The 59009-nt window shown below is 35.4% G+C and overlaps 5 protein-coding genes and 1 pseudogene across 9 annotated transcripts; 4 read left to right on the top strand and 2 right to left on the bottom strand.

Annotated features, from left to right (window-relative positions):
* The first annotated feature begins 17471 nt into the window (after positions 1-17471).
* Positions 17472-26352, top strand: LOC126670571 (DDB1- and CUL4-associated factor homolog 1). Its single transcript, XM_050364329.1, has 14 exons — positions 17472-17988; positions 18103-18184; positions 18294-18410; positions 18516-18670; positions 18784-19576; positions 19661-19758; positions 19839-20292; positions 20398-21000; positions 21087-21269; positions 21377-21919; positions 22226-22336; positions 23340-23458; positions 23562-25143; positions 25551-26352. The coding sequence occupies exons 1-14, from the start codon at positions 17765-17767 to the stop codon at positions 26262-26264; spliced, it is 5778 nt and encodes a 1925-aa protein (XP_050220286.1). The 5' UTR covers positions 17472-17764; the 3' UTR covers positions 26265-26352.
* A 1771-nt stretch (positions 26353-28123) lies between these two features.
* Positions 28124-28637, top strand: LOC126668661 (photosystem II CP47 reaction center protein-like; annotated as a pseudogene).
* A 5639-nt stretch (positions 28638-34276) lies between these two features.
* Positions 34277-39517, top strand: LOC126668980 (serine/threonine-protein kinase STY13). 2 transcript variants are annotated; one of them, XM_050362251.2, is made up of 3 exons: positions 34277-34416; positions 34998-36049; positions 36616-37918. In XM_050362251.2, the coding sequence occupies exons 2-3, from the start codon at positions 35121-35123 to the stop codon at positions 36701-36703; spliced, it is 1017 nt and encodes a 338-aa protein (XP_050218208.1). In that variant the 5' UTR covers positions 34277-34416; positions 34998-35120; the 3' UTR covers positions 36704-37918. The 2 variants fall into 2 exon arrangements, with proteins under 2 accessions (XP_050218208.1, XP_050218207.1); XM_050362250.2 differs by lacking the exon at positions 36616-37918 and adding an exon at positions 38899-39517 and having other exon boundaries at positions 34278-34416.
* Positions 39518-39576: 59 nt separating this feature from the next.
* On the bottom strand, positions 39577-41537 carry LOC126668978 (beta-amyrin 28-monooxygenase-like). Its single transcript, XM_050362249.2, has 3 exons — positions 40450-41537; positions 40136-40323; positions 39577-40059 (listed from the first exon to the last, which is right to left on the bottom strand). Exons 1-3 carry the CDS (start codon positions 41393-41395, stop codon positions 39757-39759), a joined length of 1437 nt encoding a protein of 478 aa, XP_050218206.1. The 5' UTR covers positions 41396-41537; the 3' UTR covers positions 39577-39756.
* Positions 41538-41635: 98 nt separating this feature from the next.
* LOC126668977 (uncharacterized) lies at positions 41636-45552 on the bottom strand. Of its 2 annotated transcripts, none has more exons than XM_050362248.2 (4): positions 45379-45552; positions 44306-45238; positions 42976-43256; positions 41636-42813 (listed from the first exon to the last, which is right to left on the bottom strand). In XM_050362248.2, exons 2-4 carry the CDS (start codon positions 45217-45219, stop codon positions 42056-42058), a joined length of 1953 nt encoding a protein of 650 aa, XP_050218205.1. In that variant the 5' UTR covers positions 45220-45238; positions 45379-45552; the 3' UTR covers positions 41636-42055. The 2 variants fall into 2 exon arrangements, with proteins under 2 accessions (XP_050218205.1, XP_050218204.1); XM_050362247.2 differs by having other exon boundaries at positions 44306-45223; positions 45379-45550.
* Positions 45553-45622: 70 nt separating this feature from the next.
* On the top strand, positions 45623-57099 carry LOC126668976 (uncharacterized). 3 transcript variants are annotated; one of them, XM_050362245.2, is made up of 22 exons: positions 45623-45823; positions 45854-45881; positions 46108-46994; positions 47270-47912; positions 48255-48341; positions 49283-49329; positions 49881-49990; positions 50112-50212; positions 51442-51534; positions 51681-51764; positions 51927-52010; positions 52149-52217; positions 53371-53430; positions 53564-53635; positions 53948-54055; positions 54159-54235; positions 54787-54870; positions 55551-55662; positions 55761-55850; positions 56188-56253; positions 56341-56436; positions 56740-57099. In XM_050362245.2, exons 1-22 carry the CDS (start codon positions 45732-45734, stop codon positions 56860-56862), a joined length of 3213 nt encoding a protein of 1070 aa, XP_050218202.1. In that variant the 5' UTR covers positions 45623-45731; the 3' UTR covers positions 56863-57099. The 3 variants fall into 3 exon arrangements, with proteins under 3 accessions (XP_050218202.1, XP_050218201.1, XP_050218203.1); XM_050362244.2 differs by having other exon boundaries at positions 45623-45881; XM_050362246.2 differs by lacking the exons at positions 45623-45823; positions 45854-45881 and having other exon boundaries at positions 46786-46994; positions 47275-47912; positions 56740-57098.
* The last annotated feature ends 1910 nt before the right edge of the window (positions 57100-59009 follow it).

Genomic DNA, 59009 nt, shown 5'->3' with positions numbered 1-59009 from the left:
AAAATCGGGAAGAACAAATAACCTTCAAATTACTCAAAAGTCTAACAGTTGCAGGATTTAAAAGCATATAACGTATGTTAGAATGGTGAAGATAGTTGCACATATTAAAATCAATAACGGTTGAAACATATGATATGTTTTTGAAAAATTATTGCACACAACCGTTGCGCCATGTCATTCGTGCAACAAACCAATTATGCGTTAGCCATGTGGAAAATTGAATGATAAAATTAATAAGTAATAATTAAAAGATTCTCTATCGCAAATGCTCATTGGCTTGATGTAAAAATGACGTGGCGCAACGGTTACATGGGATAAACACTCTATGTTTTTTTCTTTTAATACTTTTATTTAGTTTATAATTGTTTATTTTGATATTATATATAAAATTTAGAGCGCTGATGTGATTTTTAGTTGTTTTCTTAATATATGGCTTTTAGTTGTTTAACAATCTTGATATTAGCATATCAGATTTATATGATAGATGCTCTTAGTTCAATCATCAATATTTTTAGCTCAAGTAAGTCATATTATCCCATTTATCATGATAATAATTTTAATTTTACTCTTATAACCATAACAAATAAATAGAGTATTTGTATGCACGTATATGCAATTTAAACGTGGGCGTTACAACATACTTGTGTTTTAGCTAAGCTACTATAAATTTGTTCTTTCTTGTAACTCCTAAATTAAATTTAATAATTTATCGGTTAACCTAGATTAAGATTTTATTTCCACCAATTCATCCCTTTTGGTTGATCTTAGAATTTTAAACTTGTATTTTAGTAAAGAAAATAATTATTTTTTATTATTAAAGATATAATTCTATCGGAACAACAAAGTAATAAAATTAATTTAAGTAATTTATTGATTTAAAATTGAAATATTTTATTTGACCGTTAAAGATATAATTCTATTTAGTATAAATAACAATCAATTAACTTAATTGGAATAAAAAGTTAAGTATGATATAATAATTATTTAAAAGACAAATAATAATATTTATAAGGGTAATGTCATAAATATTCACCAACGTTATACGTTTTCTCAATTTAATCACGTTTTTAAAACTTTTCATAAAAATACACTAACTTTCATATTTTTCCTAAATTCATACATGGTTCTGATGTGACACTCATTCATGAGTGTAATTTACTGAGGTGTAAGTCATTTTTAACCAATGGATGAATAACACGTCAGCATCGTGTATGAATTTGAAAAAAAAATGAAAATTGGTGTATTTTTATAAAAAGTTTTAAAGAACGTGATTGAATTGAGAAAATAGTTAATTGTAAATGCATACACGAACTTTACCCTAATTTGTAATTACAACATAAACTTTGAAACTTGGCAATGTTAGTAATAGGGGTGTGCATAAATCGAATTAAACCAAAAATTAAATCGAATTAAACCGAAATTTTGATTTCAATTCGGTATTAAATGAAAAAACGGCACCGTTTGGTTTGATATGGGTTAAATTTTCGGTTTTTGATAATTGATTTGGTTTTGGGTAGAAGACAACCGATTTAACCGAAAAACCGATCCAGCAGAACGGCGTCGTTTTGAGAGTGGGAGCGCTGCACGTGGGAGAGCTGCCAGTACGTGTGAAGCTCTCTGATACCCTACATAATCCGCTGCGTTTTATGTAGGGTATTTATACGCGTGTTAAGAAAAAACCCTAAATCTAATTTCATTTCCTGACCGCCTCCCTTCTCTCTTCTTCTTCGAGACTCTTCTTTTCTCTCTGAAAATTCCAGACTCCATTCTCTTCTTCTCTTCGATTTTCATGACACGACCCTTTCAAATACACTTACTATGTGATCAACAATGGTTTTTCCTCTAAACTTCTATTAATCTATTGTTTCGGGGTTCTATTCAGAAAGATTCCACCATTTTTAGTTCTTGATTGATGTTAAAGTTCATATCCAGAAACCTTTGATCTCCCTTAAAGGAACATGCATCCATTTTTTATTAACACCCAGTTAATAAAAACTGAAGTTTATGTGTATAACATCATCGGTGAGTGTTTTACCATTTTTTCATTCCAGTTTCGGTTAAGTTCCTCCTTCTTACTGTTTTTTTTATTCTTCTTGACATATTTCGTGGTAATGGAACATGGATCTATCTTTTTACCGGCGATTCCTTTCTTTTATGAACATCAGACTAATCGGTGAGTGTTTTATTCTCTGGGTTGTAACTGTGATTGTTCATGTATTTAATGTGTGTGAAGACTTCTGGGTTGTCTTGTAACTAATTTATTCTTTCTGCTTCTTGTATGTTGGCCTGTTTGGTGTTTGATCTGTTTCTCATGGATCTAACATTGAGTAACGATTCATTTGACTTCAGATTATAAAAGGTAAGCGTTTGATTTTTTAAGTTTCAAATTTCTTTTCTGATTCACACTTCTCTATTTGATAGTTTCTGATTAAATTTTCTTTTCTGATTTTTTGAGAAAACAAGTGGTGGAAGCGTGTATCTGTTTCTTTCTGGAGGAATTGGAAATCCATTGTCTGATTGCATACTTTTTGGTGGAAGCAAAAATTGATCCCTTTTTTTCTGTTGGACCCAAAAGCTCTGTCTCTGTAATTTGTTCCATTTCTTGTTGATTTGCATCCTGTTAATGGCAACAGATTCAACGGTAAGCTTTAATTTGTTTTTTTTTTTAAGTTTCAAATGTTGTGTATAACTCTATCATTTTACACACTAACTGTGTTTTCTTGCTCTTTGCAGATGCCCACGGTTCTTGAAGTTGGGACTGAGAGCAATGTTGCTCCCAGTCCTGCTCTTGCTGGTGCAGCTGCGTCGTTGATGGTTGAGGACACAACTGTCCCTCAACCTGTGCCTGTTGCAAAGGGAATTCCCCAAACAAGAAAGAGGAGGCAAATGACAAGTAGGTCTCCTGTCTGGGATCATTTTGAAAGGGTCTGTGATGAAAATGGTAGAGTCCTAAATGCTAAATGTTTGTATTGTGCTAGAGTCTATAATTGTCACTCTAAACTGAATGGGACCTCTACTTTGAGAGCACATATGCTTGCCTGCCTTAAAAACCCACATAGTAAACAAACTAGGCAAACTTTGTTAACAATGATTCCTGTTTCTAGTCCTTTGAATGCTGTTAATGAAAATGTTATGGTGGGAGCCTGGAAATTTAATCAAGATGCTGTTAGGGATGCTTTATGTTACATGGTCATTGTTGATGAACTGCCATTTAGGTTTGTTGAGGGGATGGGGTTTAAAAGGTTAATGAACACTGCATGTCCAAGGTTTATCATACTGTCACGACCCAAATTATTGAGCCGAGACCGGCGCTAGGGAATGGGAGTGGTTGCTCCGAAACCCGTAGCAAGCCTAAAACCATTATAAATTTTTCGCGATTAAAACATATTACTATATATAATACATTTATTAAAACATCGTATTTCTTTTCTGAAAACATTCGCGAACAAATTCTTAGAAACCAGGGTCTTACCGAGCGATATCTCATATCCAGCACCGCCCTGTTTCTGATCACAAACATAACCAATTCCTCTTAAGGCAATTGGTACACAATTCAAACGGATAAAACGCCATCTTTATAAACAACTTATTTATAAAACTATATCAGAGTTTATTTTTCAAATACCGTTTGAAATTGAATCATACACCTTATACTGACACCTACTGACTACTGCAGCTCTATAAAAACCCGTACTTTGTGTAGGCCAAAAGGCTGCCGACACAAAGGAGATGGTCTGTCTGATCCGACTCCGATAACCTGAAAACAACAATGGTGAGGGGTCAGTATTTGGGAAAATACTGAGTGAGTTGACATTTACTAACAGTATTATAAAAATATAACATCGCATCTTAAGAAAATTATATTATAAAACATATAAACATGTATTTGATCCGTACGAAACTAATATCCTAGCATGCGACACATCTCTCGAATAATCATATATCATTCAACTCAATCGTAAATATCAATTGCGAGTCCAACTCGCTGGTGGCCCAGCCACTAGATACGGGGACTTCCAGGCTACACCGTAGCCGAGTTCACTCTGCGTATCGAAATCATAACCCAATCGTAAATATCATATTCATCAACAGCTCCCAGCTGTATCAAGTCATTTCTCAATGCAAACATACTAGACTGACTCGATACTGGTGATCACACAGCCTATTGACACCCAATAGGTAGCTAGTTTCTTCGGATCGCATACTAGTTCTCGTATATAGAAATTAAGAAAGCATATAACCTTTCAGTCATTTATATAACATGCGATGCGTATAAACAGTATATATATATCTATGCAAATAACTTTATATATATAATACACGAAAGTAAATTTGCCACTCACAGTGACCGCTATCCAAAACTGTATTATTATAATCCCGCAAGCGTAAGCTCCATGCGTTGTCCAATCACATATCTACTCCCGCTAACTGGCTTGATAGCTTGTCGGTACGTCAGTTACTTAATCGAGTTACCTATACGTTTAATTCATAAACGTTGATTTAGTATTCAAACTCCTAAGTTATAAACTTAGGTTAACACAATCGTATTTCAAATACGACTCTTAACTTTGATAATCTCTTAATCACACTTTTCTTTTAAACGTCCTAGTTTACGTTTTGATATTCAATCGAATCACGATTGATTACACGACTTGAAATTGTTTGAAATCGAGTTTCTGCGTCGCGTCAGGGCCCAGAAAGCCCAAATCAGGATTCCTCACTCGGCGAAGGGCTGCACGTTCGTGCAGCAGTGTACTGCACGTTCGTGAACGTGTGCTCCACGTTCGTGTAGTGTACTACACGAACGTGTGCTACACGTTCGTGCAGTCTGCTACACGAACGTGTACTGCACGTTCGTGCAGTATGCTACACAAACGTGTACTGCACGTTCGTGCAGCAAATGGCTGCCGATGTGCAGCCCCGGGGTTCATTCCCCGGGCCATTTCCGACGTGCTTAAACGTCCAAAGTCGATTCTAACATGATTCCCATTAATAACCACTTCAAATATCATCAAAAACGCCAATAGAAACGCGATTACGATTCGTTTAATTCGTTAAAACGAAATAACCCTTATTTATCAATTCTCATAATAAAAACGTCAAGCTTACCTTGATTTGAAGCTTAGCGATGATAGAGAATCGAATTCTGAACGAATCGATATAAAGAACTCGCGATTTGGACGAGAAACGGCGAAACGGCGGCGGACTGACGACGATCGTCAAATTCCCTTCGTCTGTTTCCATCACCTTCTGATCATTTCTTCTTTCCTTATTCTTAAGGAAAGTTACTTATATATCTTGGTTAACTGTCCATTTTGATCCTTCATTTCTTTAATTTAAACCATTTCTCTTTTAAACTTCAATAATTAACCAAATGGTTAAATTATTATTTTAACTCGATTGCTCACGTATTATTTATATTCATATAAATAATACTAACTCGATATTATTATTTTCCGTCAAAATCTTTTAATTACTATTCTCGAGACTTAATTGGCTAATTTACACTTTAGCCCTTAAACTTCTCAAAAGTGACAATTTAGCCCAAAACGCATCCGCGTCCAAATTTTAAAAGGTCTCCGATTGACCCGAAACTTTTACCATATATCTTGTAACACATTTCACGGACTTTGGCGAGATAATTTCCATATTTGTCTCAAAGTGGCTAAATTACCACTTTGGTCCCTATTCTTTATTTTGGGTCTTTCTTGACATTTTTCCTTACAATTCCAATTCTGACTTTAGAATTGAAATACCTTATTAAATTCTTCGCCATAATCTTTTGCAAAACCGACCTACTAACACTTATTATCTTAATTTCTCGGAAATCCTTCTGATATCGCTACTCCGGCGATGCAACACTGGACACGTGGTCCAATTAGATACTTAATTATTTTGGGGTATTACATTCTTCCCCCCTTATAAAAATTCGTCCTCGAATTTTCATACACTTTCTTAACTTATCTTAAACCTTTAACATCTTGAACTCTCTTCATAATAGGTATACTGTGTTCATTTCACAACGCTTATTAGTGCGTGGAATTATCATTCCAGCTATCTGCTTCTTGTACCGTAACGTCATTGACGATCTTCATGTTACTACCTTCTTTTATCGTGATGTCAGGTGTGTTTTGATGCCTCGTGATCCCTCATCTTTAATCTCTTCGCTTTGATCTTATATACATGACTCTTTCATCTGGTCTTTGTTTAACTTACAATATTATAGGCTCTTGTCCTTGTAATTGAACTTTCAGTTTATGACTGAAGTCCAATGATAGTTTGTCTTAATGATGTCTTTTCACTAAAGGTGATAATACTCGTCACTCAATTTCTTCATTCGTTATCGACTGATGCAGACAACCCATTCGCTCGCATTTCTTATTTGTCACTGACTGATGTAGACAACTCATTAATTTGCATTTACGACTCTTCGTTCTTAACTCCTTACATTTGTCCAATATATCTCATCCTATCATCGTTCCTTGTTGAGTGATGTAAACACTCAAATGACTTGTACTTCACCCTTACGTAGTCTCTTTCGCATTACTCTTACCATCATTTAATTGGGGTTGGGAACTTAATCTCATTATCCATCTTCCCCGTAGGTCTTATATGCTTACCTTATGCAATTTCATCCTTTGCTATCGTAGTTATCAATGGTTATCAATGAGATGTTTCTCACGATGCATCCTTATAATGTCTTTGCTTTCCCTGCAGGGACTTACTCGATCTTCTTCTTTATGTTTTTGTATCTTATGTACTGCTTCCTTTGTCATATCCTTGTTGACTTACTTCCTTGTCCCTAAATGAGATGCACTAAACGTTGAAATTTCTTATCTCTTCTTACTTTACATTAATATGTTTCATCTTTCACTCGTTACATTCTTGGATAACTTCTTTGTTATCCCGTCCTCTATTCTACGTTACGATCATTGCTAACATCTTTTAAAGATTGTTAGTCTTATATGATGTTTCTTTATACCACAGACACTTGCACATTACTGCTTAATATCCTATAAGAAAGAGATATTTAATCTCTTTGTGAACCTTCTTGGTTTAAGCATAGCTGTTATGCATATGATCTTCATACTAATGGAACAACAATTGTCACCGCGTTGGAGTTCTACTCCTGATTTGTTCAATGTACACTGTGTATTCATTTCCAACTTGTTAATTTCTACTTCTGTCCATATCGTAGGTATACTTCTTCGTTACTTTCTTTGACTTCTTGTCTTTAGTTAACCAATAGGATCAATAGTCTAAATGCTATGATCCTATGGTACTCTTATTGCGTTCCTAATTCACGTTCTTATCGTGTTTCTTAATCATCTTCTAGTGCAGTCTTTGCTTTCCTCCTCAGCGCATCTCGTACGTCAAGTACTACTTGCTTTTAATATCCACAACATCGATCATTAATTGAGAGTTGTGGCCTTCTTTATCTGAATTTTCCCGACGTAGTGCGTTCTTAATCGTATACGTATCGTCTTATCGTATTCGTACTGTCATCATGGCCGTCTGTAAGCCGATCATATGCTGATGTCATCTCTATCGCATTTCGTATTTCTGATATTTCTTGTTTCGGCATTCTGAACGTTGATTACCAATTAGTAATGGTCGCAGCTTCTTTTGCCTGCAATATCGACGTAGTACATTCTCGATTACTTATATATCGTCATACTGTACCCTTTACTGGCATCTTAACTGTCAGTGGATCCATTCATATGACTCTATCATCTTTATCCCTTTTTGTTTCTATGCGTTAACGACTACATAGAATTCAATTCATTTAATCTTCTCATTATCTTTTCACGTGACTTTCTCTTTTTCATTCCTCAATAACTCTTATCAAGTTTCCTTGCGATATACGCGGTTATCCATACTTTCCTTAACTCTGCTTACTTTAACTGATTTCTTATTATTCATAACCTTCTTTTGCGTCTTTATACTTTATCATGTACGTCATGTACCTTTGGTAATCCCTTGACAGTACGCCGGAAGTTAGTGGACCTACCGGTAGCATTCCTTGTGAGGAGGAGCGCATTTACCTCCTTACATGATTCAGAGCTATCTCTGCATCCTTCCTCAGATTGTGATATTTCCGTACACTGGATCAGAAATGTTCATTCCAGTACTCTTCAATATCAGATTCGTCTGATAATTCTTCCTCTCCGAAGTCCTTTTCCTGAGGATCCGCTTCTGGGAATGTATCAAACAAGTTTGATCTTGTCTGACACCCTTTTAATCCTTTACACTTTTACGCTTTACTAATTCATTTCATAATCGAATCTTTGAGGTGGAAGTTTCAACTCTTAATCCACCGATTGCAGTTTTTGTTATTTGGTCTTTCACCGCTCCAATTGCATGTCGGAACTAATTATAGGTTGAACCTTTCATCGACATCTTTATTGACATTACTGTTTGTCCGTCATCCGCTCGATGTATACAACATCTTACTTTACTTTTTCTAAAGGTTTTGGCATACCACTTGATCCGCTAAACTCCTTTAGCTTTAACTTATCCATACCATTATCAAACCTTTATAGGTGTCTCTTTCTTTACGTTGATACTATCTCTGTACTCATCATCCTTTTATTGACATATAGTTACTTATATCAGTTGCTTTTACAGCTAACTAATCCATAATAACGTCGGGTTATTACGTCATTTCCAATGCCTATATATTCTCACTTTACTTTACTAAGTTCTCGTTGACTTTTATTTCGTTCTTGGCCTCTACTAGCCAATTGGATTAGGGTGCATTCACTTTTGTTACCTCGATCTTCTTCCCGCGCCTCATATACTTGTTGTGCAACAGCACGCGATCGTGCAGTTCTTTGTTCATAGTATAGCGATTATATAAAGGAATACTGATAAATTCCTTAAAATATAATCCTTACTAATCTTCACGTCTAATCGACGCCCACGTACATTGGACTCTAGAGACGTCTCCTTCCTTTAAACTTTCTAGGGTTACGTCTCTTATTGGAAGTCTTCTGAGTGTTCTGACTCATCGTAGACTAGCCAATTGCTAAAACATATACTCGCGTTGTATATGTTAAACGCATATTACTATCGTAGCTATAAGCATCTATATTGACCGAATTCAAGAAAATCAGTGTCCCCTAAATTTTCTTGATTACGCATCGCATCTTAAGTCTTGCGAGCATTCCACTCACATGGACTTAATCAAACATTAGAATGTCTACGTATAACACACATGTGTTATACGTCATTAATCAGATATACTTCATTATCTGGGCACATATATTATTCTATTCATATATTATTCTGTTTAATCAAGGCTAAGTTCATATCCTAGAAGCATAACTTCTATGTTCTCGCAATTATACTTATTCGATCTTCTCGTAGCCTTGATCGCAGCTTGCTCGCGAGCACTTCACTTCCTTCACAGAGTTATGGTCTAGGTATACTTACATAAAAACAAAACTCTTTGGAAACTTTCTCAAATAAAACATCTCATTTCGAGATTTAAATCAAAATTCCCTTGAAACTTTAGCAAAATTGTGCACTAGGGAGATGACGTCTCTCATCCCCAAAGAGTTGCCACAGCTCACCTTTTGGTCTGAGCGTAATGCATATGATGCATGTACTATTAATGCATGTCTTCATTGATTATTCTTTCATTAATAATGTATGTAGTGATGTACTTCTATCAATGTCGTGGCAATCATACATTTCTATATCGGGTCTAGGCACAATTATGCTTTCAAAATTGTTAAATAAATAACTTGTTTTAAAAAAATTATAAACATCGAGTTTTGTAAGTTCTCTAGACCTTCAAACTCTGTATCCAGAAAGTTCTTCAACTTCTGTCACTTTACATTCCTTCTTCATACTCTTCCCAAAGTTTCGATCGATCGAATTCAATAGCATCTCTCACGTTATAAGATGCTAAACACACATACATACATATCATCAAATCACATTCACAACAATTATACTCTAGTCATAGGAGGCAACACCTCTCCTAGAAACTTTATTTCAAAAAGCATATCTTATATGCATGTCTCATCAAAACAACATATGCGTATATACCTCGTATATACGTGTCACAAGAAACACATAAGTATTTCACAAATCAATCAATTATACTTATCGCAAAACAACAATGCAAACTACTTGGATCAGACAGAACTCAACTCTATAGCTGCAGTAGTTCCTAGATCACTTAACTGACAAAACATATATTAGCAGAGGTAACTGGACCAACTGCTCTGATACCACAATTGTCACGACCCAAATTATTGAGCCGAGACCGGCGCTAGGGAATGGGAGTGGTTGCTCCGAAACCCGTAGCAAGCCTAAAACCATTATAAATTTTTCGCGATTAAAAAATATTACTATATATAATACATTTATTAAAACATCGTATTTCTTTTCTGAAAACATTCGCGAACAAATTCTTAGAAACCAGGGTCTTACCGAGCGATATCTCATATCCAGCACCGCCCTGTTTCTGATCACAAACATAACCAATTCCTCTTAAGGCAATTGGTACACAATTCAAACGGATAAAACGCCATCTTTATAAACAACTTATTTATAAAACTATATCAGAGTTTATTTTTCAAATACCGTTTGAAATTGAATCATACACCTTATACTGACACCTACTGACTACTGCAGCTCTATAAAAACCCGTACTTTGTGTAGGCCAAAAGGCTGCCGACACAAAGGAGATGGTCTGTCTGATCCGACTCCGATAACCTGAAAACAACAATGGTGAGGGGTCAGTATTTGGGAAAATACTGAGTGAGTTGACATTTACTAACAGTATTATAAAAATATAACATCGCATCTTAAGAAAATTATATTATAAAACATATAAACATGTATTTGATCCGTACGAAACTAATATCCTAGCATGCGACACATCTCTCGAATAATCATATATCATTCAACTCAATCGTAAATATCAATTGCGAGTCCAACTCGCTGGTGGCCCAGCCACTAGATACGGGGACTTCCAGGCTACACCGTAGCCGAGTTCACTCTGCGTATCGAAATCATAACCCAATCGTAAATATCATATTCATCAACAGCTCCCAGCTGTATCAAGTCATTTCTCAATGCAAACATACTAGACTGACTCGATACTGGTGATCACACAGCCTATTGACACCCAATAGGTAGCTAGTTTCTTCGGATCGCATACTAGTTCTCGTATATAGAAATTAAGAAAGCATATAACCTTTCAGTCATTTATATAACATGCGATGCGTATAAACAGTATATATATATCTATGCAAATAACTTTATATATATAATACACGAAAGTAAATTTGCCACTCACAGTGACCGCTATCCAAAACTGTATTATTATAATCCCGCAAGCGTAAGCTCCATGCGTTGTCCAATCACATATCTACTCCCGCTAACTGGCTTGATAGCTTGTCGGTACGTCAGTTACTTAATCGAGTTACCTATACGTTTAATTCATAAACGTTGATTTAGTATTCAAACTCCTAAGTTATAAACTTAGGTTAACACAATCGTATTTCAAATACGACTCTTAACTTTGATAATCTCTTAATCACACTTTTCTTTTAAACGTCCTAGTTTACGTTTTGATATTCAATCGAATCACGATTGATTACACGACTTGAAATTGTTTGAAATCGAGTTTCTGCGTCGCGTCAGGGCCCAGAAAGCCCAAATCAGGATTCCTCACTCGGCGAAGGGCTGCACGTTCGTGCAGCAGTGTACTGCACGTTCGTGCAGTACGCTGCACGAACGTGTACTGCACGTTCGTGCAGTATGCTACACAAACGTGTACTGCACGTTCGTGCAGCAAATGGCTGCCGATGTGCAGCCCCGGGGTTCATTCCCCGGGCCATTTCCGACGTGCTTAAACGTCCAAAGTCGATTCTAACATGATTCCCATTAATAACCACTTCAAATATCATCAAAAACGCCAATAGAAACGCGATTACGATTCGTTTAATTCGTTAAAACGAAATAACCCTTATTTATCAATTCTCATAATAAAAACGTCAAGCTTACCTCGATTTGAAGCTTAGCGATGATAGAGAATCGAATTCTGAACGAATCGATATAAAGAACTCGCGATTTGGACGAGAAACGGCGAAACGGCGGCGGACTGACGACGATCGTCAAATTCCCTTCGTCTGTTTCCATCACCTTCTGATCATTTCTTCTTTCCTTATTCTTAAGGAAAGTTACTTATATATCTTGGTTAACTGTCCATTTTGATCCTTCATTTCTTTAATTTAAACCATTTCTCTTTTAAACTTCAATAATTAACCAAATGGTTAAATTATTATTTTAACTCGATTGCTCACGTATTATTTATATTCATATAAATAATACTAACTCGATATTATTATTTTCCGTCAAAATCTTTTAATTACTATTCTCGAGACTTAATTGGCTAATTTACACTTTAGCCCTTAAACTTCTCAAAAGTGACAATTTAGCCCAAAGCGCATCCGCGTCCAAATTTTAAAAGGTCTCCGATTGACCCGAAACTTTTACCATATATCTTGTAACACATTTCACGGACTTTGGCGAGATAATTTCCATATTTGTCTCAAAGTGGTTAAATTACCACTTTGGTCCCTATTCTTTATTTTGGGTCTTTCTTGACATTTTTCCTTACAATTCCAATTCTGACTTTAGAATTGAAATACCTTATTAAATTCTTCGCCATAATCTTTTGCAAAACCGACCTACTAACACTTATTATCTTAATTTCTCGGAAATCCTTCTGATATCGCTACTCCGGCGATGCAACACTGGACACGTGGTCCAATTAGATACTTAATTATTTTGGGGTATTACACATACCCTCTAGGTGGACTGTAACTAGAGACTGCTTCAAAATGTATGCAGATGAGAGGTTAAAATTGAAAGTTCTTTTCAAAAATCATAGTCAAAGGGTTAGTATAACGACTGACACATGGACTAGTATTCAGAGAATTAATTACATGTGTGTTACTTGCCATTGGGTCTTTGTATGTCACTGCTGATATGCATTTTCAAGAAATATGTGATTTAAATGTAGTCTTGTGTGATATGATTGAGAGTGATGATAGTGAAGTCAGATTTTTAGGAGAAAAAATGAAAACAAAGTTTGATAAGTATTGGGGGGATCCTGAAAAAATGAATAAGCTTATTTTCTTTGCTTATATTTTTGATCCTACCTCTAAGTTGGAGGGAATGGAATACAATTTGAAAGTAATATTTGGTTCTGAAAAAGGTGGGAGTCTGTTTAAAGCTGTGGTTGATGAGTTAACTGTATTATATAGTGAGTATGTTAAGTTGTATGAATGTGGTGGATCTGGAAACAATGTCCATTTGAGTTCTCAGCCTGAGTTGACTCAACCTCAAGGAGGCAATGCCTTGGCCACTCTTGTGACTGGTTCCAGTAGGACCAGAAAGTCTGCTTCTGTCAGCAAGGCCAGATTTAAGCAGCATAGAATGGAAATGGGAACTGCAAGTTCCCGAAAGAGTGAACTAGAGGTTTACCTCAATGAGGATTTGTTGGAAGATGGTGATGAATTAGAGGTTTTAACCTGGTGGAAGCAAAATGCTCAGCGATTTCCAATTCTATCTAAGCTTGCTCGGGATATTCTTGGTGTTCCCATTTCCACCGTTGCTTCTGAGTCGGCCTTCAGTACAGGAGGAAGGGTACTAGATTGTTTTAGGAGTTCCTTAACTCCTAAATTGGTGGAGGCTTTAATCTGTACACAAAATTGGCTGAGAGCTTGTAAAGACCCTCTTGTTGTTGAAGAATGCTTGGATGAATTGGACTCCTTTGAGAAAGGTTATGCACTCTTTCTTTTTATTTTAGTAATCAATTATTTACTTTTAATTATACTTTTTTGTTCTGAACTTCTCTTCTTTTATTTGTTAATCCAGAATTGCCAAATGTTGGTCCACCTGCAACTTGAATCCATTGCTATGTTGCTGTTTTGTTTTTTGGAAACACATGATGTGTTTGGACCTTATGGTGGAAGCAGAATATCTGCATGGTCCTGTCCCTTAAGAATTGCAAATGATCTAACTTCTAAGGATCAAGTTTTGTCCCTGTCCCTTCACAATTGAAATTGATCTAAGGATCAATTTTTGACCCTGTCCCTGTCCCTTCTGATCAGAATATGGTGGTGGAAGCCAAAGCAATTACTGACTTTGTTTGCAACTGCAAGTATGATTTTCTAACTTCTATTCATCTTTAAATATTTCAAGCTATTTAAGTCTGTTTTTTTTCTAAACTTTGATACTTCTATTTCTTTTGAAGTTATACTTCTTTTCAAATGTTTCAAGCAATTTTGAAACTGTTTAACTTTATATTTTGTAACTTTCAAATTTCTTTATTCAACTTGTTATTTTACTTTTAAACTACTTTTAGTACTTTTATAATTACAATTTTATAACTCTTTCTAAACTATTTTAAACTATTTTTTTGGGCTGTGATGAAGCTTCCACCACATTCAGATCTTGTAATGCCTTCAATTTTTTGATATGATGTTTTTGGCACCTTTTTGAGCCACCATATCATTTGATCGCTTTACAAATGAATCGATAAATGCATTTCTGAGCCCCATTTTCTTTTATAATTTTTGCCATTTCTAAATTGCAATATATAGTACTTGTTCTGTTTTAATATGTGATACTTATAAATTATGAACCAGAAACTGCTGCTGCCTCTTGCTTCGTGGACAACAAATGATTCATTTGGCTATTTTTTGCACTTAACAATGAATCTGTAATTTTTGTATATTTTGTGAAGGGCCTAATTAGTAATTTGTATATCTTTAAGCTATTTACATTGTTAATTTAAGGGGATCTGTTTTATTTGTATATTTGTTGCTGCAATTTGGGTTGTAATTATGTATGTAACCTTTAACTTGTAATTTTTGTATGTTATTTTGTATATTAATTGCTTTAATTATGATTTTTATTTTATTTTGGATGAATGGGCTTTTAATGCTAAAATCCAATTTTTTAAATGGGCTTTTAAAAAGGCTCAAATTATACTACTGAACCGAAACCGAATCGAACCGACCATAAAATTTCGGTTAAAAATTGTTCGGTTTTAGAATTTAAATAAGCAATTTGGTTTCTGATTTATGGGTTAATCGGCACCGTCGGTTTTCAATGCATCACTACCGAACCGAACCGACCGATGCACACCCCTAGTTAGTAACCAACTTTCATTTTTTGGCAAATTGGTACACCGACCAATCACGCAATGACACATGGTGGTATATTACAATGTCCACGTTAGTGTTTTTAGTGTTTGGTATATTGATTTGCCAAAAGTGTAAAGTTAGTTACTGACATTGCTAATTTTCGAAGTTTATGTTGTAATTGCAAATTAGGGTAAAATTCGTGTATAAATTTGCAATTAATCCTTAAAAAAAGGATTAATTGCAAATGCATACACGAACTTTACCCTAATTTGCAATCAACATAAACTTTGAAACTTGACAATGTCAGTAACCAACATTCATTTTTTGGCAAATTGGTACACCGACGAATCACGCAATGACACATGGCGGTATATTACAATGTCCACGTTAGTGTTTTTCGTGTTTGGTGTATCGATTTGCCAAAAGTGTAAAGTTGGTTACTGACATTGCCAAATTTCAAAGTTTATATTGTAATTGCAAATTAGAGTAAAGTTCGTGTATAAATTTGCAATTAACCCTTAAAAAAAGTTAATTGCAATAAATAATTGCTACCACTAATTCACTTTTTTTTTTGAAATAATAGCAATAAATAATAAATTTTAAATAAAAACAATAAAAGAACATAAATTTTAGAGGTTGTAATTTACTAGAAATAGACAAATATCTTTGGACAAAACAAAAAATGTGAACAATTATAGTAAGACGGAGAAAATATTTTATATAATGACTTACATGAATTTCCTGCTACTTGTTTTTGAGAAATTACAAAAAGCAAATTATTTTGAAAGAGTATTGAAGTCGTTCAAATAAAATTTATAATAAATTCATAAATTAAATTTTAATATTTTAATATTTGTATAATTATTAAAAATAAAAATATATTTAATATAGAAATTAATAGTTGTTTATTACTTCCACCCGTCTTTAAATAATAGATATATTTTATTACTTTATAGTTTATTCCTACACTATTCTTTATTAATGACAATATTTAAATGAAATATTAATGAATCATTTGAAGAGATCATTTATTAGTTTTACCCCATAAAAATAACTATAAATTATTATTTTTAACAATTATAATACGTTCTTGTACTTTCCAATCATAATAATATATATATTTTTTTTAAATAAAGTCTCACTTAATAATTATTAGGAGTGTAATATAAAAACTACAATACGGTCTCCATCTCAAAATAAAAGCCTTTTTTTTAATTATAATGAAATGAGATTAAAAAAATTAAAATAATCAAATGATTATTGAAAAATTAACAATTATCAAAATTAATGATTAGTAGCCAATTTAGTGTTAAAAAAATTAATAATTGTTATTTTCAAATAATTCATTTGATAAAATGAGTTTTTTTTAATAGTTCACCTAATAATATTTAAAGAAAAATAATTTACAAATAGAAATAATAGAAACAAAAATAAAATAAAATTGTTGTTCTAAAAAAAGATTCGAGTATAACCGTATTGCGTAAAATGATGTACGAAACCACTGAGAGATTGCCTCTACCCCACCTGATCGATAGTCAAATCGCCCGGTTGATTCTGGAATGGGGAAAGCTTACTCACATAAAGTGAAGGATTGTTTTGGTTCTTTCCTCACATACTTGACGTACTAGGCGTTCGATACTACATAGTCGTTCGTGCCACCATTCACTTATTATTTTAAAAGAGATGGAAATAGTAAATGAGATAATTATTTTAAGGCCTAATTATTAAAAAAACTCCACCTTGAAACATTTTTTCATTTAAACCCTGACCTAGAAAAAAGTTCATTTGTACCCTTTTTTTGATTTTTTATTTTCAATTGTACCCCAAAATTTTATTTTTTGACAAAATAATTAATAAAGGATGAAAATATTAAAAATAATTAAATAGAAGGGTTATATCATCTTTTTTCTATTTGAAAAAATACAAATAAGTTAAAAAATGAAGGATTATTTTAAGTTTTTTTCTAAATAAAAATAGTTCAATTTAGTGCTTTAGGGTAGAGTTGAAAACGAAAAATCAAAAAAAGGTTACAAATGAACTTTTTCCTAGGTCATGGTATAAACGAAAAAATATTATAAAGTGGAGGTTTTTTAAGTAATTAGGCCTTATTTTAAAACTGAGTGTATATACTATAATTAAATTTTCATGAATTAATTATTATTTTAAGAAGGAAGGAATATATATAAAAAAAAAGAGTTTTCCGGAATTTACAGTTTTACGAGTATTTGTTTTTACAAAAGAAACAGTAAGAGAATATATGAAAGGTAAGTAAATTAGGGTAGGGTTAAGAAAAGGGGCGGGTCGGATCCATCGGGAACTTTCTGGTCTGCTCCATTTTAAGCAGAGAGAGAAGAAGAGGCTCCGTGAATTTGTAGAATATATAAACCCAAACTGCAAACCTACGCAAACCTTTTCTTCGTCCTCTTCACTCTCTCCACCTTTTTTCTCAACATAAACCCAACGGACACTTTTACCATTTGTATGATCAAATTTTGCCGTATTATATATTCCGATTCACCGCCTTACTCCGTCGTCATTTAAAAATATTTGTATGATCGTTATTCACATACATACATACATAAATTATAATGGAGGACGAGCCGTCCAGTCAAGCGCAGCTGGCGGAAGTGAGAGCGGAGGCAGACGAGCAATCACAGCAGCAGCAGATAGTAGAAGAAGAAGAAACGAACGGAGAAGATGAATTGACGGACAAGGCGCAGAAATTAATGGATAAGATTACTTCCGCTCCTGATAACCCTAGCCCTACCGTACTCCACGCCCTGTCGTCTCTCCTCGAAACTCAAGAGTGGATGTATTATTCTCTCTTTACTATCAGTTACTGTTTTTTATTTATAGTTACGGTGCTCATATAATGCTATAATTTTGTAGTTAAAATGAATTCTGGCTGACTAATGATACTCTGCAGATACACGGCCGAGAATGGCTTATCATCTTTTAATAACACTCGTGCTTCTCATAATGTTGGACGCCTTGCTAATTTAATCCGGGTAACGGAATTTTAATTTTGTTGTTGTTGTTGTTTGAGCTGTGTTTATTGCGTATAGTTTGTGTTACTGCTTTGCCTGGTTGGTAATCATCTGGATATTTGTTCTGCAGGATAATGATGAATTTTTTGAACTTATTTCGTCGAAGTTTCTATCAGAAACTACGTATTCAACCTCTGTTCAAGCTGCTGCTGCAAGGCTTATAATGAGCTGTTCACTTACTTGGATTGTATGTTTATTTAGTTCGACATTGCTTTGACTTTTTTTCATTATTTGTTTGCTTCGTAGCATAGTTTAATGTAATTTTGATTTTGATTTTTAAAACTGGCTGCAGTATCCCCACGTTTTTGAAGAGCCTGTGATTGAAAACATAAAAAAATGGGTGATGGATGACACTGCTAGATACATTGATGTACGGAAAAAGGAAGCCTCGGACTTTGAAATGTTGAAATGCTATTCGACTGGACTTCTTGCAGTATGTTTGCAAGGGTATGTTTTTACAAGTTCTCCTTTTGTTTTTCGTATTCTTAGACATATCTTTGCGATAGTCTTTCAAGTGGAGCTGATGTTTTTCTTCTTCCTCTTCTCGTGGCTGAGCTCAGTGGCGGTCAAGTAGTTGAGGATGTGTTGACATCTGGACTGTCTGCCAAGCTCATGCACTTTCTTCGCATACAAGTCCTTGGGGAGACGAGCATAAACCAGAAAGACGCTACTTCTTTATTAGAAAATAAGAACTTGTTGGCTGCTACTAGTGTTAGAGGTAGAGAAGAAGGAAGGGGTAGAGTGAGACAGGTACTGGAAGCAGCTCATGTGGATAACCTAAGGTTAAACGATGAGAGGGATATCAACGATCTTACTTGTGGAGATCCACCTGATATGTTGTCCGAAGGTGTTGATATAGGAGATGATGATGGTGGGGACAGGTGGAATAGTCGAGATGGAAAGCTAAAATTTGGAGATATTGAGGAGACGCCAAAAGATGACTCGTCAAGGCGTAGGGCATCCCGTGGATTGACAAGACCCAGAGGGAAGGGAAGATCTAATGAAGCTGCTTTTGAAAATGATCAGAGTTTGATTTCTCCAGGATCTGAGAGTCGGTCGAGTCAGGGACGGACTTCTAGGGATAGGAATTTGATAAAAAGTTTTGATCTGAGAAGAGGACAAGATGAAAGAAAGTATCCTGGTAATCTGAATACTGATGGTTTTGTGGTGGAAAGAGAGGATACGGATGACTGCTTTCAAGAATGCAAAATTGGAAGCAAAGACATTTTTCATCTGGTTAAGAAAGCAGTTAGAGCTGCTGAAATTGAAGCTGCTGCTGCAAGTGCACCTGCTGAAGCCATCAAAGCAGCTGGTGATGCTGCTGCTGAAGTTGTCAAAAGTGCAGCTTTGGAGGTGTGCAGCATTTTTTGTTTATGTTTCTGATCATAAAAGCTGATCTAAAGTGTAACATATTAATTTTCAGCTCTATATACTCAGGAATTTAAATCTTCTAACAGCGAAGAAAGTGCAGTTTTAGCTGCATCGCGAGCTGCCGCAACTGTGATTGATGCTGCTAATGCAGTAGAAGTTTCTCGGTTGGTTGCTTGTTGATTTTTTTCTCTGTTTTTAAGAGTGTTGTTCCATCATTGCCATTGCTGACTCATTTGTGCTCCAGTGACAGGAACAGATGCTGTACTGATGACTCAATGACTTCGGCTGGTACAGAAATAGAAGCAACCGAGGACGCTGAAGAATATTTCCTTCCTGGTTCTGAATGTCTTGCACAAATTAGGGAGAAGTATTGCATCCAGTGCCTTGAAATATTAGGAGAATATGTGGAAGTTTTGGGACCTGTCCTGCATGAAAAGGGAGTAGACGTCTGTCTTGCCTTATTGCTACGCAGTTCTAAACATAAGGAAGCATCAAAGGCAGCAATACTCTTGCCTGAATCAAAGGCAGTAACACTCTTGCCTGATGTGATGAAGCTCATCTGTGCTTTGGCTGCTCATCGGAAATTTGCTGCATTATTTGTTGATAGGAGTGGCATACAAAAGTTGCTTGCTGTACCTAGGGTTGAACAAACCTTCTTTGGCCTTTCTTCATGCTTACTTACTATAGGTTCTCTTCAGGTAGGGATATTTTGAATTTAGGAGAGTGCTTCTGTTTAATAGGCAATGTGCTTCATATTTTATTGTCAAATAACCTCTCTGTTTTTTTCTTGAATATTGTTATAGGGTATAATGGAACGTGTATGTGCTCTTCCTTCTGATATCGTCTACCAAGTGGTTGAATTAGCTATTCAACTTCTTGAATGCCCTCAGGATCAAGCCAGGAAAAATGCAGCCTTGTTTTTTAGTGCTGCATTTGTTTTCAGAGCTGTTATTGATGCTTTTGATGCTCAGGATGGTTTACAGAAGATGTTGGGCCAATTAAGTGATGCTGCCTCTGTTAGATCTGGTTTCAATTCAGGTGCATTAAGCATGTCTGGTTCATCAGCTCTACGTAATGACCGGTCACCATCGGAAGTTTTAACATCATCCGAGAAACAAATAGCATATCACACATGTGTTGCTTTGAGACAGTATTTCCGAGCACATCTTCTTTTACTATTGGATACCATTCGTCCCTCTAAAAATTATCGAAGCGCGGCTCGTAATATTCCAAGCGTAAGAGCTGCATACAAGCCACTTGACATCAGTAATGAGGCTATGGATGCAGTCTTTCTGCAGTTACAGAAGGACAGAAAGCTAGGTTCTGCATTTGTCAGGACTCGGTTTCCTGCAGTTGACAAGTTCTTACTCTTAAATGGACATAATACTATGTTGGAATTATGTCAGGTTTGGGGAATTCACTTTCATCATTGATTTGTTTTATTTCCATTTTGCATGTAAATCTAAATTGTTTGTCATATTGGTGTTTGTAGGCCCCACCCGTTGAGCGCTATCTGCATGACCTGCTTCAGTATGCATTGGGTGTCCTGCATATTGTTACCCTGGTGAATGACAGCCGCAAAATGATAGTTAATGCCACATTGAGCAATAATCGTGTTGGCATAGCTGTCATTTTGGATGCTGCAAATATTTCTGGCAATTATGTAGACCACGAGGTATTCATTTATCAGTTTCCTTTTTTATACCATCATGATGATCAGAATCATGATTCTTGGAACTTCTTCTGTGGATGTCATATTCTGGATTTTTTTTTCATTTGCAGATTATACAGCCAGCATTGAATGTATTGATCAATCTTGTTTGCCCACCCCCTTCAATAAGCAATAAACCGCCTGTTCTTACACAAGGTCAGCAAACTGTGGCTGGTCAATCAACAAACTCTGCTATGGATAGTAGGGACAGAAATACGGAACGTAGTCTGAGTGATCTAAGAGAACGAAATGGGGAGTTTAGTGTTGGTGATCGAAGCACTACAGCAGCTTTTGTTGGTCGGTCCATTGGTAGCACTTCACAGACACCTGTTCCTACACCTCCTACACCAGCTTCAGGATTAGTTGGAGACAGAAGGATATATTTGGGTACAGGATCCGGTTGTGCTGGCCTTGCTGCACAAATGGAACAAGGATACCGCCAGGCAAGAGAAGCTGTCCGTGCCAACAATGGCATAAAGGTCCTTCTACACCTTCTGCAGCCACGTATATACTCGCCTCCTGCTGCTCTTGATTGTATTCGTGCTCTCGCATGTCGAGTTTTGCTTGGTTTGGCTAGGGATGATACAATTGCACACATATTGACCAAACTTCAGGTAAAGACTTAGTTGCTTACGTTTTCATTTGTTTATTCATAGATCTATTTTCTGTTGTAAAAAACCTTTGTTCTTACTGTTTGATGACATCACAACTTTTACTTTGTCCTGAACTTTTTACTTCAAAATAATCTTTTCTTGGATTAGCAGTGTCCAGTTTGTTTTCATTCCATTACGTTACAGATTGTTTGCTTATTTTGTTTGTACAGTCTTGATGATTTTGTTTATACAAGACAAATATTGCATTTGCTGGACTTCTAAGACAATTCATTAGTCTGTGATGCTAAGATTCATTTTTATGTTTAGGTTGGAAAAAAGTTGTCAGAGCTAATTCGAGATTCAGGTAGTCAGACACCCGGAACTGATCAAGGCAGGTGGCAAGCTGAACTTGCCCAGGTGGCAATTGAATTAATTGCGGTAATGATCTTTACCTCCCACTGTTCGTGGACTATATTATTTGTCTCCTTTCATTTGAAACAGTTGTGTTGTTTTCAACAATGTGACTTTTCTTCTTTATTCATATGCGTGGGCGCATGGAACACGCGATGAATTGTGCTTCAAGATCATATGGTTGGCTCTGAATAATTCCAAAGATGTAACCCAAAATTGTCTGAGTAAAGGAAAATTTATGTAGCCAAACCTAAATAACTTGGAATTCCTGCAAAAAAAATGGTGCTATGCCTTTTAAGTTCAATTCTCATAATGTTTGATTTTGGAACCTTGAACTTGGTTAAAAATGTAATTGCAATTCTAGTAAAATCAAAAACTATTCTCTAGCTTCAACATTTCTGTACATATCATATGTACTCAATTCTGTACCTATGATAATTGCTGTATGCGACTGTATCAGAATTTCTAAATTCAGACTTCCATGCCTCTCTGTGAATAGAGAACTGAGCTTAAAAATTATCTTCTGTTCCAGCTAAATTGGTGGATAAAAAAACTGGTGATTCAATTTGGGGTTTGAGAATGATAGGTTCCCCTTTGAGTTGTCTGATTTAGCTAACCTGGATTTTTTATAAAGCAATTCTATTGGATAGTTTTCTGGGAGATTATCCTTTTCGCCTCATGAATATGGATGGTTTAGATTATTTAACTTAAGTGTGATTTTCTGCATTAGCAACACAGGATCTCAACATGTTACCTCTTTTCTGACCAGTCAATATTTATATAAAATCTAAGTGGCATGCTGAATTTTGTTGTTGTCTACCTATTCCCTTTAATTAAGTGATATAAAGATTGGCTGAGCTTTTCATAGATTTTAGGTTCTTATTTTACTAATGAGGATGAAAAGTCTCTTGCTAACCAATATGCGTACTGGTTTAATATCACAAGCTGGTGAATGTTTTGTTATTTGCGTAATTTTCTTCAAACTGTAGATGTCTGACATTTAGGTTCAACCATTTACACAATATTGCAGATTGTTACAAATTCAGGGCGTGCTAGTACATTGGCTGCAACCGATGCTGCTACCCCTACTCTGAGGCGCATAGAAAGAGCTGCAATTGCTGCTGCAACACCCATCACTTATCATGCGAGGTGGGTAGTAAATTTTTTAAACTATACCAGCATCACTCAGTTACTTCCTTTGTAACTTCCTTAAGCTGTATTAATACTGTTTTACATTTTTGGAAAACCTCAGGGAACTTCTGCTTCTCATGCATGAACACCTTCAAGCTTCTGGCTTGGCCTCAACAGCTGCTACACTGCTGAAAGAGGCCCAATTGACTCCTTTGCCACAGCTGGTGGCTTCATCTTCCCTTATGCACCAAACTGCCATGCAAGAAACTCCTTCAACACAGATTCAGTGGCCCTCTGGTCGAACCCCTTGCGGATTTCTGTGGAAGAAATTTAAAGCAAGTGCACGTGATGAAGATACCGGCTTGAAGTGTGACCAAGTTTTGTCTTCAAAGAAGAAGCCTCTTGTTTTCTCACCGACTTTCAGTTTGCAGCCTTCATACCTTGATTCCAATCAATCATCATTCAAGAAATTCTCAAGTGGTTCAAAACAATCTACTACTACTGGAAGTTTGTCAGAAGCACAGTCAGAGTCCTTGCCAAAAAGTAATCCTGATACAGAGTCTTCATGTAAAACTCCAATTATACTGCCAATGAAGCGGAAATTATCTGATATGAAAGATGTTGTTTTGGCATCATCTGGGAAGCGAGTCAACACCGGTGAGAATGGACTTCGGTCTCCGGTTTGTCTGACACCCAATGTTCGAAAGAACAGTTTGTGTGGCGATGCTCTTGGATATTCTACACCAATTTCTAATTTGAGGGATTCACATGGTCGCCCAGCACAAAATAGTTTGACAGATTATCCAGATGACAGCCACTATGGTAACTGCACCCAACTTGGGCTATTGAATGACCACCAACCCAGCATTTCAGAGCGGTTAACTCTGGATTCTCTCGTTGTCCAGTACTTGAAGCATCAGCATCGCCAGTGCCCAGCTCCTATAACTACTCTTCCGCCACTCTCTCTCTTGCACCCTCACATCTGTCCCGAACCAAAAAGGAGTCTTGATGCCCCATCAAATGTAACAGCTAGGCTTGGTACACGCGAATTCAGAAGCATATATGGTGGGGTTCATGGAAATCGCAGAGATCGCCAGTTTGTATATAGTCGATTCAGGTTGTTGAGAACATGCAGAGATGATGCTGATGCCCTTTTAACATGCATGACTTTTCTGGGGGATTCCTCTCGCATTGGAGTTGGCAGTCATACAGGAGAGCTAAAAGTTTTTGATTCAAACAGCAATAATGTGTTAGATAGGTTCACAGGCCACCAGTCTCCTTTGACACTTGTACAATCATTTTTTGCTGGTGCAACACAATTGCTGCTCTCCTCAAGCTCTCAGGATGTCTGTTTGTGGGGTGCCTCCTCAGTCTCAGAGGGCCCTCTTCATACATTTGATGGTTGCAAGGCTGCAAGGTTTAGCAATTATGGCGGGGAGTTTGCCACCTTAACAATCGAGCCAGCTCGAAGAGAGATTCTCCTTTATGATGTCCTGACCTGTCAGGTAGAATCAACCTTTTCAGACACAAGTTCGAGTTCTACAGGCCGTGGCCATGTTTATTCGCTTATACATTTCAGCCCTTCCGATAATATGTTACTTTGGAATGGGGTATTGTGGGATAGGCGGCAATCTGGTCCAGTTCATCGTTTTGATCAGTTTACTGATTACGGTGGTGGTGGCTTTCATCCTGCCGGGAATGAGGTATGCACTGCTCTATGTGATCTTACTGTATTCTCAGTTTTTGGTAAATTTCTTTTTAATTTATCAGTAATTATATGAACATTTTCAACAAAGCACCTAAATGTGAGTTGCCACATTGTCCTTTAGGTTTTTCTTTGAATTCTGGAAGGCATAATCATGAAAGAGAAAATGGCTCACATTTTTGTTTTTGTAGAGTATATTTACGTGTAGTCTGTAGAGGCTGGTGGTGGGCTGTGGCTTATGCTTCTGTTCTTTTGGATCTTTCTCAAATGCACTTTTTTGCTGTTATCTAATAATGGCATCAATTATCCCTTTGTATAGGGGATGTATTAAATATGCTGGGTTAAAATATATTCATCAGAAGTTTGCTTGGCATCTTTTATTAAGAGTTTTTATTTTCTGAATAGGTGATTATAAACTCCGAGGTATGGGATCTGCGGAAATTTAGGCTCCTCCGAAGTGTACCTTCATTGGATCAAACAGCAATAAAATTTAATGCTTGTGGTGATGTCATTTATGCAATCTTGAGGAGAAATCTGGATGATGTGATGTCAGCTGTTCACACCCGTCGTGTGAAGCACCCTTTATGTGCTGCTTTTCGCACTGTGGATGCTATTAACTATTCAGAAATTGCCACTATACCTGTAGACCGCTGTGTCCTTGATTTTGCATCAGAGGCAACTGATTCTTTTGTTGGTTTGGTTACCATGGATGACCAAGAAGAGATGTATTCATCTGCTAGGATTTATGAGATTGGTCGGCGACGGCCAACCGATGATGACTCTGATCCTGATGATGCTGAAAGTGAAGAAGAAGAGGATGATGAGGATGATGAGGATGATGATGAAGATGGTGATGTGGATCCAATTCTAGGTATAGATTCTGATGGAGATGGCGAGAGTGATGCAGATATGAGCAATGACGACGACGATGATGATAGCATGAGCGATTTTGATGATGAAGATGATGTTGGGGACTTCGTTGATATGAACTTCGATGGGGGAGCAGGGATACTGGAGATTGTGACCGAGGGCGATGAAGACGAAAATGACAGTCAGGTTGTTGAATCTTACAGCAGTGATGGGGAGGATGACTTTGTTAGTAATGGTTTTAACTACTAGATGTTTCATTTCTCAATGTTATACCAGGTTCTCTGATGTAATTATTTGATTATTTTTACTCGTTCGAATGCAGATATAAATTTTAGTAGATAGATAGATAGAGAGATAGAGAGTGGTTTCTTTTTTATTTGCATATTAATGTTATAATTTTGCAAATATCATGAAGATCACGGGCCAAAGATTCAAGCCCTTTGGGGGGCAATGGTTTGGGTTTTATGGTAAAAACTGACAACATAAAAACTGTAGAAACTAGAATTTAGGTAGACATGATTCTTGGGTAATTTATCTTGATGGTATTCAAACTATCTTTTTTTCTTCTTCATTTTAGTGACAAAAGTTCCAATTTGTTTTGTGCTGCTTTAAATTCTATTTTTTAAAAGGTGTTTTTGGTAAAATATGTATGTGGCAACACAATTATTGTACAAAACAATTATATTTTGCTAGTTTTATTTTAAAAATTTATTGTCTTATACATAATTTTAGAACAAAGGATCACTTTACCCCCTGAACTTGGCACAAAGTATCAAAAACGTCCAAATTAGCAAAACGGGATCACTTTTACCCTGAACTTGTAAAAAATGGTACAAAACCCCCCCTCCCCACTCTCACCAAAGAGAGTGAGATACACTCTCCGGTTTTGATGGTGGTTTCTGTTTTCTAAAGTGGTTTTTGATAAAAAAAAAGTTTAAAATAGTCCTTATTGTTTTTAAACATTTTAAATTAATATCTAATAATTAAAAAAAATAAAAATTAATCCTTTTAATTTAAAATTTTATATCACAAATTAACCCACAAAGTTCATTACATATAACAAATTAACCCTCAAATTAATATTTTAAACAAAAATAAATTAATTTTTTTTTAATTTTTTTTTAAAAAAAAACAGACCCGGGGTCTGTTCTTCTTCCTCAAGAACAGACCCCATGGATCTGTTCTTGAGGAAGAACAGATCCAGGTCTGTTCTTGGAAGAACAGACCTGGATCTGTTCTTCCCAAAACAGACCCTGGGTCTGTTCTTCGAAGAACAGACTCCGGCGGTCTGTTCTTCAAAGAACAGACGCCGGAGCTGCTGCTCCTCAGGAGCAGCAGCTCTTCTTCTCCGGCGAGGAGCTCTTCCTCGCCGGAAATTTAAAAAAAATTGATTTTTTTTCTGAAAAAAAGTTCAAAAAGGCCCCTGGATTAATTAAAAGTTAATTATGATTAATTGGTATTTTGGAATCTCACTCTCCAATTTAGTGCCACATCAGCATTGGGGGGGTTTTTGAACCGATTTTGCCAAGTTCGGGGTAAAAGTGATCCGGTTTTGCTAATTTGGACGTTTTTGATACTTTGCGCCAAGTTCGGGGGGTAAAATGATCCTTCGTTCCATAATTTTATGTCAGTGGATTTTTTTTAAAATTAAATTATGTATATATGGTGGATTGAGATAAAATAAATTACATGTATATTGGCCAAAAATTATAGTATTAAAATAAAATTTAAAATAAAATAAGTTTAAGTTACATTATCAAATTATAAAAGTACAGTATTTTTGGTATCCTTAACATTTAATTATCACGATTTTTGAATTAACGAGTCTCAAATATATGGCTAAATTTGCAAATGTCGCGACATGAGCATGTCAATCAAATCGTCATTGAATTAAAATTATGGACCTTTTTGTTGTAGAGGTAATTCGTTTTTCTAAAGAATCTAGTTCGATACTAAAAGTAGGTTGATAACTCACAACCGAAGGCATTCTGCCCAATAAGGTATAGGTTTGTCTTGGTATTGTGTTCATACCATTTTATTAAAAAATAATCTTGATCATTGGTTGTCTATTCATATAATGCATACAACCCTAATTTTGAGCCGGTCTTATGGCTCTTTATAAATTAGCAGTTTTTGATCCCTTTAACCCCGTTCTCTATCCAATGTGGAGACAAGGTATGTTCATCATACCCGTCATGACTCGTTTAGAAATAACCAATTCATGGGATAGTCGGAATATCACATGAGGAACTATAACGAATCCGGGCATTTGGAATTATGAAGGCGTGGCTAGAGCGCATGTTGTGTTTTCTAGATTGTGCTTCTTGGCAACTGTTTGACATTGGGTGTATTAGGATTTAGAAATATTTTGCGATGAACGTACAAGAAAACCTTCTTTAAATTTTCCCAAAATCTTTGAAATTCATTTTTTTTCTCGAGGGTGATTTGCTTTAGGTTGACGCTTTTCATGTAATCAGGTTGTATGGTCTTGAAATATGGATGTTCGATCCTTATGGACTAATTGGAAAGGTACAATCTGTAAGTCCAATATGGGGTGTGAAAAGTTTTGATATGCAAACACTATTTATTACTCTTTCTCTATTTTTAATCATTTTTACATAAATTATCAATTTTAATTTTTTTATCTCTTATTACAAATAATAAAATTAACGTACCTCCATTTATTAGTGAAATATCTGTAATACCCCATAATCAGATATCGTAAGAGACGTAGTGTCTGACGTGTGTTCTAATGATCTTTCCGAAATGAGATGTCGTATATTATATTAAAACTTGGAATGTATGATTGGGGTGACGTACATGTTAATTAACAGGGGCACTGTCATAAAAATTCATCAACTTTACACGTTTTCTCATTTTAATCATTCCGTTTAAAAATTGTCATTTTCATACACCAACTACCAAATTTTCTCAAATTCATACACCATTCAAAAATCCGGCACGTCAGTATCCGGTTTGTTATGGCAAGTCATTATCTGGTTGCCAACTCAACAATTTTCACCAGAATTTTGAACAATGTATGAATTTGAGAAAAATTGGTAGTTTGTGTATGAAAATGACGATTTAAACGATGTGATTAAAATGAGAAAATGTGTAAAGTTGGTGAATTTTTATAACATTAATCCTAATTGATACTCCCTCCGTCCACAAAAGATAGACTTGTTTCATTTACACACATATTAAGAATTTTAGTTAAATTATTTAGTTAGAATAATACTAACTCTCTAGTATCCTTATTAAATAGTTAATGCATTCCTCTTTTTTTATGTATTTTAATTGATTAATAATTCAAAATCACTCATATAGTATATATAAAATTACTTTTAATACCGAAACTATCAAAATGCATTAATTATTGTTGTTATGAAAGCCATTATCACTTTAATTTAGTTGGCTAAAGCTAATTTAATTAAGGATATTTTAGACATTTATCTAGTTAACTACTTTCTAAAAATGAAAATAAGCCTATAATTTGGGACACCCAAAATAGAAACAAGCCTATCTTTTGTGGACGGAGGAAGTATGTATATTTATGACAATCGTCTGCAAGAAAAAGACAAAAAAAGTATGTTTGGACGAGCTGGTTGAAGATCGTCCAAAACGATCTGTCTATATATATGAGTTAACTTGAATTCAAATCATTTTGCACTCTATTTTCTCTCACCATGGTTTCATTTCTCTCTCTAAAAACCTTAAAGACACAAACCTAAACCTAGGTTGATGATCAAAGCTTGAAAATCTATTTTCCATCATCATCTAATAAAAAATTGAGATTGTATGTTGGATTTAATCAAAGGAGTTTTTGATGTTTTAAGCTGAAGACTTGGTGAAGCAATATATCTCCTTCATCTTTTAGTATTTTGAACTGAGGATTGAGAGAGTAATTCCATAGGGTGAGTAGTTCAAGCTGTTTGATATCCTTAATATCCTTAATAGGGTGAATAGTTTAAGCTGTTTGATATCTTTAATCTTAAACTCTCTATTCTAAAGTTGTTTGATTATAAGCTTGGTAAGGGTGATGGTTTTTCTTTTGGCAATGATCCTTGGCTTGGAGGAAAATCCGTGAGAGATAGATGTCCTAATCTGACCTTCAAAGATGCTGAGATTCCATCTAAACCCATAGTAAATCAGGTGTGGAGAAACAATTTTGGAGTTCGCCCAACCCTATTGTCGAAGACATGGTGAATGCTTAGTTAAGAGTGCCTTTCAAAAATGGCAGCTAACAAAAATGGCAGGTTTTTGTTAAGAGTGCCTTTCAAATCCCGAGTGATGATAAAGAAAAAGTCTTTTTGTACTCCGTCATCTGGTTTGTAGGTTCTATTCCCAGACATGCCTTTGTTTTCTGGCTTGTGTTAAAAGGAAAAATTATGACTAAAGATAAACTCCTTAGTTGGGGGACTATTATCTCATATATCTATAGCTTATGCAATGACAAAAGAGAAACTATTGATCATCTATATTTTATTGTGTATATTCTGATAATGTCTAATAATGTTTGGAAGAAGTCCTTTCATGGTTAGGTATCATAAGACACACATGTCGTTAAAGAAGACAGATCAGCTGGTTGGAGATAAGAGTTAAGGGCAGGTGTGAGACTTCAAAGGAAAAAAGATTGAGTATTGCTTCCTAAGCTGTTTTTATTTAGAAAATCATGAATTCTAATTAGGCGTTTGATTAAGTTCTCTGTAGATGCTAATTTGAACTTTTTGGCCATACGGAATGAAATAACTATTCTATATTTTTTGGGAGGAACTGTTATTCGACAAAACTATGCATTGCTAATTTCATGAAGTTAATTATTTCATAAACGAAGATAAAGAATATGTATTTTATACAGAATAACTATTCTATTTCTAACTTATTTCATGAGTCAAACATAACTTTTGTTTTAGTTGGTCGCTTTTATTGTTGTTTGCCTTGTGCTGATCCCTGCTAGTCCGTTAGCATAAGGCTTAATAGATGGTCTTTTTGTTTGTTTTTTTTCCTGTTTGGTGGCCGTTTTTAGCTTTTGCATTTGAGTTGCAGCTTTTTTTGTGTTTGACCATAGAAGAAGAAGACATATTTATTATATAATAATTAATTAATTAAATAAATAAATCATAAATAAAAGTAGGATAAATTTATTTTTTTATTAAAATATAAAGATTATATTGAATAGTAAAATCTATATTAAATTAACAGTGATGTTAAATTATAAAATTTTATGAATAGTAATTTTTGATCATTTTGATCATATAATAATTATTAATTAATTTTAAAAAATTAATATAAATAATTTCAGTCTATTTGAATATGCTTCATATTTGATGCTATATTTAAGTCACGAGAAAATTACACATTAATTACTATTGCGGCAAAAAATTTCTCAAATACCAACAGTTTGTTAAGTTTTCTCTTCTACCCAGAACATTTTACAATAAATAGATGAGCTGGCATAATTATTACTTTTTATACCCACTTTCATTCTCCTCTTATATTGGCAAAACCAGAAATTGAAACACCAAATAGCAGAAATCTTCTCTTTCTCTGTCCGCCTCCGTTAAACTATCGCCGCCGTCGTCAAGTGAAGCGCAAGATCGCAAATGATCGCCTTCTCCAAATAAAGTAGATGAAGATAGTATCTTCCGAGAAAATCGGCCGTCAAAGTTTGAAAAAATCTGAAACATACCGTCGGCCATGGGGTCGTTGCTGCCGAACTTTGATGTTCTTCATTCTTTTTATGAGATGGGTATTAAACAAAGTTTGGTTATTGGGTTATATTTAGCTGTCATTGTGTAAATTATGATAGAATATAGCATAGGGATTCAAAGAATTGTTCTTTCGTATAATTTAATTTTGGCTTGTTGTAAATTAAAGTTTTGGGTTTCTTATTTTGAATTTTGTTACAGTAATGTTGTGTTTCTATCTAAATAATAGAGTTTGTTCCATTTCTCTGTAATTAGTTGAGTTCTTATTTTTTTAATTGTATTTTTTTGTCATTGTGCACTGTTGATTTTAATAATTCCTTGAGTTTCTTGGTTCTTTCAAGAATCTAAGGTAATTGAACTTATCTTATGCTTCATTTATTGGCTTAATTTCTTCTAATTTTGGGCATTTGTCCAATTTGCAGTAATATTTTTGGTGGTACTTGGTTGTATATTGGAAACCGAAATGGATTTCTAAGTTATCATTTTTGAAGCATTTCGACATGGATTGTATACAAATCAATAGCACATATGGGTCTTGGTTAAATGCAGTTAATATGATGCTTTTTTGTTGGAGTTTCATTTACATGAATGTCAACTTAGTGATGTTTTTGTCACTCTTCCTTTTGTTAATTTTACTTCACTTTTGGTCCTTAATGTTTCTAAATATTCTTTCCACTCTTCAATACGCACATGATTGTTTAATCTTATTAAGCTTACCGAGCTAGACCTTAGCTCATATTCTTTTCGGTGGTTCTATCCCAATTGAGTTTGGTGATCTGGCAGCTCTTGAAGAGCTTAACTTGGAGTTGAATAGTTTAAGAATATAGTAAGAAAAAAAGGAGATTATGAAAATGCTTTCTGAGTGATTTATATTATTATGATGATCATGGATTTGGAATCGATGAGTGAGACTGCTTATTTCTGTATCCATGCTGTTTTTGAAATTTATCTTCAATTGTTTCAGAGAAGTATCAAAAATGTATCAGAGATGTATGTGATACGTTTTCGAGATGTAATAGAACAATTTTTAAAATATGATTTTTATGCAAAATAAAAATTATAAATTTGCGTCGGCTCCTGTTGTTTTGAGACGTATCTAGATTGTTTTTTGAGATTAACTTAAAGTATTGTCTATATATTATTATACATATTAGATACATTCATGATGTATACATCGTATATATACACCACCGATACATTGTAGATAAATCGTCGACACATCATAAAATACACCATTAATACATTGTAGATACATGTTCTTTTTTATTATTATTTAAACGAAATGAATTTCGTAGATACATCATTGATTACAATTTTTAGAATCTATCTCCAACTCAGAATGATTATTTTCAACAAAATAATTTTCAAAATGATCGATACATGTGTGTATTAGTGATATATAGATGATACATTTCTGATATATGGCAGATACATAGATGATACATGTTTAAATTTTATTGGATTATTTTAACGAAATAAATTTTAAAATGACCGATACATTGTTGATACATCGTAGTACATTACCGATACATCATAAATACACCATCGATACATCATAGATAGAGAGGAGAAAAATTAATAATATAATTTTAATACATTACCGATGTATTATATCTTGCAATACACTGTAAATACATGGCGATACATCATAAATACATTATAAATATAAACAATAAATTGAGCTAAAAGCAAAATCTCGTGCAACATGAAAAAAATAAAAGGACGAAGCAAGCATCAAATATTTAATAAGAAGACGTTTTTTAAATACATATATCGAATACATACTAGAAGCAATCTATGTATATAATTTATATATGATAATTTATATATATATACACACGCATATATTTATTTATTTATTTTTATTTTTAAAAATATGAGAAAATGAATCAGTGACACATTTCAGATACATAACAGATACATAGCTGATACATAGCTGATACATGTTTAAATTATTTTGACATGCTGAGAATCGCTGACACGCGCTGACGCGCGTGTCAGACGCGATTCTGACGCTTGTCAGACGCGTTTTTGACCAGTTATGACACGTTTTTGACCTTTTTTTTTTGCTTTTTGTGTGCCATGTGTCTTCTATTTAGTAGTTTGGTTAGAATATGTAAACTTTTATCTTTTTTTGGTATCAATGTAAATTATTAGATTGGTGTGTATTTTTGTTATTTTCTATTTAAATAGTAATATTTTTGTGGTTTTCTCTTAAGTCACTGAGCATACATTTAGAATTGAAATATTAAAATTTATTTATTTATAGTTAAGTCTTATATGTTTTATATCATTTAATAAATTAATGACTTGTTTATTATTGATAACTTTTAAAGTATCAACTTTTTTCACATTGAATTATTAAAAAAATGCTATATTAGTTTTTTTTATATAATTATTTTAATTATTAACTTTTAGTATATAACATTTCATACAAAATACAAATTAGTTAATTATACAAAGTTTTTCTATAAGGAGTGTAAACGTTTTTCGAAGTAAATATAAGGACCATATATTACCTTTTCCCCAGTAATAATTAGCTGCAAAAATAGAAACATTAAAGAAAAGAAAAAAATCAAACAAAGACTGCTATTTTCTCTGGTTTTGGGGTCGTCTTCTTTCACTCTCTACAAATTTCACAACTTAAACTTCAATTACTAATTAACTGCTTATCAAATCAACTAATCAATCAGGTAATTATGTGTATGTTTCTCTGCATTTCATTTAATTTTTGTCAATCAGTTCATTATCTTTCAGCTCGTTTATTTTAAATTATATGCGACTGCGCGGTTTTTTTATTAATTTCCCCAATTATTTGGGGTTTTGATTGTTTAAAACTGTAATTATTAGTTGTTTTTATTGTTATTTATTAATCATCCGAATATATTCCACTGATCGCCTAATTTTGACTCTAATTCAACCTACCTGATCTATACTCTTTGATGATGATGATGGTGATGTATTTTTGTTCTTGTTTTTTACTAGCTTTTAGCTTGTTATTTACTACAACAAATTTGTGTTGCTTAATTTTATGTAAAGTTTCTAACTTTTGTTAAATTAGAGCTTTATTAAATCTCACCCACTTAAAAAGAAAACGACTTTATTGAATTTGGAAGGTTTTTGCTTCAGTTTTGGGGCTCCCCAAGACTTTTTTTTAATTTGCTGTTGTAAAACATTTGGTTTTAGGTCAACTGTTGTTGTATGATTTACGAACTTACTGTTATGTTATATGTGTTGATTTGGTTTTGTATGTGTTTACATATGGCTTTTGCAGGGGGAGCTTCTCCATTTCAGAGTTGGTGCCACCAAATGACTTTGAGAAGCTTTGGAGGATAAGAGTAGTTACAAAGGTCCCTCTCCGTGACTTAATTGTTATTTTCGCGAAGTCGGTCCATTCATGATTGGGAAGATGGTGGAAGGCCCTAAATTTACGGGACTTATTGGAGGAAATACTCATCATCATGAGAGTGAGAACAATTACTATGATTTCACGCAAGGTTTCTATCAAAAGCTTGATGAGGGTACAAACATGTCCATTGATAGTATGCAAACCAGTAATGCTGGTGGCTCTGTCTCTATGTCCATCGACAATAGCAGTGTGGGTTCGAATGATTCTCTTACCCATATCTTGAGTCATCCAGGTCTAAAACCTGTTAATCACCACAACTACAGTGTCTCTGTTGGCCAAAGTGTTTTCCGTCCTGGGAAAGTTACCCATGCGCTAAATGATGATGCCTTAGCACAAGCCTTGATGGATAGCAGGTACCCAACTGAGGGACTTGCCAATTATGATGAATGGACAATTGATTTGAGAAAGCTCATCATGGGCACAGCTTTTGCCCAAGGTGCTTTCGGAAAATTGTACAGGGGAACTTACAATGGGGAGGATGTTGCAATAAAGATTTTGGAGAGGCCAGAAAATAGCCCTGAAAAGGCACAAGTGATGGAGCAGCAGTTTCAGCAGGAAGTGATGATGCTTGCTACATTAAAGCATCCTAACATTGTGCGCTTTATTGGTGGATGCCGTAAGCCCATGGTCTGGTGCATTGTGACTGAATATGCCAAGGGCGGGTCGGTTCGCCAGTTTCTAACAAAGAGGCAGAATCGGGCTGTACCATTGAAACTAGCAGTCAAGCAGGCTTTGGATGTTGCAAGGGGGATGTCATATGTTCATGGGCTTGGTTTTATACATCGAGATTTAAAGTCAGATAACCTTCTAATTTCTGCTGATAAGTCGATAAAAATTGCAGATTTTGGTGTTGCACGGATTGAGGTGCAGACTGAGGGAATGACGCCTGAAACAGGGACATATCGATGGATGGCTCCGTAAGGCTCTAAACCCATTCATGCATTTTGATTTCTCTCTTTTGTGTCATTCTAGTATGAGTTCTTTGTTTCCAGTTGGGACCTTTTAAATTTTCCTTTCGCTAAGTCCTTGAGATGTTTCTTATATTTCTATGCCCATTACGTTTTTCTGTCTCATAAATGTGGTTCAACATGATAGTTAGCAAATTTTAGGTTCTTTGGTAATTTTTGATTGTTTTTATTATCTTTTGGAGCTGTTACTCAAGTTAAAAGAGAGGAAGCTAAGGAAGATGTAGTCCATGTTCTTGTGCGTATCCTGCTTGTGTGCAGAACTCGTACATTTGTCTCGATTTTGTTATCAGAAGCATTAGAAATATAGGAAGATTGAGGAGGTGACCGATGGTCACTTGTTTGGGAGATGAGTGGGCATAGGGAAGGTAAATCTCCTTGTGAAGTTACAAACTCAAGATAAACAGGGATCAGATTCAACAATGTTATCTTATGTTCCTTTATATTAATTTTTATATTTAAATTTTTTTTAATGGGTTCTCTTGTAACTTCATCATTTGATGAAATTTAACTTGGAGAGAGATGATACTAGTCTTGAAATTAAATAGGTTGTGCTGGAAGAAAAAAGAAGGAAAACTATGGAGAATTGTTTCAAGAATGCTATAGATGTTAGAGCATCCGATGGACCTCCTCTAGCTACGAGAAGCAGCTTCTTGGCATGTAGCCAAGCCATAGCTGTACAAGGACACCTTGCATGGTATCTGTGATGTCATACTATGCCACGGTGCGGTGGAAGTACTTTCTTTTGATGTGTCTGGCAGGTCGAAGTACTTGCTTTTGAACTAAGAAACTTATCATAAGTTCATATCAGTTCCTTATAATTTAAAAGATTTAGTTTATAGCATCTGATATCTGCATCTCCACTGACCTTTATTGCTCATCAAGAAAAGAAATCAGAACTGCCTGATCTGTTTTCCCCTTGAACACTCGAAGGGCTCAGCTGGTGCACTAAGTGCTCCCAGACTATTTGGAAGGGTAGGTAAAGGGGTGGTACATTCCCATGCCTTGAACCCAAGACATGCATATCTCCAAAGAAGCAGCTTTATTTCTCCAATATCTTAAATGCTACAACCTGTAAAAGCGAATACCTTTATAATGGTAGAGATGCTTATGGTTGATCTTGGTCAATTATTTTCCACATAGGAGGACTTGGAGGTGTGATAATTTTGGCATGAGATAACAATGTGGCAGTAGGAATCTTTGCAAGTGAGGAAAGCACTGGTAATAACACCGAGGACATCATCACAAGATATGGTGTTTAAGGAACATCTGGAGAAGAAGGGTGGAGGGGTGGTGATATAAGGAATATGTAGGAGAGGGAATTGGGGAAGGTGTGGGAGGAGATGGAAAGGCATCGCAAAAACAAAACAAAAATTTGAATATATGATAAAGTCAAAACTACTATGTGCAAATAGGATGAAATTAAATAAAATAAGGAAAAATACAGAATCTTGTTCACTAGTGTGTTGAAAATCACAGCTACTGACCTTTTGAAGTAGAAATCTTAATGCTCGAGATCTTCTCAATATCCTGGACTTCATTGTTTCTGCATTGTCCCAGCGGTGGTTGCTGGAATATATTTAAAGAGAAACTGAAGCCTTTTCTAGACATCCAATTAGTTTTTTTTCTCGACATCTAGGATTCATACGAGTAATTATGTAACTGTTCTGAAACAACTTTCTTTGTGCAATAGGAAGGAGCACTATTATAGATTTAATATTTTTGTCTGGAGAAACTGATTCTTTGATTTTCTATTTAATGTATCAGACTGATCTACATGCTTTGATTCAGGAATGCCATAAAGCGCGGTTTTATGAGTTATTTGTTTTTATTGTTTCTAGTTTTCTTTTGTTATTTTTTTGATCTTTCAATTTGTTATTGGGCATTCCATGTCAATTATTTTTAGAGAACGGTTTACATTTAGGTCATTTCCCTTTATCTCTCCTGTCTGTCACTTGTATTTGCTCAAGATTTACACCATTTTAAACATAATTCTTCTCCAAGGAAGAATGATAAACCTTAGTTATGCCTTTTTGTTTTTTCATTTCTTTTATCTGTTTTGTTTATTTCAACTTTGTTGGGTTACGTCTCTTCTATTTTTCAGTGTATAAAGTTGTATTAGATGTGGAGCTCTACTTTAGCCGATTAGAATCTTTGATTAATTAATGTTTGGGATTGGGGAACTTAGGTCAAACCAGAAATTTTGGGTTGGCTATCTTGCGGCACATATCTCATTAGAGAGGTGTGATAATCCATGTATGATGTGTGCATCAGGAACTTCCTCAGTTTCATTTTTTTCTTTCAATTTTTGATGGAGAATCCCGAAAGCCAGATAGGCATCTGTGAAGCTCTAGAATTGTGTTTTACAAAATCAGGAGCTTTCTACTTGTACTAAGAGGTACATTGATTTGTGGCCATGCAAATACTCGAATCAGCATAACATTGTTGCCCCATTTTCCCTGCCTTCAATCAAATTATTGGCTGCCAAGTGTTTCATATTTTTGAGTTACTATTTTGTTACTATGTCATAATGCTGATTTGATTTCTCAGTGTTTTGAATCAGTTTGGGGAATAAAAAGATCTAGACTAGAATGGAAGATAAATCTGTCCTTTTGCTATGCTAACTTTGATTTATATGTTAATTTTTGGTGATGTTTGCTCTCTGTTCAGTGTTAGTATTCGGTAATGTTAGCCTTTTGGTACTCTGTTGGTTTCTGTAGCAGTTGGTTCATTTAGCAGGTGTGTTAGTATATTGTGTCGTAACCATTTTGTTTCATGTTTGCCTTTGCCTATTCATGCAGAGAGATGATACAGCATAGACCCTATACCCAAAAAGTGGATGTTTATAGCTTTGGGATTGTTCTTTGGGAACTGATAACAGGCTTGCTTCCCTTTCAGAACATGACAGCAGTGCAGGCCGCATTTGCTGTGGTTAATAAGGGTGTGAGGCCTGTCATCCCAAATGATTGTCTACCTGTGTTGAGTGAGATCATGACACGGTGCTGGGATACCAATCCTGAAGTTCGCCCTCCTTTCAGTGATATCGTCAGGATGCTGGAGAATGCTGAGACTGAGATTATGACGACTGTGCGTAAGGCGCGCTTCAGATGTTGTATGACCCAACCCATGACAGTTGATTGACTCAGAATATAAGACAAAGATGATACGAAATGAAACCAAACCTGAAAAATATAAACTGGAGCAGTATGACTTATGTGTTTGTGTATGTATCAGTTTTTCTTTTGTTGCCTACGTTTTTCAAAATAGGGAGAAGTTAACCATTTAGACTGCTGGTTTTTGGGTTGTCAATTGTATTGTGTAGCAACGCTGAAGGTTGTTTCCTAGTTCTAGCAGTTGCCAGAGCATTTATATCTAACTCTGTAGCTAATATATTTGGCCTGCAATCTACATTGTTGTTGATTTTTCTTGTTTTATATAAGATATGCGATTCCCTATCTGGATCAAAAGTGTCGCCACTTTTATTGCCAAAAAAGAAACAACAAAGAGAATGTGATTATGCTTTTGCTCATGCATTTCCTCTACGCTATGTATGCGCTTATACTTGTATGAGAAATGTTTGGAGATAGAGCAAAGGTGAGCGCTTAATTTCATTGATAATCTTCAAAAATAAGAAACAACAATGTGATTGATGTAAAAGATCAGGTGGAGTTGTGGGGATGGAGGGCAACGGGAAGGCCTTGAGCAGGAATGGGAAGCGGATCCACAATGATCTTCTCATGAGGAAGCAGCTTCTCCCACCTGAACTTCTTGACAATGTTGTGCATGAAAACCAGGATCTCAAGTCTAGCATATTCTTTTCCCGGGCACATTCTAGGTCCGCCTCCAAAAGGAACGAAGGTGTAAGGAGCAGGTCCTTTGCCATCAAACCTTGAGGGGTCGAATTTCTCTGGTTCTGGGAAACACTCGGGGTCTCTGTGGGTGGAGTTGGCACCCCAGTAGAGCTGATCATTGAGGTTCAATTAGGTATGTAGAAAACGTGAGCGTCAAAATTAAGTATTAATGAAGGGAAATATATACCTTCCATCCTTTGGGAATATCGAAACCTGCGTAGGTGAAGTCTGCAATGGCCTCCCTAAAGCCTCCTTGTAAAGGAGGAGCAAGTCTCATCACTTCACTGGCCACGTTCCATGAATATCTCATCTTTTGTACGTCTTCCCAATTCAATACCTCTCCTTCTCCTTTAGCTTTTGCAATTTCCATTTGTTCTGCCGCGAAATCATTTATACATTAATTAGAGTGAGTGTGTGTAACTATGCATCATGTATGTTGGTTAATTATTTGGTTAATTATAGAGGAAAGCTAGCTTGGGAGTATTCTGTTCATTCATTTACCTTCTAACACCTTATCGTAGACTTCCGGCAACTCTGCTAGATACTTGACAACAAAGGTTATGGCAGCACTGGCTGTGTCGTGGCCTCCGACCAGCAACCCGAGAATCTTATCTGCTACATCCATTTCGTTCATGTACTCCCCTTTGTCGTCTACTGCGGTTAGCATGTGAGACAGTATATCCTTGGTGCCGGATGCTTTATCCTCAGCCATCTCAATCTTCCTCTGTTTGATCTTCTTGATCAGCTCCTTCCTCACCAAATTTGATGCTTTGATGCCTCGGTTGAAGGATGTCCCTGGAAAATCGATAGGTATGGATATAATCCCTGCAGCCAGGGCATCAAAAGGCTTGGCGAACCTCTCTACTTCCTCCCGATCGTCCATGCTGAGGAACAAACGACAGGCTAACCAGAAAGTGTACATCTTAGCAAGAGGGAAAACCGTGACTTGGTTTTTGTTGTCCCAATAGAAAGCAAAATGCCTCTGTGCAATATTATCCATGATCCCTATGTATCGCTGGAGAGCTTCAGGTTTCAGGAATTGGGGGAGGAGCTTTCTCATTCTCTTGGATTCCTCCTGAGATGAGGTCTGCAGTGAAGAAGGGAAGATTTTGTTGACTGAGTTAGGCCACCACGAGGTCACCAGCTTATTCTCATTGGAGAAAATGAACTTGTGCCCTGCAGCCCCGCAGATCACTGCTGCTGGCTCGCACAGCAATGATGTCTTGAACACCTTACTCGAGTACCTCTTCATTCTGTCAAACAGGAACTTCTCTGGATGACCCTGTCGCCCCGTGCTCAGAAACTCCAAGCTTTCACCAATGACCGGCCAGCCCGTGTTGCCAGGAGGTAGATTCTTCCCGCTCAAGGAGGCATTGGAATATTTGAAGATGAGGTAGGTGATTGTAAGAGTAACGACAAGGACGGCGAACGGAAGTGCATTCTCCATTTTTGTGTCTCAAGTAGTTGGTTTCCTTCATCTTCATCTTCATGATGTATATATATAGTAAGAAAATAAGCAACATAAAAGTTCAAGGAGTGGCATCTTCTACTATCAAACGGCATTATCAATTGCTTTGTTATTCCACAAATTAACCCATTATGTGGCACTCGCCTATTATTTTTCATTCTCTCTTACTAGTCTTCACAGTAATTTGTTCTGCAGAAAAAATCATACAATTCGACAATATACAAGATCAAATTTTATCTTTTTTTCTTCACATTAACGTGTTCTGCAAATTAAGTTCCAACAAATAAAAGGATCAAACTTTGACAAATCGAAAGAGCACATGATGCCCACAAGCATACAGACAAATTATAGAATGTTTGCATGTCAGGTGATTTTGTCATTCGCAAATGGATTCTAATCCCCCACTGCTTTCCAATTTATGCTTTCAAAGCCTCTGCTGAAACCCACATTTGTTCCCAGCAGCTTGATTCACTATGGGATAAAATGATTAACAATAGGTTCCCCATTCTAATTACACTCCACTTCCTGGTTTGAGAGATTACAGCACCCTTTCGTACATTCCACTAGAACAAAATTTTATCTCGCATATCAAGTTGTGGTGTTACCCTTGATTAACACGGTGAGACATATCCGCAGACTTCACTTTGTAGCGGCTTTAGCACTCATGGATGTATGGTAGTTAGTACTTCGCTGTTTTCTGTAAGATGTGTAAACATCATCATATTGACTTGCCTCGTTGGGGTCAGCTGCCGCCCCAAGTCCCAGTCTTCCTGAGCTAGTGGATCCTGGTTTCCGCTCAAAACTTCCGTCAGCACAAGTTCCAGTCTCTGGGTCAACCTGCAAATTTGGGGGTGGAGGGATGCAAGCTCCTCCCTTACGAACAGGAGGATCTCTCTCGTATTCATCATCTTCATCTTCTAAATGAGAGTTTAGAGATTCCTCAATCGGGTTCACCTCTCCAATCTCTTTAAAGTATTTTGACACTCTATCTAGAATTTCTGATGGGGATACATTGGATGGAGGTATAACTGTTGGGATATCCAAGGGACTCAAAGGAGAATAAGGCACTCCACTGCCGATCTGCATCTTTCTTACCATCCCAGGAATAAGACCGGGTGGGAATAAAGGATAAGGTGGCAACTTTTCACCAACATTCGTAGAAGGTGCTTGCAATGAATGTGGTGCAGGTTGTTGACCGACCGGTAGAACAGAAGAGCCAATAGGAATGGACCCTGGAAAGATACCTGCAGGAACCGAGCTTGGCATAAATTGCTGGTTTCCTAGAGATGGTGGCATGGCAAGGGGCCTCTGGTTATCAGGATGCACATGATCCGGTGCACTTTGTCCGTCAGGCTGCCAAACTGGAGCATTATAGCTTGTTGGTTGCTGAGTAAAGCCTGCAGGAAGAAAATTATGTAAAATTACCAAAGAAGCGTCCAAAGACGCATGTTTAAGCATGAGCAGAGTCTCACACATTACGCTTTGCAAAATTATCAGCAGGCAAAAACTGCTGATATATATTTTGAAAAGTCAAGGCTGATTTGGGTGAAAGAAGCTACCTCCAGTAGCCAAGGAATCTGAGGCAGTAGATAAATCTTTTCGGGGCCCTGGAAACAAATTTGCTGGTGGTCCACCAACCATCTCACGTTCAAGTGCATAAATAGTATCTTGATCATATACCCCGTTGGAAGCCCAATACTGCAGAATTTTTTGTAGGCGTGGCTGATTTTCATCTTGATTTTGGGGGTTGTGATAGACTCTCGCAAGCATAGGCCCAATAACCGGTTTAAATGCAAGGGCCTCGTTATCAAGCTCATGAGAATTCACCCTCCTCTGTAAACTGCAAAGTGGAATAGCCAAGAGGTCAAGAATTAGCCTGAAGTGGAAAGTCAAAACTACATGTAATGCAGAAAATATCTGCAGGAAATTAAATCAAATACCAGAAGACTCGCTGAGCATAAAAATCTATAGATGCTTACATTAAGAACAAATATTCATGGCTAATCTAGAAAATAGAAAATCAAATCTTGAACAATAAAATAAAGTTGGCAGAGAATAGCTCATACATTAACATAATAGTGTTCTTGTCTCGCCCTACATCTAATTGAACCACTATTACCAGAAATTACAGCATACTTAGTAACTTGCATTTTGGATTGCACAAAATGGATCATAAAATCATTGGCAAATTAAACTCCAAAAACAAATCAAGCCCACAGCCATGAAAAAGAACTGCCACAAATATTCCCTATAAACTTTGGAAATTTGTTAATATGGTAATGCTACAGATTTTAAATTTGGATAAATTATACCGCATTAGAAACTTTTAGCTTCACGTTGGAATTTTAATAACAATCACAGCCTCGTATAGTAGTGGAAATCTTTTGGTTATTGAGTTCATTGCAGTATGGTCCTATGCTTTGACTATAAACTATCAAACAATCTTAGTATTAGTAATTCATATCCAGGACAACCGTCTGTTGCTCGTAAATATAAAGCATACCCATCATAACACATTATTTGCCCTTCTTACTCGGTTTACAAGAACCTGGGTTGAGCCTCAAAAAACAAAATAAGCATTCTTAGGAACAACATGCAAGAAATTAGGGAACTAATAGACATGAAAACTTCCATAGTTTAACGTAATGAAACACAAAACTGAGTGTATCATGAAGATGCCGGAAGTCCGTGAGATGGCATCCAAGCCATCATGATAAAATAATGAACTGGCAGAAATAAATGATACCATTGGAGCTGACAACACAATTCTAGAACTAATTCATTCAGCTTTAGACAAAACCGGGGTTGACATTAAAAACACAAAGATAAAATATGAAGGAGATATAAAAAGACAGCTGACAATTAGTGTAGTTGTGGTATTAATCATACATGTCAAAAAGAATATCATTTGCGAGATAAATAACATGCAGTTGCCTCTCAGCATCATCTACAGTTAAAACCCTGTCTCTTAATGCTTCAGCCAGAGCTGGTGCAAATGGAGACCTCTGCATGAACCAAGTCTTGGCACCTTTGATAGAGTCCTTGGTGCCATTGAGACTGTTAAGCACATTAGTGAGCTCCATTCCAATATCAGGCGGAAGAGGACCCGAAAGACCCTTGAAAGACTTAGGATCAAAATCTGGACGAGCGTGAGGGCCAAAGGGATGAGAGAGCTGATGGTGATGCTGCTGCTGCGGATCATAGTACGGAGGAAAAGGCGGTTGGTGCATAGGAGGGGCGCCCATGATTGAGGAAGAAGTGGCAACAGCAGGGTTTATCAAGGGGTGCATGGAAGAAGGTGGGAAAGGAGGGTTAAAGGGGAATCCGGGTTGGGGATGTGTAGACAGCCAAAGCTTGTAATGATAATAGCTATGACCCTCCCCACCAAAGAGGAAACTATAAGCAGGATTGTCCTGCTGCTTTTGACGGATCATGAGTTCGAATTCAGGGCCGTTCTTGGCTGTATACTCGACAAGTTTGTCGATACGCTTTTGGAGTTCAGGGTCGGACGGCGGAGGAGCTGGAGGGGGAGGGGAATCATGGAAGGGAGAAGGAGGATAGAGGTGAGGGGGTAGGTGTGGCTGTGGTGGGAAAGGAGGAGGGTGCTGCTGTTGGTGAAGATGGTGAGGATGCTGCTGCTGCTGCTGCTGGAAGTGAGGTGGAGGGTAAGGAAATTGTTGCATTGAAGGATGGTGGGGCATAAACTGAGGTGGGGGAAATTGCTGATGCTGAGGATGAAATCCAAACTGCTGCTGCTGCTGCTGCTGGGGAAATGCAGCATAGTCATGAGGCGGTCTGTCCATTAACCTAACAAGTTCAACCCTACTGTTTGTCAGTTTTAGATTGAATTTTTAACAACACATTGATTGAATAAACATACAGATGATGATGATAGTTAGTTATATAGCTACGCTGATTAAAATTAGAACAAGAGCATAAAAACAGAGTTGAAGAGTGATTACCTAATTGAAGAAAAATCCGTCGCCGTCGTTCAAGTGAGCGAGTATTTTCAGTTCAGCTTCAGAGCAGTATATGGCGGAGACGGAGGCGACAAATCGATCGATTTTCTTGAGATACGACGTAACGACGGCGACGTTTTGACAAAATTGGTTAAGTTGTTGTTGGGCTTGGTTTGGGCCTGGCTGGCTATTATCCCTACCTAAAACCCTTCCCCTATCCTCTCTTCACCTGTAAAACCCTCCGTCGTCTCCCTTCTCCTCAGCTCTGCAGCTACGCTATTCAGAGCATATTAGCAGTTACAAATGCTAGTAGATAGAGACGCTGCCGATATGAATTTATTTTCCTTTTTGTTCTTATGAGCATAATTATGACTCGGTTTTTATTGGTTTCTAATTGTGCCTCCTCCTCCTCTTCCTTGTTCCGGTATACATCACCTGCCGCCGCCGCTGCCGCTGCCGCTGCCGCCTCCTCCTCCTCCTCCTCTCTTCATCCTTTCATGGCCAAGGTCTCTTCTTCTTTCTTAATTCTATGGTTATGCTTTTGTTTTACTTCTTTATTTTCTGTTTCAACTTTCTTTTGCTGTTTTTTTTCTTCACAATAGATTGCCTGACATTTTTTAATTAGGTCATTATTAATTCAATGTCACTGCACATTATCTGATCGTTTTGTTTCTTCATTTTATTATATTTTGCTTACCTTCTTTACAGTAGATTTTGCCTGTTTTTTTACAGTTGCAATGCAGGGTAGTTGAGAATCATCGGTTCTATTCTTCTGCAGCGGCGTCGTCTTTTGGGTATTTGCCGTTGCTAAAACGAAGTGTCTGTCTGAATTCATTATATCCAAAGCTTCTTCTACCAAGTCTTTCCCATTCGTTAGCTTTTCCCTCCTCTTCCTTATTCGGTGGCGGCCGCCATTTGTCCACTACTGACAAAAACAATCCTGCCGGCTTTGCCAAATACTGGAAGAAAAAAAAGGCCAAATCATGTGCTGTGAATCAAGCAGCTTCCGATGTCAATCCCGCCCCATCCTCAACTCAATCACAAGAACAACTCGACCCTGCTGTCGATGTGTCCACCTCCAAAATTGTTACAACGCAGAAGAAGAAAAAGAACACTACCAAGAAGAAACAACCAAATAAACTCAGCCAAAGTAATGAACTTCCGCCTTCTTCGGTCGTCACTGCTTCAGCAGAAGAGGAGACTGCTGCTGTCACTAAAACCAAGGAATTGCTTGATGGCTCTACTTCACCAAAACAGAAGTCCAAGAAGGTAACCAAAAAAGTTGCTGCAAAGCCTAAGTCTGTAAAAACAGTCAAGAAATCAACTGAACAGCTGAAGCTTCAACCTATGGGCAACCTCAAACTTTTCGCTCAAGGCTCCCTAAAGCCCCTTTATCCTCCTGCTGTTAAATCTGTCTTGGTGGTGGAGTCTGTTACCAAGGCAAAGGTCATTCAAGGCTACCTTGGTCCCATGTTTGAAGTCTTACCTAGCTATGGTCATGTAAGGGACTTGGCTGCAAGGTCAGGATCTGTGCGCCCTGATGATGACTTTAGCATGGTTTGGGAGGTTCCTTCTGCTGCCTGGACTCATCTTAAGAGCATCAAAGTCGCACTCAGCGGGTACAGTTTCCTTTGAGCTGAAATTGATCATCAGTATTAACAGTGTTGTCGTTTATTAATATTTTTTTGAGGATTTAAAATTGTGATGAGAAGAATGTGTCCACCTTAAGATGCAACTATCAAAATGCAGTCTGCTATTTCAATCATCGTAATGAACCTATAGAATTGTTCTTTTGCTCCTGATACTAGGTCACTTCGTGTGGTTCTTGTTCATTTTCTTTCTACTTCTGTTTTATTATATCTAAATCTTCTCATCATTATGCCTTTTTTCTCAGAGCAGAAAATCTTGTACTTGCATCAGATCCCGATCGTGAAGGAGAGGCAATTGCCTGGCACATTTTTGAGATGTTGCAACAACAGGATGCCTTACATCCAGGAATTACTGTGGCCAGAGTTGTCTTCCATGAAATAACCGAGGAATCTATTAAAAATGCTTTGCAAGCTCCAAGAGAAATTGATTTGAACTTGGTTCAGGCTTATCTTGCACGTCGTGCTCTTGATTATTTAATTGGATTCAACATTTCACCATTGTTATGGAGGAAATTACCAGGTTGTCAGTCAGCTGGACGTGTCCAATCAGCTGCATTATCTCTTATATGCGACAGGGAAATGGAAATTGACGAATTTAAGTCACAAGAGTATTGGACTATTGATGTGGAATTTCACAAAAAAAGGGATCCAGATTCTTTAGTTAATTCACACCTGACCCATTTTGACTCTAACAAATTGAATCAACTTTCCATCAGTTCTCATGGAGAGGCCATAGAAATTGAACAGAAAATAAAACTTGCATGTTTTCTTGTGGCCGGCATTAAAGAAAGCAAAATGAAGAGAAACCCTCCCACACCTTATATAACATCAACTCTTCAGCAGGATGCAGCAAACAAACTACATTTTCCTTCAATGTACACAATGAAGGTTTGGTTGCATTCATGTGTTTCTTTTCTCCTCTCTTCCCCCTCCTATATATGGCTTCTTTTGGCTGATTGAGGGGCTCCATACGTACTAATAAGGGCAGTTGTGATTCTTTGTTGATGGCTTAGATCCTAAGTCTGTTCTTCACTACACTTTTTATTAATGCTAATCCTTAGGCGGTTAGGCCACATATCCTGTTATTTCTGTCACTCCCGCTTTAGTTACTAGCTTGGCCTTTAAAATAAACTTGAAATCTCCTCTTTTCCATTGTTTTATCATGATATTCTCCTACTTTAATTCATTTGCTGTTGCCATTTTTTCTTAACTGTAATCTTATGGATGCAGCTTGCACAAAAACTGTATGAAGGGGTTCAGTTATCAGATGGAGAGGTCAAAGGGTTAATAACATACACCAGGACAGATGGCTTACATGTGAGTACCATTTTTGTATGAATATTCTAGTTTTTCCTTATTTGATAAGGTTTCTTATGGCCCACAAGCAGTCTTCTATTGTTTTTTGTTATTTGTCCTTAATAGAGTATTTTCTACTAACTATTAATAATTGCATCCTTCTCCTGTATTATTAGTTTATTGTGATTTTTCATGTAGTTTAATCTCATGCTCCACATGAATAATGGATGTTCACTATTTCTATCCGCGCTATGCTGATAATTCGAAGTCTTACACAGTGTTTAAAATGTAGTTAGCTTTTGTGCATTTCTGTAGACAGGAGTGCGACATGGTAAATATGAGGGTTAAAAAGAGAGAATATTCCAGAGATTGTTTTTGATTTCTATGTTAAATGTTTTTGAATATGAGAAGATTGCAGCCAGTAAATTATGAGGGTCTTGGAACTGTTAGTCTTAACGGAGAAGGGCTAATTTTTGTTTGAAAATTTAGATATAATGGAAGACTGATCCATTGGGGAGGCTACTGTAGAGCTTAAGTTAGCATGCCAGACTAAAATCAAATACTTAGTAATGGATAGAGGAATTATAATTTAGTGGTTAAATTTCATCCTGCTTTGTTGAAGTATCGATCAATTTATCTATTTTTCGTATCATAGTTGTAAGAGTGTGTGAGAAGGTACTGAGTTGTTCATGGTATATCTTGTTCGTCTAGAGGATGGCATTTGCATAGTAGTAAATTACTCTCTTAAACTGGAGCCCAAAGATTCAATCCTCATAGCATAGCCTCCTTGCAAATGCAAGCAGAAGGCTCTGTGAAAGTAATCCCTTTGAAGAATATGATGTGGGAAAAGTCATGCACTGGGAAACTTTTTCCTTTATGTTCATCCAAAATTTAAAATTTGTGCTAAATGCAATGTAGAGATTTCTGCTGGATTTTAATACCCTCTTTTGGTTTACTCTCAGATCTCTGATGAAGCTGTTAAGGAGATACGTTCCTTGGTGACTGAAAGGTGGCTGACATAGGTTTCTGCTATTTTTCCTTTCGACTTGTATGTTGTTATGGTTTATCTTAGTCTTCTTGGAGTTGTCTCTTTCTAAGTAATATCTGTTTTAAAGAGACTTTTTAATAAACCCTTAATAGATCGTTTGCGAAGTTCCCAAAATGAATCTCTCTTTGATAACTATCCCCAACTGAGGGTCAAGGATGAAACCTGTTCTAATTATCCAATTCACTTATGAAATCTGCAGTTGCAAATATTATGGTGTCAAGTGATTTATCTTCCCTTTCATTTATCTCTTGCTGTGCTCATGCTGCATATAATGTTTTCTTTTGTATTCTATATTAAAGTTTTTACTGGTATTGCCAATTTGATGGATTCTAGAGAGGACAGGGATGACCGCTGTTTTTATGAATCTTATTTTAGCGGAAGAAGAGATTACTTCTTTTTCTTCCGCTATAATTTTCTATGAGTTGCTCTCCAATCCGCCGCCGCATTTTCATGGGTCTTGTTTAATGCTTTAATCATTCTGCTTGTTTACAAACAGCGATTTTCCTTTACAGGTATGGCCAAGATTTTGCATCTGTTGGCCCACGCAAATACTTTAAGAAAGTCAAGAATGCCCAAGAGGCTCATGAAGCAATTAGACCCACCACTGCTCGGATATTACCATGTAAAACACAAATTTTGCAATTAATATCATGCATAGACTGTTCTAATAGGTGATGTGAATTTGATGTTTTTCTTTGTGCAACTGGCATAGCCAAATAACTATGAGGTGTTCTTATCGGCAGCTATGCTTGTTGATGTACTTGATGAAGATTCATTGAAGTTGTACACACTTATCTGGTCCCGAACAGTAGCATGCCAAATGGAACCTGCTATCGTTGAGCAGGTTAGAATGTACTACTTTTAGAGTACTGTTATATATAATATTTATCTAACTAATTTGTCTTCTTATGGACTGAGCATTTAGGATGAAATATACATCTCCATTGCAATGTTATATCCTATGCTCAATCCTTATATGCATCTAAATTAATATTTATCTAACTAATTTGTCTTCTTATAGTAATTGTACCAACAAAATTTATTATAAATTAATAAATTATAATAATAATAACTTCTATTAGATTTATTGTATAAAAATATTGTGGCTATTTAATTACAACTATTATTATTTGTATTATTAAATATAAACAAAATGATAAAAAAATAAAAATATTATTAAAAATAATAGATTTTATAAAAAAATCTAATTATAACAAATTAAATTATCATATTAAAAGTAATTATTAAAATAATTAATTAATAACATATTAAATAAAATAATTCTTGAATAATATAATTTTATAACATTTTTTTATTTTTTATTTTTTGGTATTTTTTTAAATTATTTATTAAGAATATGTATTTTTTAATATTAAATTATTGATTATTAGTGAGATTTAAGTATTTAATAAATTTTAAAATTATTAAAAATAGTTTGCATTTGTTGCATATAAAATAAAAATCATAGCATTTTGCATTGGAGTCAAAATTTTAAATATATGTTATATTTAACATTTGTTATTTTTCATTCTAAAAATAGCACAAAATATAGCATATGCAGTAGAGATGCTCTTATATTAATTCCCTCTCTCTTTTTCTAGCTAAAGAATCTCTTGCCATTTTTTTTAATTGGAATGCAGTCTGATATATTTTGGAAACTTTGAGATATATAATAAAACGTGTTTGTTTGTAAAGAATTAAAGCCGTAGAATAGTAAATAAATCCATATCGGGTAAAATAACTAATAGTAATAATTACTTAGAATCATCATCACAACAATATTGTTATTAGGATATCTCACTGCTAAACATCACATGGATTTAATAATTTAGGTATTTCTGTAGATAAGGAATTAAAATTTGAGACATCATTTGTTTGGGGCATTCACTATAGGTCATTTCTGATCAGGTGGTGGGGCAAGTCTTTTTGTTTTGTGGCACCTTTCTAGATGGGGAGTAATATGTAGCTAAGAAGAAATACCATACCCCTTTCGTTTTGATTTGCGTTCTTAAAAGGTGCTAGATTGTGATGCTTACTCAAAATTTTCTTTGACACGGTTTTTTATCTAACCAGATACAAGTTGACATTGGGACTGCTGATGATTTGATTATTCTAAGAACTTCATGCTCAGGAGTTAAATTTCTCGGTTACCAGGCAGTTTACGAGGTATAACTAGATTTGATAAGATAATTTGTCTGAGTAGTATGTACTGTTTCTGCATTAATGTTTTAACATCTTTTTCTCTTCAATAAGCTAATTGTGCATGTAAGAAATCAATTTGCTTCTTACGTTTGCATGATTTTGTTTTGTAGGATAGTGAGACTGGAGCAATAAAACATAAGGAAATTGAAGTGAATGATCGTCAGGAAGCTTTTAAAATTCTGAAGTCCCTTAAGGTAAATATATTGTTTAAATGATAGAGAAGAAATTGTAATGCAATTTTTTTAGTAATCCACTCATGTATTAATTTGTTAGACTACATACACATTTTACACCTGTCTCTCAAAGATGTGCTGTAGAGTTTCCTTGTGTAACTAACTAGAATGCAATGGTAAAAGACAGGGGATCCTTTGAACTTTAGTGGAGTGAAACTTAAGCAGCACTTCACACAGCATCCACCACGCTACTCTGAAGGATCATTGGTACTATGCTGCTTTCTTTTCTTAATAGTAGTAATCATTTTACATTAAATTTTTTAGTCCTATATAACATGGTTTAGAATGATGTGTTCGACATGATCTCTTTCCAAGTTCAACTTTTTTTGATTCTGCACTTAACAGGTTAAGAAGCTGGAAGAACTTGGCATTGGACGACCTTCCACTTACGCGAGCACTTTAAAAGTCTTACAGGTAACTGATTGTATAAAGAGTTGATTTAAGCCCCCTCTTTCGTAGTGACTATGCACAGAAACTCAAAGTAGTAGTTGTGCCATTAAAATGGCTTCAAACATCTATTTATTGTCTAGCAATAAGTAATGCTTGTTGCTTGCTAAGTCATATTCGGAGAGATATGAGTCAGTAAACTTCAGAGTTTCCAATATTGCAAGACAATGTAATCAGGTGCAGCAGAAAGCTATTTATCAGAAATGTCCTTCATAAATTGTAAGGACACTAAGGGGCCGTTTGGTTCAAGGTTCGGAATGGGAATGGGAATGAGAAGTAATGGGAATAGGAATGATTGTTTGTATCTTGTTTAGTTCAATAAATTAGTGTAGGAATGAGAATGGGTAGGATTGCACAAAAATCGAACCAAATTTAGTTCGATTTGATATTATAAAATAATTAGTTTTTCGGTTTAGTTCGGTTTAAGACATTATTTTTTAGGTTAAAAAGATTTTCTATGTTTAATTTTTTTTTATAAAAGAATTTTTTTAAAAAAAAAAATGTTTAACTATTTAATTATTTATTTATTTTAATAATTATATTATTTATTTATGATTAAAACAATTAAATTAAATTTTGATTCCCATGGGAATGAAAAGTTCATTCCCATGGGTGAAGGGGGAAATGGGTGATTCCCATTGAAGGGGTAATCACATTCCCATTCCCTTGTGAATTTGGATAAAACAAACACAAACAATGGGAATGGTTAATTCTCATTTCCATTCCCTCCATTTTTGACGAACCAAACGGCCCCTAATATCCTAATTGGTGAGTGTCGGAAGTTGTGGCAGATAGGGAATGGCAACAATTTTAAAAATTTGTTATTTCATAATGTTTCCTTACCGAAAATGGCTGAAGGTTGGACGGATCAAAAGTTTGACACTGATACTTTATGCCTAAAATATAGTGAGTAAGCAGGAAATTTGGTTTAGTTTAAATTAATTTAATGTGTGTATAGTAGGACAATTGAGTGGCAACAGTGATCAGTTGGGTATTGCTTAATGGATTTGTGTTATTATGAGAAGTCTTTGCTTCTATGCATGTGGTAGATCTCTGGTTTGTCTTCTGTTCTGCTTTCTTGTATTTGACATGATCTTCTATTACATATTTATTTTGTCAGGATAGGAACTACGTGAAAGTAGATAGTCGTGTGTTACATCCAGAATTTCGCGGTCGCATGGTATGTTTTGGATTCTCTTCCTTAATACCTTGTATTTACCGTTCAGTCTAGTACTAATGCTTGCGATGATTATAGGCAATAAATAATAATGTGAGGCGGCCTTTTTAATTAGTACTTTTTTGGATGATACTAGGTGTCGGCATTTCTTTCTCAACACTTCACCGAGGTCACGGACTATAGCTTTACCGCTGATATGGAGACTGAGGTGAATTTGTAAACTTGCTGTTAGAAGTTTCTTTGTCTTGGCACCAGGCTAAATAGTTCAGATGTTGTTTGACAAAATGATACAGCCTATGTTAAGCACATGATAAAATTATTCACTTATACTATTTTTTTTTATAAAACTAGTATAAGTGAATGAAAAAAGTAGAAAAATTATAAACTATGTTAACTGTTCTTTTATAAAAAAAAAGGCATGATTGAACATGCTAGTTTTTTATTAAAAAGGAAGCTGTGTGCTTTTCCCACTTATGTTCACCAAGGCAGCTATTTGAAAATTGTTTTTCTTGTATCCTAGCTTGATAATGTTTCTGCTGGATTAACTGAATGGAAAGGCCTTCTTAAAGACTATTGGACACGATTTAGCTCATATTGCAGGCTTACTGAAACTGTCCATATCCATCAGGTATGAATCTGTTCTTTCAAGGTTGAAAGGATGATGTCCCTTGAGATTCACATTACTCTTAGGAATTTTCACTAATTATGTTTTTGCTTCAATTTACATCCAGGTGGAGAAGATGCTGGAAAAAAAGTTTGGAGATTTTTTGTTCCGCTTCCTCCCTGATAACAGCAGGACATGCCCTAGGTATTACAAGTACTCTAGGAAAAGTTGCAAAATAACTGAGTGAAGTTTTTATTTAGGAAGATTCTAGTTTGTAGAAACTATGCACTTCTCTAGGCCGTGGAGTTTTTTTTTCTAGGGGCCGGTGAGGTTCTGGTTCATGATAAATCTCTTAATACTTGAATAGCTGGCGGCACCCAGTGATTGTCCTGCTGTTAAGCGTAATCCAAATGTCTTGTATTTATGCGTCTTAAACTTTGATTGAAGGAGTGAACAATACACATTTTCTCAAACAATATAAAATCTTGGAGCCTTTTAGATGCAGTGTTATAATTTAGATTTCTTGCATGAACTTGCCGCTCATAAGTTACAAATCTCCTTATGGTTGTGCTGCGCCCATATGAGAGTCAAGACATTTTTCCGTTCACTTTGTTCCATTGTGTTTGAGAATTTATTTTGTCTTTTTCTGTTGTCTTGTTTTGATTGTAATTTATTTTAATGTTACAGATCATATTTTGAGCATCTTGGTTGACAAAATGATTATATTCTAATTTTTTCAATTGAACTTATTTCAGTTGTCTGGAGGGTACTTTGATCTTCAAAGTTAGTCGGTATGGTGCTGGCTATTTTATAGGCTGTGATCAACACCCAAAGTGCAAGTGAGTATGAAACATCACGATGAAATTTTATTTTAGTTATTTTGCATATATACTGATACTTATTGAGAATCATAGTGTAAGAAAAGGGGGTTGAATTATAGCAAGTATTAATGGTTCTAAATTGAAACTTTACCAAAACCCTTGAGTTCACAAATGCAGAAGCAACCAAAAGAATAGATTGACAAAGAAAAGACAGAAGTAGAAAGTTAATAAGTTTATAGTGATTCGATGCAAACTTTCACCTATATCACTCTCTCTAGCAGTACTAGAGGTTCCACTAACAATTTGAGTTTAATAACAGCTCCACACATACTTTAGGATTTTATTTGCTAATCTGAACTTCGCTTGAATTTTCAAGGCTCGCTCAAAAATTCACACGAGCAGTTTCAAGGCTCACACAAAAATCTTCACAGTGATTTTTGAAGGCTTACTAAAATACCATACAAACGCTCAAACAAAAACCTTTGCCATGAGTTTTAAGCCTAACTCACAACCTAACAACCATAGTTTCAAATATATTGATCCAACTTGATCAATTACAATGACAAAGATGAGGCACCTGGGTTTTCTTGATTGTGACTAAAGAATTGCCTTATTGAGACATCATCCTTTTTCTACTAGTTTTGTTTTTTCTGGCGGGGGGATAGCTGCAAATGGTTGACTTGTTTAGATGACTGTAGGTATATTGCTAAGTCATTTTACGCACCAGATGAGGATGAAGAAGCTCCTCAAAAGAATACCTCTGTGGAGGAGCCAAAATTGTTGGGTGTTCATCCTGGTTCAAATGAGAAGGTTTTCCTTTGGATCTCGTTTTACATATCTGTCTTCGAGTCTTATTTCTCTTTGAATTTATCTTGAAACTATTACTGAGTAAAGGAATTTATTTTTAGGTGCTATTGAAGAATGGTCCTTATGGATGTTACGTACAGCTTGGTGAAGACAGAAAGGGCTACACACCTAAAAGAGCCTCTGTTTCTCATGTATGTGAGATCCTTTATTTAATTGCCATGCAGGAACAGTGCTGTTTGTGTCAGTGGCATGTCTTTTTTGTTCAACCATGAGTTTATGCTGTTGTCAATGATTAGATGTCCTGTCACAATGCTGCCAAAAGCATGCTACTTTAATGATATCATCCCAAATTTTTGTCTGTCATCGACAAGTCATGAACATTTCCATGAGTGAAGGGTCTCCTAAAATGCATCTCCCTCCTCACGTGTGCTATTATTTGTCTTATTCTGTCATGAACACTTCCATGAGTGAAGGATCTCCTAAGCGGACCAAACAATACTTGATTTTCTTTTCTTTCTTATTTTTCAGATAAAGAATGTGGATGGCATTACTTTGGAAAATGCTCTGGAGTTGCTTCGTTACCCTTTGACTTTGGTATTCCTGTGAACCTAAGTAGAATTTATTTTTTTCTTTCTGCACGCAAGGTTTTCATGAACTCAATTATGTTCAACTTCTTATTAGGGTAACCATCCAAAGGATGGGCATCCAGTGACATTGAAGCTTGCAAAGGTTGGATATGCGGTTAGACATCGACGTACAATTGCTTCGCTCCCCAAGGTACGCATAGCTGTTTATGCGTATGCTGCTTTTTCATTTGATCAGTCAACAAATACCATTTCCTTATTGATGATTAGAAAAGTTTGGTTGAGGCCATTTTTTAAGAATATGTGATGTGCTAGTTTGGATGATAATTGATTGTAAGCAAAACCAGGAAGAAAATCCTAAGCTAATTATGGCAGCACGTTTTGGGGAAATGCTGGGGGTCTTCTTGTTGTTGATGAATTGGGTGTCTACAAATTGTTTTTCGGTAGTTTTCGCAAGTTACACTTAGAGCTCATGATGTGTTACTTGTGTGTACAGAATATGAAGCCAGAAGATGTGAGCTTGGAAAAAGCATTAGAGCTCTTATCCAGTGATGATGTTAGACGAAGCGGTCGACCTAAGAGGAAACCAAAGGTTGAGGAAGTAGTCGAGGCAATGTAGCGTCGATATAGAGGATGGAGCTATTCAAACCATGTCCTTGCAAAGATCATCCGCGGGGGTGTATCATTCCGGCTAGAAGTTTTGTATAAGGAGGAGTTGAGTTGTGAAGTAGTAGTAACATTTTAAAAAATATTGGTAATTCTTTTTGGTCATACATAATAGGAGAAGGGGGGGTGGGAAATCGAGGAAGTTCTTAAGGAAATAGAAAGTTTGTACATGTGTATTCATTTATTAATGGAACAATATATTCAAGGTTAATTTCTCAAAATACATATTCTGCTGCTGCTAGTTGTGCTGTGAAAACACAAATATAGCAATGGCAGGTAGAGGTTGAACCGAACCTAATTAACAGAAAAATTACCGGATTGAATTGAAAATGATCAGTTTGGTTTGTAAATTAGAATTTTTTGTAAGTTTGGTTTCGGTTTGGTTTTAACTTTTAGAAAATAAAAAAAAAATCAAAAAAATCAAAGTATGTTAAAATAATATAATTTTTTAAAAGGTTTAATCACTCTAAACTACTAACCTTTGCGGGTTTTGTTAATTATATCCAATATTTTAAAAATTGGTATGTTTAGTCATTTTTGAATATATTAGTTTTTTTTTGTAGTCATTTTCTAAATTGAAACAATTTTGTGCTAACATGTCCCCCATGTCACATGACATATCAGAAAATTGCTGACGTGGCAATACTACTAATCCAATAATTACCGTAAAATACCAAACTTTTGTTGGTGTTGTCACTTATATCCAACACTTTGAAAATCGGGCTGTTTAGCCATTTTTTTAGTATATTAGTTTATTTTGTAGCCATTTTTTAAATCGAATCAATTTTGTGCCAACATGTCTGCCATGTCACATGCCAACTCAGAAAATTGCTGAAGTGGCTACACTACTAATCCAATCAAAATCAAATCCAATCAAACCACATAATAACCCAACCAAAATTAATTTTAAGCTTTAAATCAAATCAATTAGTTATATTATTATAAAACTTATATATATTGTAATATTCAATTTTAAAATATATTGATAAAAATTAATTTTTATCAATTTCAATTTTAGTATTCCTTGCTTTTATTCATTTAAAATGCAATAAAAATATTAGTATTTCCTTATAAATTAAGACAAAAAAACACTATCTTGGTATGCACAATTTTGGCTAAATGGACAACTAAAAAAACAGAGGGAGTAATTGTTTTTATAAATTACCGTAATAAAAACTATCATAAAACATACCTCATATTAAATGAAATAAAATAATTAAAATTAATTTCAATTCTTATCAATTTTAAATGAAATGAAATAATCTCAATTTTCCGCATGCGGAATTAAAATTTAATCTCATTTTTCTCAAAATCGATAAATTTGAAAATTAATAAGAATTAAAAATAATATATGAATAATAATCTCAATTTTCCGCATGCTCTCCATAATCAGAACTAAACATTAATTATTTCATTTTATTTTAAATTAATAAAAGCAAAAAATATTGAAATAAATTGATAAAAATTAATTTTTATTAATATATTTTAAAATTAAATATTACAATAATTAATTAAATATTTTTAATTTTTTTAATTTTAAAATATTTTTAAATTTTTTAATCTTACCCAATGATTGGTTGCCCAATCATTGGGTAAGATTCCCTGTCATCATATGACAGGGAATAAATGCTCATTTAGTGAACATTTGTTCCCTGCCATATGATGGCTAAGGGAATGTCTTAGTTATGCCTTAATGGCATAATTAAGGTGTTCCGCATTATTCAAATGCAGAACGCATGTGTTCCGCATTTGGGTATTGCGGAACGCATCCCAATTTTGTGGTTCAAGCACAAAATTGGGATTAATTTTTTTAGAGGCACAAACTTGAAAATTTTAAAGTTTTAGAAGCACACATATATCAAAAATCCTAATAATAGTAAATAAAGAAATTTGATAATTTAAAATTACGATTTTAAAATATATTTTATAGATATGTAATTTGTTATATTTTATTAAAAAAATTGAAGAAAGCAAAATCGTCATTTTTATTAATACAAAAACAATTTTTTTAAATAGATATCAAATTTATGTTTTTTTTACATATAAGCAAGTTGACGACTGATTAGTAACTGAGTCTGACGTAAAATTTTATTTGAATCA

This window comes from Mercurialis annua, linkage group LG2 (assembly GCF_937616625.2).
Source record: "Mercurialis annua linkage group LG2, ddMerAnnu1.2, whole genome shotgun sequence".
NCBI lineage: Eukaryota > Viridiplantae > Streptophyta > Magnoliopsida > Malpighiales > Euphorbiaceae > Mercurialis > Mercurialis annua.
Note: the sequence above shows the minus strand (reverse complement) of the source record. Positions and strands in the feature narration are given on the sequence as shown.

Excerpts from the sequence above, each read along its gene's own strand:
- LOC126668980 (XM_050362250.2), top strand. The coding sequence starts at position 35,121 with ATGATTGGGAAGATGGTGGAAGGCCCTAAATTTACGGGACTTATTGGA. Across the intron at positions 36,050-38,898 it reads ACATATCGATGGATGGCTCC|AGAGATGATACAGCATAGAC; the intron begins GTAAGGCTCTAA and ends CTATTCATGCAG.
- LOC126668978 (XM_050362249.2), bottom strand. The coding sequence starts at position 41,395 with ATGGAGAATGCACTTCCGTTCGCCGTCCTTGTCGTTACTCTTACAATC. Across the intron at positions 40,324-40,449 it reads CTACGATAAGGTGTTAGAAG|AACAAATGGAAATTGCAAAA; the intron begins GTAAATGAATGA and ends ATTTCGCGGCAG. Across the intron at positions 40,060-40,135 it reads ATATTCCCAAAGGATGGAAG|CTCTACTGGGGTGCCAACTC; the intron begins GTATATATTTCC and ends CTCAATGATCAG.
- LOC126668976 (XM_050362244.2), top strand. The coding sequence starts at position 45,732 with ATGAGCATAATTATGACTCGGTTTTTATTGGTTTCTAATTGTGCCTCC. Across the intron at positions 49,330-49,880 it reads CGTTCCTTGGTGACTGAAAG|GTATGGCCAAGATTTTGCAT; the intron begins GTGGCTGACATA and ends TTTCCTTTACAG. Across the intron at positions 56,437-56,739 it reads CAATTGCTTCGCTCCCCAAG|AATATGAAGCCAGAAGATGT; the intron begins GTACGCATAGCT and ends TTGTGTGTACAG.
- LOC126670571 (XM_050364329.1), top strand. The coding sequence starts at position 17,765 with ATGGAGGACGAGCCGTCCAGTCAAGCGCAGCTGGCGGAAGTGAGAGCG. Across the intron at positions 18,411-18,515 it reads GCTGTTCACTTACTTGGATT|TATCCCCACGTTTTTGAAGA; the intron begins GTATGTTTATTT and ends AACTGGCTGCAG. Across the intron at positions 18,671-18,783 it reads CTTGCAGTATGTTTGCAAGG|TGGCGGTCAAGTAGTTGAGG; the intron begins GTATGTTTTTAC and ends GGCTGAGCTCAG.
- LOC126668977 (XM_050362248.2), bottom strand. The coding sequence starts at position 45,219 with ATGGACAGACCGCCTCATGACTATGCTGCATTTCCCCAGCAGCAGCAG. Across the intron at positions 43,257-44,305 it reads AATGATATTCTTTTTGACAT|TTTACAGAGGAGGGTGAATT; the intron begins GTATGATTAATA and ends TCCACTTTGCAG. Across the intron at positions 42,814-42,975 it reads AGATTCCTTGGCTACTGGAG|GCTTTACTCAGCAACCAACA; the intron begins GTAGCTTCTTTC and ends TTCTTCCTGCAG.